This window comes from Musca autumnalis, unplaced genomic scaffold (genome assembly GCF_047663935.1).
Source record: "Musca autumnalis isolate F117 unplaced genomic scaffold, ASM4766393v1 scaffold_3, whole genome shotgun sequence".
NCBI lineage: Eukaryota > Metazoa > Arthropoda > Insecta > Diptera > Muscidae > Musca > Musca autumnalis.
Genome location: NW_027411866.1, coordinates 173,168,350 through 173,240,438, shown reverse-complemented (window position 1 = coordinate 173,240,438; position 72,089 = coordinate 173,168,350). Strand labels below are relative to the sequence as shown.

At 35.4% G+C, this 72,089-nt stretch overlaps 1 protein-coding gene across 2 annotated transcripts; it reads left to right on the top strand.

Annotated features, from left to right (window-relative positions):
- The first annotated feature begins 14,538 nt into the window (after positions 1 to 14,538).
- Positions 14,539 to 60,995, top strand: nej (CREB binding protein nejire). Of its 2 annotated transcripts, XM_073975461.1 has the most exons (16): positions 14,539 to 14,804; positions 28,174 to 29,808; positions 29,914 to 30,106; positions 41,492 to 41,866; positions 42,023 to 46,525; positions 46,604 to 46,893; positions 47,011 to 47,168; positions 48,366 to 48,476; positions 53,495 to 54,449; positions 54,510 to 54,740; positions 54,810 to 55,040; positions 55,131 to 55,528; positions 55,609 to 55,957; positions 56,035 to 56,358; positions 56,438 to 57,106; positions 58,967 to 60,995. In XM_073975461.1, the coding sequence occupies exons 2-16, from the start codon at positions 29,449 to 29,451 to the stop codon at positions 59,633 to 59,635; spliced, it is 9,816 nt and encodes a 3,271-aa protein (XP_073831562.1). In that variant the 5' UTR covers positions 14,539 to 14,804; positions 28,174 to 29,448; the 3' UTR covers positions 59,636 to 60,995. The 2 variants fall into 2 exon arrangements, with proteins under 2 accessions (XP_073831562.1, XP_073831564.1); XM_073975463.1 differs by lacking the exon at positions 14,539 to 14,804 and having other exon boundaries at positions 29,283 to 29,808; positions 48,396 to 48,476.
- The last annotated feature ends 11,094 nt before the right edge of the window (positions 60,996 to 72,089 follow it).

The following is a 72,089-nucleotide window of genomic DNA, read 5'->3' as shown; positions in this document are numbered from 1 at the left end:
CGATTTAAGTCCACATTTTTAGGGGTTTTTTAAGTTTTCACGATTTTGCTTGGAAACCGGAAGACCTAAAGAAAATGTTGTAGCTGTGAAAATTCTCCACAAGACTGGTCTTTATGATATTTTCGTAGGTTTTACCGTTTTTGAGATATAGAAGATCAATTTCAGACAATGCACTGACTGCATCGCCTCCTTATAAAACAATATCATGCTCAGTGCGCCTTAACGAACTTTTGATGAAAACCGCTTACACATGGGAAGATTTCGCGGATTCTGAAACACCAATGTTCATAGATAAAAAAAATAAAAAAATAGAAAAAATCGCCGGAGGGATTTAAATAAATCGCGATCAAAATTCACAATTTCAGGGTTTTTTAGGTTTTCACGATTTTGCTTGGAAACCGCAAGTCGTATCGAAATGAGTCTAAAGAAAACATTGTAGCTGTGAAAATTCTCTACTGACCTTTAGGTTTTTTCGTAGGTTTTACCATTTTTGAGATATAGAGGTTCAGTTCAAATCTTTTATCTTAAGTCTTCAAGATTTTGCTTGGAATCCGCAACTTATATCAAAATGGGACTTAAGGAAATGTTGAAGCTGTGGAAATTCTCTACAAGATTGGATGATTTATTTTTTCCTAGGTTGTACCATTTTCAAGATATATAAGTTTAATTTGGGAAATTGCAGTAATGACATTGTTTTATAAGGAGGCGATACAGTCAGTGCATTGTCTCAATTTGAACTTCTATACCTCAAAAACGGTAAAACCTACGATAATATTATGCAGGTATGTAAATATTAGCTCTGTTCCTTTACGTGCCTGAGGTTACCATTTTTAACCTGCAAAGTGTTCCTTTACTTTAAAAAGCATACAATTTATATGAGACCAGTTCACCACTTTTACCATTTTTTGCCACTGTTACCATTTTTAAAAGTAAAGGAACAGACCAATGCAAAATCGTGAAAACCTAAAGAACCCCTAAAAATGTGAACTTAAATCGCGATTTATTTGAAAATCCCACCGACGATTTTTTTTTGTTTCTTGATATTTCTCATTTATGAGCATTGCAGTTTCAGAATCTGCAAAAAAAAAAACAAGTTGTAAGCACTTTCCATTTACAATTAGTTAAGGCGCACCGTGGAAATTGGGGAAGGGTTCTTTGTTTCAATACAAAGAACTAAGAGAACTGATGGGTCCAAGTTGGACGAAACTAGTCTTCTCTGCCATCCCCAAAAGTAATCAATTTTAACTACATCCCACTTTAAACTTGTTGTTTTTTTAAATTTGAAAACAACAAATATGAGATTAGGCTCGACTTACATACAAATAGTAAGTATTCTGGGATATTTTGCAATGGCTTGGATTTGTATTGCATCTTTAGACTGACTAAAAATACAATCCGAAGAGTGCCTTAAATTCAATCCAAAACACTACATCAAAAGCTGTGATTTGGATCGAAAATGGAGTGTACCTAGCTGTGTGCTGTGGAAGCAAAATAAAGTGCATCCAGCGCGCTCCCTTTTAAAATTCATAAGTGAATTCATACCCAGCAAAACATTTTGGAAGTTGTGCATGTGGAGTTATGATTTCACAACATCCTTCGATGCAGTCCACACGGTGTTATGAAAAATGCACTCCGTTGGATACAATTTATAAGCAGTTGCTTGATCCCTACCCGCCGCTGCACAGTGGTCCCACTTGTATGGAAAAGAGCGCCAAAAATAGTTCTAATCGAGCTACCGCCTCCAAATTTTAAAAGTAGATTTATAACAAGCCAAATAGATAGAAAACCACTGTTAATGTATGTAGGTTCATATTTGGGTATAGCTCCAATAGAAAGGTACCGCCCGATTTTTGGTATTTTGACGATTTTGGATGTTATTTTGCATTTTGAGTTCTGAGTGAATAAACTACCTCCTTGCAAAAAATATTCAATATAGGTCCACGTTTAGGTATAGCCCCCATATAAATGTACCCTCAGATATTCGGTATTTTGACAATTTTAGCGAAATTTTCCAACTGATTTGGCTGTAATTTGGTATTTTGAGTTCTGAGTGAACCAAATACCTACGTTTAGGTATAGCCCCCATATAAACGTACCTCCCGATTTTCGAAATATTGACTATTTTACCCACATTTTCCAACCGATTTGGCTGTAATTTTGCGCTTTGAGTTCTGAGTGAGCAAAACACCTCCTTGCAAAAAATGTTCAGTATAGGTCCATGTTTAGGTATAACTCCCATATAAACGTACCTCCAGATTTTCGGAATTTTGAAGATTTTACAGGCGTGGTATAAGAGGAATAACTAAGCGGGTGGCAGCTGGGGGCAGCTGGCCTTTTTTTAATCGTAAACTAGAGACTATCCCCAGCATTTAAAAAAAATTTTCGAGACTCACAAATGCTCACAACATTAGTAAAACTCAACATAAACATAAACATATATTAAAAATAGCAGAAAAAGTCATTTATCAAGGAATTATTTTTAATGAAGTTAGAAAACGAATTATGAATTTGTTTTTTCGTTAAAACATTGTCAATGTCATCACCTATAAGTTTCACTTTGAAAATTGCACATTTACCTCTCCAATTTTTTATAATTTTGCTCATAACCTACGAATTCTTTGCGGATGTATTTTTCGTTTTTAAGGCCTCGCATACAAATCACAACATCTTCGACTTAACTTGGCATATAACCCCTGTAAATTTACTAAAGGGGAGTACACACCATCAGTCAAAACTGACAGTCAATGAACTTTTGCTACAATTTTCTGGCAAATAAAAACGTTTGTTTAGGTAATAATGTTTGATATACAATATGTAAAGTGTTATTTAGAGATTTGGAAAGTAATTATTCAGCTAGACTTTGACATTAACAAAATGGACCTCGATGACTGTCAGTTTTGTTGGCCGGTGTGTACTATGCTTAAAATAATGCTGGATGTTAAAAATTTTATATGTTTAGAGAATATTTATTTCAATCGCAATCAAATTGGTCGCCATCAATTTTTCGAAATCATTTATTCCAAAAATAAGAGAGAGTGTGTATACATTTCTAAGAGTTTGTTATAAAATAAAGGAATAAAAACTTAAGGTGCGAACATTTTTGCGGTAATTCACTAGACGGAAATTTTTAATGGAGTGGAGTCCATGTTGAAAGCTGAACTAGTGATGGGAAGGCAACATAAAAACCATTAGGACGATGAAGCAAAATCAGATGCGTTTGGATTATTTTGAGAACGGAGAAAGTAACAGCCCGTTTAGACTATACCCTTATACGATGATTAAGGGCATTATCTCGATTTAAGTGCTTAATCCACCCAAATCCACCCTGATTTACCATACAAAATTAAATCAACTCAAAACTTGGATTTGTTTTAAATCAAATGTTAAATCGAAATATTTTGATATACAACACTGCTTTTTGCTCCTAAAAATTCAACTATTGCAGTCGGTACCAATATTGGCAACTATGTTCATGTGTCGTTTATTTACTAGGGTTATGACTTTTTGACCTTTTTTTTTCTCAAAAAATGATTTCCTGTAGCGGGAGTGAATGAACTTTTGCCTATTAATGCCAAAAATAACAACGTTCATTCCATTTAATTATTAAAAAAGGTCACGCACAAACCACTTTGAAAAAAATTCTTTTGTTGTATGATTTTTAGTTGACCTTTGATCTTTAAATTTCTTCTTAAGCTTTTTGTTCGGCTCTAGGTCATTTCAATAAAACAAATGGTGATTTTGTTTTATATCTTTATTTATTTTCCGATATTTCGATCGCCTCCGACGATCATCATCAGGGATTTTTTTGTTTTTAAGTATTACGTGGATTGCAACTTTATGTTCTGTCCTTCATGATTTGGGTTGGAAATCACCTGCCTAATTACGGCATTCGGTATCGAGTTGTTTCGATGAGAGTACTCAAATTTCGTATGATGACATCCGATATCGAGTAAAATTATCGAATAATCGAACAAATATTTGCGAGACTTTGCTCGCAGGAAATTAGCTATCGTAAACAAATAAAAGGATGTTTGCTGTCGTTTTAAGTGGGGTTCAGACGATCAGTTTTGACTGACAGCTTTTGGTCAAATATCGATTGTTTCAGTTTTGTTGTGGTGTTCGTAGCGGCCAAACAGTCATTCAAGTTGGATGACAAACCAACAGTCAAGTTGAAAAATTACTGTGTTCACATATCTATAAAATCATATAAATAACAACTTTTATTAATAAATATGGATGACAAAAAGATTGGATGTGCATTTTTGATCATTTCGCTTTTAGAGGAAGAAAATAAAGTGACAAGAAGAAGGAAATGGGTAAAAAAATGGATAGCCTCCCGAAAACAATATTCACATGTGAATATTTTAAAAGAAATTTGAGATTCTGAGCCAAACGCTGTCCACTCCAGCTCCAGAAGATTCAGATTGCTTTATTTTTTTCAATTCCCTTCTGTACGATGAGCGGATTACGTTTATTTTCTTCTTGACGTCGTCAATAGAACAATCCTTCTTGTATTTCTTCATAACATTTAGTAGTTCTCCATATGCTTTTGTTTTAATGTCGCGCATCATATATTCTGGACTGGTTATGTCCTAGAGGCATCTTTGCATTTCGTAGCAACATAAAAATTCCTTTAAAATTCATTTTCGTTGTCCATGTTTGTCGTTTTGTTTGCAATTTTTTGCTTGGCCGATATTAAAATGAAGGAAAAGATTTTTATCTGCTATTTTTATCTCTTATTTGCAATAATAATCAATCAAATTAATAAAAACACACGACTTTTTTAACTTTTATTTGATATTTACTCTGCTAATTTATTCCTTGACTGACGTTGTTTCGTTCACACGGTCAAACAAACAAACAACCAACAGCTGACTGTCCAACATCCACAAAAAATTTTGTGGTTGCCTGATGACTGACAAAAATGAACGACCACACTGGCAAGCAACCGATTATTTGAGCAAAGCTGTCAGTCAAAACTGATCGTCTGAACCCCACTTTATATAACAAATCTAAAACAATTTTTAACAATTTTTATTTACTGTCGTTTTTTTCATGAATAATAATAAAATTAGAATCAATTATCCAAAACTGATAAAACAAATAAGTTGAAAAAGTTAGCAATTTTTTAAAAACTAAAGTGTAATTCAAATAGTTTTTATTTTGAAGGTAATTTTTTTAAATATATTATCTAAAAAAGTTTAACAACAAACAATGACTACAGTCAACAATAACTAACAAAAATCAAAAATATGTTATTATTTAAAAAATCCAGAGACAGATTGGTGGATTCTCGGTTTTTTATGTTTTGCTCATTCCTTACACAATTGCGCCACCTACATACAATTGCGTTTTAAGTGCGCCACCAACAATAACGTGGCAAACTAACACGCATTTATTAAGGTAGATGTATTAACAATCATTTATAACAGTGTCAAAAATTTTGCAAAAATAATTTCGTACATTTTCGTAGCACGAAAATGTATTATTCAATGTATTATTCAAACAATTCAACAGATATTCAATACTTTTCATTCATATTTTTTTTTTTTTTAATTTTCGTTTTAAGATAAATATTTATTTTTGGTGTCTACCTTTATGAGTGCTATTGATAACTATAGATAGATTACCGGTTATTTCTCGAAATTATCGATAACAACGATTTTTTCCTTCTCGATCGAGTTTCATCACACCAATATTTTTCCGTGTCGACATTTTATTCACGAGTAAATTCTCGATCGAATCGAATCTCATAATTAGGCCCCTGAACAGGGATACGTAAGATCGATTATTCGTAGTCAAACATCAGTCGCATTTGATTATTATTCGTAGTCTACTATTAAACGAAGTCGACTATTAGTCGTAGTTGACTCTTGGGTGTGCTAAAACCGACCGCGTAATAGACGGAACTTTTTTTATACATATAACCACCACGGATCGCATCAAGGAAAATGGTCGATTATATTCGATTATAATCGGTTTTCGGCGGTTAACGATTAATCGAAAGTCGACTTTTTCAACACTCTCGAATAATCTACTAACAGAAAATCGAGTTTTAGTTTTTTCACAAAAACCGAATGATCGAAATGGCATTTCACTGTGTATCCCGATTATGGCATTGAATTTGAATTTTTCGGCATCATGCCCAACAGTGTAAAAACGGCCAAAACGACACAAAACTTTACCCAAACGTTGTATCTGTTTACAGCTTTATACGGTAAGTTAACGACCAATAAATAAAATAAAAGCGTTCCCGTACACAAAAAAGTTGTAAAATGTTCACTTCTCTTTAAACAAAAATTGCGCTCTCTTTAAAAACTTTTTATGCCAAGTTTAAACTTGCGCTCCAAAATCCACTGGATTTCACGAAATCATGAAATACACCCCGGTGTTTACACTTATTTTTTGTTGATTTCAAACATATCACAATGATCAAGGTAGATGCATATGCGTAGCTGATCGAACATGAATTTTCAAAACAAGTTGTTGTAAATTGAATTTATCATCAAAAATATACGACTTTCAACTTTATTTGGAAAATTATCGTAAAATTATCTATAAATGGTATTAATTGTGTATAGTACTAACAAATGAAAAAATTAAAAAAATGATTTTATCGTTAAGATATCATAATAATAAATTTTGATAGATAAAAGTTGTGCTCAGAACCTGCACAATATTAGTACTTGCAGTAGTTTTCCCGTTTAGCGCTAAAAATGCGTTCCCGTACTTCGAAATCTAGCAAGACTTGCACTTCTCTTTAAACAAAAATAGCGCCGAATAACACCCTCTTCTCCTGTTTTCTGCCATACAATTTTGGCCTAGTAGAAACTAGCAGCAAGCATGTTCATTGGCATCTAATATTATAGCTGATACGTTGATTTTGACATTTATGCTGGAGTTTTTGCAATTTTCGCCATTTTGCCGTTCCCGTATTTTTTAAAAAATGTGTATGGGGAAGTAATTTTTCACAATTTGCTCTTTTTTCTAACATTACCATTAAAAAAGTACGGGAACACAATGAAAAATAGCATTGTAACAAAGTAATTTAATATTTTTTTCACATAGTTTACAAATTTTGATACTAAAATTGTTTGTGGCAGCAATTTACCATCTACCTTGTTTATCGTGAAAAGTGTTGCAACTTTTGATAGTCTTGTGCCAGACTATGAAAATTTTCATGAAAATGTTTTGAGCTTATGGGTAAGAAGGGAGAAAGGGAGCTCCTTCACCTTCGCTCTCTCCTAAAAGCTAAAATATTTTCATGTGTTATTTTCAGTGTCTGGCACAAGAGATACTTTTTTAGGCAAAAACAGGGTTGTATATCATGTGTACTGTGCTTTCGATGTTGATTTCGCTGAAATCACGAATTGAGATGATTTCATTTTTGTATGCGATATCATGATAAATTTTGCTTGATTCCGCGCGAAATCACGAAAAGACACCGAATGTAAACCAAGCATTACACGACATATTTGGGCGAGTAAAAAAATAGTAAGATGGTTGCCGGCGTCTGATTGGCTGATACGCCGACTTTGACATTTGTTCCAGTTTTTTTGACGTATTTTCTATTTTTCCGTTCCCGAACTATTTCAAAAAACTTGTGTGTGAGAACAATTTTTTTGCAGTTCTCTCTTTTACGAGTTTTACTATTAAAAAGTGCGGGAACGAAGCTTTTTATTTGAACGTTTCATTCATAATTTTGCTTTTTAATTTTACCAATTTTTGTCGGTAACTCAAAATATGAGTTACAGAATTCCACTACAGATAATCTGTAATTAGTTAAAAAAGAAATTCCCCATGGTTTAATAAGAAATGTTAGCTAAAGCTTTCTGTCAGTTTAATTTTTTTCTTTCGAGTGTACATAAAACGTCAAAACAATATACACAATCTGTGTATGTGTGTGTTCTGTTTGAATAATATGCCAAACAATTTTAAAAACAATCGATTTCAATGATTTTTAAAATTGTTTTTAGAACATTTGTAGGGAAGAAATTCGTCAGCTTTGCATTGAAACAATCATTTTATCATAACCACAATTCGATTATGTGGAGAAACTTTGACACTTCATTCATTTTTCGCGGTTTTTATAAAATGCTCAAAAAAGGTATTGTAAACAAAGCCACTTGTTGCTTTTGTGTTTACTAATTTTGAAGTTTTTGGAATTCAGGAAAAACAAGGGTTCTAGAGATTGTTTTCATTTAAATCTACCTCTTTACCATGGTAGAATAAGAAAAGGTAGCAGCAATACACAGCTGACTGAACTGGGTTGTAACGTTAGTGTCAAATTTCATATGACATTTTATACATTTATTTCTATTTCGATTTTATTAGGGACATATATTTTTTGAGAAAAAAAAATATATCATTCGGAAAAAACCATTTCCCAGAAAGACTTCTTCATATCAATGATATGTAACCTCCTCCAAGTTCGAACGATAAGCCGCGCAGTAAATCACCGCTTGTAGAGGCGATACAACGTTTGTTAATATGTGAGGTATTTTGTTAAAATTTAAAAAAATAAAGCCCTAATAAACATGTGCTTCTTTGATTTCTAAAACAAAACATTGAAACAGCTTCTCCTTTTTCTATAAATTTCCACCGACCCCAAACTTTTCTGCAAGAATTCTACTTTCTACGATAATTTATGCATTTATTGGAATGATGTGGAAACATAAAAATTGAAAATGTAACGAATTTTCATTCATGTTTTCCAAAATATTCAACCAAATTCGAAAAATTATTAGTTTTTATACCCTCCACCATAGTATGGAGGGTATATTAAGTTTGTTTTTCCGTTTGTAACGCATTGAAATACTCATTTGCGACCCTATAAAGTATATATATTCTTGATCAGGGTAAAATTCTAAGTCGATCTGTGCACGTCCGTCCGTCCGTCCGTCCGTCTGTGGTAATCACTCTAGCATCCACAAAAATGGAGCTAGGACGCTGAAATTTTGGGAAAATGCGTCTTTTGTTTGCAGGCAGGTCAAGTTCGATGATGGGCTATATCGGTCCACGTTTTGGTATAGCCCCCATATAACGGTACCCCCCGATTTACGGTATTTTGACGTTTTTAGCTACATTTTCAGACCAATTTAGCTATAATTTGACATTTAGGGTTCTTAAGTGTCAGTAAACTTATATAACAAAACTTGTGGACATAGGTCCACGTTTTGGTATAGCCCCCATATAACGGTACCCCCCGATTTACGGTATTTTGACGTTTTTAGCTACATTTTCAGACCGATTTAGCTCTAATTTGACATTTAGGGCTCTTAAGCGTCACTAAACTTATATAACAAAACTTGTGGACATAGGTCCACGTTTTGGTATAGCCCCCATATAACGGTACCCTCCGATTTACGGTATTTTGACGTTTTTAGCTACATTTTCAGACCGATGTAGCTATAATTTAACACTTATTGTTCTTAAGTGTCAATAAACGTATATAACAAAAGTTGTGGACATAGGTCCACGTTTTGGTATAGCCCCCATATAACGGTACCCCCCGATTTACGGAATTTTGCCGTTTTTAGCAACATTTTCAAAACGATTTAGCTATTATTTGACATTTAGGGTTCTGAAGTGTCAATAAACTTACATAACAAAAGTTGTGGACATAGGTCCACGTTTTGGTATAGCCCCCATATAACGGTACCCCCCGATTTACGATATTTTGACGGTTTTAGCTACATTTTCAGACCGATTTAGCTCTAATTTGACATTTAGTACTCTTAAGCGTCACTTAACTTATATAGCAAAACTTGTGGACATAGGTCCACGTTTTGGTATAGCCCCCATATAACGGTACTCCCGATTTACGGTATTTTGAAGCTTTAAGCTACATTTTCAGACCGATGTAGCTATAATTTAACATTTAGGGTTCTTAAGTGTCAATAAACTTATATAACAAAAGTTGTGGACATAGGTCCACGTTTTGGTATAGCCCCCATATAACGGTACCCCCCGATTTACGGTAGTTTGACGTTTTTAGCTACATTTTCAGACCGATTTATCTATAATGTGACATTTAGAGTTCTAAAATGTCAATAAACTTATATAACTAGTGGACATAAGTCCATGTTTTGGAATAGACCCATATAACGGTACCTTGGTATAACGGATTCCGGTATCCCCATGTAACGGATTTTCGGTATTTTGAGAATTTTACCTACAAGTTTTAACCGAATTATCTGTAATTTGAACATTTGACATTTGAAATTCTTAGTGGTCACCACACCTCTCCACCAAAAATTGTCAAGAAAGGTCGATGTATTGATAATGCTCCCATATAAAAGTACCTCCCGATTTTCAGTAATTTGATGATTTTAACTACAATATTAAACCGTAAGCAGTAATTTGACATTTGAAGTACTTAGTGGTCACAACACCTCTCCATTAAAAATTTTCAACATAGGTCCATGTTCGGATATAGCTCCCATAAAACGGTACCTCCCAATTTTCAGTAATTGGCAATTTTAGCTAAAATTTTTAACCGAACTAACTGTAATTTGACATTTGAAGGTTGTAGTGGTCACCACACATCTGCATCAACAATTTTCAACATAGCCCCAATATAACGATACTTCCCCATTTTCGGTACTTTGAGGAATTTACTTAAAATGTTTAACCGAACGTAGGTCCATGTTTTGGTATAGCCCTAAAACAAACATCCCGATTTTTCGTACCTTAGCTTTATTTTTTGGACGAACTTTCTGTAATTTGAAATTTAAAAGCCAACAAAAATTGTTCACAAAAAGTTCATATTTTCGTATAGCCCACATACCTCCGAACTAGCTGATAATGAAATTTGAAGTTCCCACGTTATGTACCAATTTTCGGTATTTTGAAGATTCTAGCTACAATTTTTAACCGAATTTGGAGTTATTTGACATTAAAGGCTCCCATCAAAAACTGTCAACATAGGTTCATGTTTTATTATAACCCCTATATAACGGTACCTCCCAATTTCTAGTCCACCAAAAATTGTCAACATACATAGTTAGATATAGGCACCATAAAAAAGGGCCTACCGAATGAAACATTTTATGTACATTATCTGACATTTTAACGTACCCACTTAAAGATGGGGAGAGGAATGAAAACTAATTATTCCATTTTAGTTCAGAATATTTTATGGTGGAGGGTATGAAAAGTTCGGCCCGGCCGAACTTAACGCTTTTTTACTTGTTTAAATTCCAATAATTTATAGACATTTTCTTGTTTTGTTTACAAATACAACTGGCAGTAACGTTACAAACAAAAACAAATTCCTTTGTGGTTGTTGTTCGAGTTGTATTTGTTGTAGTATTAGCTCTGTTCCAGAACTAAAAAGTTTTTACCATGGTTCAATTATTAGAAGGTTGGGCAGGTTCATGAAATTATAAAAAAACAACTCGGATGCCGGTTTGCTTATAACTTCAAAATGACTAATAACAAATGCAACAAGTTTTGTTTTTATTTTTGCCTTATTAAGGCGAAGGCCATTTATAGTGATATTTAATTAATTCTCTTTCGAGTTGAGCTGTTAGGCCTTTAGAGATACATTGAAAAATTAGGAGTCTACCGAAGTCCCACGCATCCAACCATTACACTACGTTTCACGGGTGGTAAATCCGATCTTCAGGTGTATTAGGATGTTGTTTTTGTGGCAGACGAAGGCAAAGCTTGGTAACTGGTATATATATCGAACTTCATTAGATAAATGTATATGCGAAATTATGTCAGTTAATTGAAACTCCAAACTTTTCCTATAGTCCTGCTTTGGTAATCCCATTTTTCAATGTTCACAAATACTATGGTAAGTTTTATTCCTACATCATTAGTAATTGCTCTTCTATATCAGAAGATTTTATTTTTTGATCATCAATTATTGTCTACTAAAGTTTTGACAAGTTGATGGTGGCTTAGAACGCTAAGACGCCGGCAACCTTGACACTCAGTTGTCGGAGACCCAGGTTCGAATCCCAGCCTGGCTCATGCTGAAATTATTTTTATTTTTGCCTTATTAAGGAGAAGGCCATTTATAGTGATATTTAATTAATTCTCTTTCGAGTTGAGCTGTTAGGCCTTTAGAGATACATTGAAAAAGTTTTGTTTATTTGTCAATGTTTCTTTTGTTTTCATTTAATTTCAAATATTACTTTTTCATTTATTAAACAACCAAAATGCGTCTCATCGAAATAATGTTTTTAGACCTTCAGTATATGTGGACGAAATCCGTATCAGACAATTTGGAGCCGAGTTAGCCATGTCTGGAGCGCACGATAACTCTCGAACGAATAGACTGATTCGGTCCAAAATTTGCCCAAACATAGATCAATCCTCAAATTGCGTCAAATCGATTTCTGGGTCACGTTGTATTCCCTATTATGACGGTACAGGAGCAAGTCCCTACGTCCTAAGAAAATTGCACGAAAGCTGCAAAAAAACTCCTACGGCCATCATGTGTAGTGGCTGGTGGGGACGACAACTCTCGAACCGAAAACTGCGTTGGTCCAAACTTTGCATATCATAACATTTCTAGTTTGAAGATGGTGCTCTAACGATCCACTACTTCCGGCCCCTCCCCCACAAAAGTTCACCATTTTAGTTTAAGAACAATTTACAATTTGGGTTCAGGATGGAGATAGACATCCCGTTTCTATATTTTTTTGTTATTATATATTTTCATGTACTGCCCTGTTGATAAGCGCAAATTCTTAGTCTCTTCCAATTTGTCCATTTGTTCCAGTTCACGGAAAAATCTTCACCCACATATTAAGAGCCCAATTCGATCACAATGTTTCACTTCAAATCCTACATCATGATTAAAAAGCACCACACCAAAATTGCCGCGATAGTCTTCATCAACTACACCGCCACCAACGTCATAATGTCCTTAAGGGCCTAACCTGTACCTGGAGAAATCCATCCGTAAGATCCATCCATCTATCCATCAGTTCAAACGATCTGCAAAATATATAAATCGGTTAAAAATAAAACAGAAAACAATGATTTGGCCTTACCAATCAACTAGGAATCATTGGAGTGTCGTAAGGCTTCTGGTATACTTCCAAGAAGTGTCCATTTCAGGCACAATAACATTTCTTGTGTGTTTTACTTTTTCTTTTTTATTTGATTTTGAATTACTTGTCAACCTTGTTAAAATTCAATGTATACAAACAAACAAATTCAAAACTGTTTTGACACAATAGGCGGACCACAAGAAAAAATTGTAATCAGCTGTTTGCTATGGCCTACCTTGTAATGATTGTACCATGGTTTTTACAATTTTTACCACTTTTACACATTTTCCGTTCCCGTACACAAAATTTATATGAAAATCGTTTACGACTTTTACAACTTTTACGACTTTTACCACTTTATAAAGTACGGGAACAGGCCAATTAACTTTACCTTGTATTTGTTCTACCATGCCTCTTTACTTATACCATGAATTCTCCAAAAATACCCAGATTTCCTCAAAATTTTTCCAATTCCCCAAGTCGAAATTTTTTCCCCATTTCAAATAAAAATTCCCCAATTTTCGAGTTCCCCTTCGAGAGCTCACGAGTGCACCATTTGATTAAAAAATTTTGAAAAATTTGTCGATTCTTTCGAGAGTTATCGCGCGCACCATTTTATGACAACCAAATTTTGAACCAAATTGGTCGATCCGTTCGAGAGTCTGAAACGGATTTCGTCCAAATATACTTGGCGTGGTACAATTATTCTACCATGTATACTTGGGTTCTAAAACCGTTATTTCGATTAGACACATTTTCACCGCACCAAAGTATATATACCATATCTTGTATATAACCTCGGAGCACCAGTGCTTACTCGACTTGCAGGTATTGATATCAAAGGGGCATTCCTGTGAGCGCGAAAAAATTTCATAGTTAGAAAGTAGATTTCAAATGGGAATAAATTTGATATATATCCCTCCATTCGTTAATATCGACTATTCATTCGACTCGCAAGTATTCGAAATCTGTGAGCGCTTATAATTATTATCGTTAGAAAATAGAGGAAAAAATTTCCTTTACAGACCGTTCGCAGAAAAAACTACAAAAATTTCCTTTAAATCGCAAGTTTTCATAAGTAGCCGGCCTTCTGCCGGGGATTTAAGACTTTCTCCTATGGACAGGAGCGAATTTCGGCTACGCGAACAAACTTTTTTTAAATAGTAAATTTTTTCCCAAGTAAACAAGGGAATTTTCGGAACTTCGGAGGCCTATATCTCGGTAAGTATACATTTCCCCAACAAAAGAAATACATATAAATATTTCTTTCATAATGCATGAAAAGCACTATCTGTGGTAATTTTTTCATAATTTTCTGTGGTGGGTCGGTAAAGGAAAGATATGCAATTAAAACGATTAACGAAGTATTTTTAATTATAAAAAGAACACAAAAAAAATAATTTAAATATTTGAATTTCGTACCAAAACGTACGACACCATTACGAAACAATGACACATTGTACCATAAAAATCAACCCTGTTTATGTATGGGCTGTACATTTTTCAGCGAGTTGACACGAATCAGAAGCAACGAGTCGCCTGCGTGTGTGTGTCGAGTTCATCTTTGGTGTGTTATTTTATTCAGCGTCATTTTCATATTCGGTGTTGAAAGTTGATGAAATTTTGTAATTTTTTATTAGAGAAAATTTTGCGGCAAAACAATTAACACTCAGCGCAAAACAACTAAACGCGGAATGAAAGCGTCGCCGAAATAAGAATGAAAGAAAAAAAATTATCTCGTTAAAAAGCGTTTAAGGTTCCGTCGGGTATTCTTCGACAAGAAAATGAAAAAAAGTAATACCACCAAAAGATACTCTACTAATGATGATGGTACGGAAAAAAGCATAATCTTCCTTCTTCACAACCTTTTTTCATTTAGTGTTGGTTCTATACGGCACAGCAGCGACCAAAAGTGTCAAAGTGGTTAATTAATTCTTGTAAAGTGAAAGAAAAGTGTTTGAATTAAAAGCGTGCTATTAAGCAAATGAAATAAACGAAAAACATCTATGTAGAAAAAAAATTGAGTGCAAATAAAGAATATTTCATAAAATCTTGTCTCTTTTTGGATTGGCCAGTTTGGCTGAATTTCGATTTTCTGTGTTGGTTCGTCGTTTTTTTCTGCTTCGTCCGTTGTCGTCGTAATTTTCTCTTGCTAATGGCTGGCTGAAAAATTTCTGTTTCTCGTTGGTCTGTTTGGTTGTTCGTTCATTTATTCGTTCGTTTGCCGTAACTTTTTATTGATGCTCAGCACACACAATGCTCACGGAAGACAAAACGAGCGAATAGTGTACCTAAAATTTCGAGCGAGTGTGAATGCAAGTGTATGTTTTCTCCTTTATACAGAAGCGCGGTGGTTTGTTTGTGTGTTGTTCGTTCTTTTGTCGTCTACGGCTATAGTTATGCACGAGTGTAAAAGAGACAGTTACAAAAATAATAACATGTCGGACTTTTTTTCATAAGTAGAGATGACAAAACAACACAAACGTTTTATAAAAAATGAGATTTTTTTCTTTGTGCAAATTTTCTCAGCACATTTCAATAAAATAAAAGTGTAAAAGAAAGATAAATTTTATTAAAATTTAATATTTGAAATGGGACTTTTTGTGCAGCATCGATAACAAACCCCCCAAATTTCTTATTTGGCACAAAAAAAGCGCTGTACTCGTTCGTTTCTTGTGCTCCCACTCGCTCGATTTCATTGTTGTGTGAGAAAGCCGAATACACCCGAAGTATGTTTTTCTACACTTGCTTTTATGCGACCGGTGTTGCCAATGTGTTAATTTTTCACGCCCTTTTCTCGTTTGTTCCATCAACAAGGGGTACCAAATTTCGTACCATTTCAGCAGTTCTTTTTGTGGTAAATATCAAATCAGCTGTAAGGGTTGCGCATTTATTTATGTGCAACAAGATGTTTAGAAATAGTTGTATGCAATTTTTGCAATGAATGATTTGATGACTTTTTGGAAAGCCATGAAATAAAGTAGAATAGGAATTCAAGAATGTCATACATTGCTTAAAATCACATTTACATGAAAACTGTTTATGTCGTCAATTCAGTTTATGTTTCTGGCCCATGTAGAAACTGGTGTAAATTATGTTTAATGGGAATGTTATACTATGTTTACATTTACGAAATCCACTCGATTTCATCTGTCAATTCCTTTGTGTTTACGTCAAATGAAAACTCATCTGAAATCGATTGGATTTCATTTGACGTTTGAGCAATGGAATTGACAGTTGAAATTATACATTTTACTATAATTAGTAAAACCAGTGCATTTAATTTCCATATATGTATGTCAATAGCACATTTACATATGTATACAGGCGGGTAGCCGGTGATTAGGAGTAGTGAATGAGTAACCGGTCAATTCCATTGCGATGCGATTCCATTCCATTACGATTACGCCAAATACATTAATGAGATTAACACGGCAACAAGCTCCAAAGCAATCTTCCCATTAGCGAAATGTATAGAGTTGTGGAAAGGTAAGAAGAATATAAGGGAACATTATTAAAATATATGCGCTTTGTTTTTATTTATTTGTAATATAACATATATACAAAAGTTATTTTCCTTCCGATTCAATCAGTAAGTAGTACGTTTAGATTTACGAAATGCACTCGATTTCAAACTGGATATAATAAATCCACTGGATTTCAAATGCCATGGGATTGGCATCATAAAGAAGATTAATGTGTATGTGTATAGGTACTTTTATAATCGTTGTATTATAACGGTTTTTAAAAAAATAAAGCTATTGAATTGAAAAAGATTTATCCGGCAAACAGCTGTAATGTAAATGGGGCTTAATTAAGTCTAATAAAGTCGAGTGGATTTATATATAAAGGATTTATTTTTGTTTGATATATATTATTAAAAAATTGCGTTAAAATTATATATAAAATAGCACTAGTAACTAAGGCTCTAGGCTAAAAACGGCCTAGGGTAAGTGCTCCTAAGTCCGGCATGTACCAGTAGTCGCCATCTTTTGTATTTGAACTGAAATAACTCAAAATTATTGATGGAGAATATTTTTGTCTTTGAAGTCTTCTATCTAGATTGAAGTTTTGTGGGACAAAACTTAATAAACTCAGATAAAGTACAACATTAACCCTAAAACGTGATTTTAATTTTGGCAGATTCCTGGCGTTTAGGTACGATTTAGAGTTTTGTTGTATTAGAGTTTGGTGTATAGTAAAATTTTATGAAAAATAATTTTGTAGAATATTTTGATCTGATACGATCCCATTTTAAAGGAGTTTTTAAACGTTTTGAAAAAATGGACAAAAAAGACCCCTTTAGTGAATCGCATGAGGGTTAATTTTTTTCATAAAAAGATACCCCGCATTGTTCCCAGTAATATTGCCAAAGATACTTTATACCTAAAATGCAAGGATTCCAAGGAATCGGATGTCGAATATTTCAAAACCTGTTGAAATGGGCGGAACTTGCCACGCCTATTTAGGTTACTTCTCGACGTAAACTTTCAAAACGCCGATACACGTGTCTTCTTTTTTTCGGTCCTCTTTCATAATCTGTGCGGGGTTTCTTGTAATTTTAAATAATAAAGTACAACATTAACCCTAAAACGTGATTTTAATTTTGGCAGATTCCTGGCGTTTAGGTACGATTTAGAGTTTTGGTGTATTCGGGGACCTATAGTAAAATTTTATGACAAATAATTTTGTAGAATATTTTGATCTGATACGATCTCATTTTAAAGGAGTTTTTAAACGTTTTGAAAAAATGGACAAAAAAGACCCCTTTAGTGAATCGCATGAGGGTTAATTTTTTTCATAAAAAGATACCCCGCATTGTTCCCAGTAATATTGCCAAAGACACTTTATACCTAAAATGCAAGGATTCCAAGGAATCGGATGTCGAATATTTCAAAACCTGTTGAAATGGGCGGAACTTGCCACGCCTATTTAGGTTACTTCTCGACGTAAACTTTCAAAACGCCGATACACGTGTCTTCTTTTTTTCGGTCCTCTTTCATAATCTGTGCGGGGTTTCTTGTAATTTTAAAAAATTTTCAATTTTGTTGTACAGTGTAATTAAGTTGATGTTACAAAAACCTAAAATGAAATTTTAACGGAATTCCAAACGTTAACAAAATCTTAAAAATATTTACTTTTTAAAATCAATATGGATTAAAATAAGAATTATTTGTGTAATAGTACGTTTTTGTTGTTTACAATAAAAGAAACGATCAACTTATAACATTTGTTTACTAAAATACTATATGCCGACTACTGGAACATGTCATGCCGACTATTGGGAAATGGTGCCGACTACTAGCAAAAAATCACTATTTCACTACATTCGCATTTTTCTCAACTTTTATAAGAAACCAGCGGACCCGGCGAACTTCGTCTCGCTATTAAGGAATAAAATTTCATACAAAAACTCAATTTTCGATTTTTCCAATTTTCCTACTTTTCCAGAGAGATTTTCCAAAATTTTCTTCCGTAAAGACCTTCTTCTCGAAAATACGAATAACTGACAAAAAATTTTACAGAAATCGGCCTAGCCGTTCTCATTTTATGAATTACTATACATTTTTTACACCATTTTTATATATAAGAAATAATTCAACATTTTTTTTATTTCATCGAAAAGTAAAGAAAATTTCGAATAAGCTTTAGTTCATAGCAATTGGAAAAATTTACTCGGAACGGTGAATGATTGAAGTTAGGCAAATCCTTAAAGTGCCGACTATTGGTGCACTTACCCTATACTCTATGAAATTGACATTTGAAATCGAGTGAATTTATAAATCTAAACCATGGCAAATTCATAGAGGTAGAGTCATGCAAACGTATGATTACAATTTTTTCATAAATTAGCCCTTGACAAAACTCAACTTTCAAAATTTAAAATGGAATTAAATACTTTTAGATGTATCGAAGAGATGTTCCCAGTCCAGACAACATTACGTTTTCAACGGTGGTAAAAATACTCCTCAAAGTAATGTTGGCGAAATTTTCTGAGTATTTCTCGGCTAAAAATCGTTATGCTAATTTGAATCTGGGGCCTAGTTCTCGGTTCCATTATCAAGCGAGTTTTTGTTCGAAGACAAATTACGAACGATCGAAATTTTTGGATTCCTTATACGATCGAAATTATTTAAAAAATTTATCGATACATACGCTTATCGAACGATGAAAGTCCCAATTTACATTAGGCGAGTTTACTTGCGGCAATTGTCAGTTTGAAGGTGAGAGAGGTGAGGTATATGGTAACCCTTTGCCTCTCAACACCCTCTCTCACCCACAAACTGACAATTGCCGCAAGTAAACTCGCCTAATGTAAATTGGGACAAACATATGGTAAACACAAAATATTACAAACAAAAGGTTGTGCGGCAAGTTTCGCCTAAAATGAAATCAAAACATGAAAATTGTATAAAATAATAGATAATTGTGAAAAATTAAAAGTAATAGTGACCCGAAATAAATTCCACTATGTAAAAATATAAAAATCACATTCTGAAAAATATATTTTTAATTTTTTTTTTAATAATTTTACTAGAATAAGTCACTAGTATCTGATTTTGATTAGTTTTATTGCAAAATGTTTCATTAAAGTTCGTATTGTGCCACAAAAATAATCATTTCGAAAGCAGATATGTGTCGGGCAAAAACTCGCAAGATTCCACTCGAAAGTGTATTCGATAACGGATGCCGTAATCCAAATACTGAAAATAACGATCGATATAACTCGATCACGTATGCGAGAATTAGGCCCCTGAATCACATTTATTGTGAACAACGCTCGCATTTTCCAAGTTAATTAGATTTAAAGCTATTTTTTTATATTTTATTTTAATACTTATTTTTCATATCTTGAATTATTAGTTTTTGATGTAAAAAATTATCAGTATTTTTAATATCAGAAAAAAAGAAAAACTTTGCCTCTTTATGGAATATTTTTTAATTTCAATATCAATATTTATAGAAGTGCAAGCGTTGCCATATCAGATTTTTGTAACGACTCTACCTCTATTATTGTGCCATGAATCTAAAATCTAATACTCTAGACAGACAGACGGCAGCGTTAATTTGCATTAAGATGTGTATTTAATTTTAGCCTGACAGACGACAGTTTCTGCATTTACGAAACCGCTGATTGCTGCTTTGTTGTTGTTTGCACTGTAATTTTTTGTTTTCCTTGTGTCTCAGAGCATGAATATGTCCTCTCCCTCATATGAATATAGGCTCTCTTTTACGGTATTGTCATATTGAAATATCTAAATGCCTTTTAAGGGGTTACCCCTAGTTGTGCAGACCAAAGGTTATGTCTATATGTTGGCTTCTGGTAAGTCTCAGATGATACATCCTTCGAGTCCATTTTTCGATGACTCTTTTGAGCATTTCGACTGATAACTGTCGAACGACACGTTTGATTTTTTGCTCCAAGGACTGTATCGAAGTGGATTTGTTCGCACAATCTTTGGACTTTACACATCTTCACAGGAGACAGTCTAACGGATAGATATGACATTATTTTGGTGGCCAAACCTAAAACGTGAAATTATCGATTCTCTCAATAAATCCATTGATTGATGCGATATGTGGGAGTGGCGCCGCACAATGGTTCAGGAATCGATTTTCCTGGCCAAAAATCAAAATTTTGTTTTGTAACAGATATTTAATTTCTATATGGTATTCGATAGCAAACATATTGAAACTAAGGAAACCAAAAAATTAGGTCAAAATATTGGAAGGTGCGGGCGTGAGGTGCCCCTAAAGACGAACATTTTTCCAATTTTTGAGAAATACGTAATTTTTGAAAACTTCTGGAGAAAGAAATAGCTGATTCTAGGAAACTATAACATAAATTGCGTTCGCTGTTTTTTTGTTAGGTAGGTAGGATTGTGGCCTTTAAAAATAAATTAAACAAATTACCGTGGCATTTACACAACATGAGCTATTTTATTTTTCCTCAGGTACTAAATTTTATAAAATTCCAAATTTAGTGGACTAGAACTTTTGTGGAACAACATGGAACAATGTTCTGTTTCCACAGAAATATGCCCGAAAGTCTCCTCTTTTAGCCCATATATACTTTTGTTCCCGTCCCGTTCCGTCCGTTTAACACTTTTTATAATTTATTGAAATTACATGGGTAAAAATGTGTGTTTTTCCATACCAATTCCCATATGAATTTCAGCTTTTTTACGAAAATTAAAATTTTTTGGAGTATATGAGTTTTCATATGAGTTATATAAGTTTTATGAACACCCAAGGAGCATTTTATTTTAATTTTTGAAAAATTTTAAATTTTTTGCATTTTTTAATGTGAAAAATTTGTGAAAAAAATTTTTTAATTTTTTTTTCGAAAATTTTTTTTTAATTTTTTTTGGCATTTTTATAGAGTATTTATTTGCGTTTGACCATCTTTAATATATAAGAAGATATAAAAACACAAAAGCACTGATATTTTGATGAAAAATAGTAAAAAAATTCAAAAGTTTAACTTTGACATTGAATTCCTCTGCAACTACCAGACCGAATTTGACCACTTATAATTCACCGGAAAGCTGATTGTGTTATCTGTCTAACAAAAAAAGAATTGTGAAAATATCTCTATCCGTTCAAATGTTACAGAATTTTGACCAGGAAAAAACGATTCTGAACCACTGTGCGCCGCGCCGTCTTGTTGAAAAACGAAATCATTTTTGAAAAAATATGAACCGGTAATTCTAACCAACCGGGCAAAATGTTAAAGGCAGATGTTAAATTCAAAACCTTAGATATGCACAGGGAGCTACTAAAATGTGTATCAAATAATACGAGCTTGTGAGCCAATTAAAAAGAGGTGTTCATTTGCTAAATTAATAAATTGGAAATACATTTACATTGTGATATATTTAAAAGTCAATCTGTTTAAAGTCAAATAAATTCTCATAATCAGATAAAATCTGTATATAAACATGCTATTAAATCGAAGCATAATAATTTCTTGAGATTTTCGCCATGTCGTCCACCATGCGTTTCTAACAAATGTATCCGAAGTAATGGTTGTATTATCACCTTTACACATACCAATTGGGAATTATCTAGGAGCTGAGTTGAAATGGTTTGTTGTATGTTCTTCCGTCCATCCATTTGAACTTTTTAATCACCCTACAGGTGATAGAAGTTAGTCCCAAAGTGGGTGAAGCCTATTCATTTTGAGAAGTTCGCAAAAATATTTATTGTTTGGTTTCAGATTTTTTATTTTTATGCGAAAAAATCAAAACAAACGCATATTAATAAAAAATAAGAAAAAAATTGACAAAAACTCACTCTTCACTTCTCTTTAAATTCTCCCAATGTTGCAGGACAATTGTTAAAATACCCAGAAAAAATTGCATATTATTCCTGTTCCACAAACAGCAAGAATCTACACAGTTTTGCTACGATAAAAATGTTTCCTTTAGTTATCAAAAATAAAAAATACGAATTAGTTGGTTCTTGCAGTTCTGGACCAAATTTTTTATGAAAAAAACGTTGGTAGAAAAATCGAAACGCTATTTGAGGTTCACTTTGGTTTTAAGGCTTTTCGGCTGGAAAATCCAATCGGATAGTTTTTTTAAAAAGTTGTTTTGTTTGAGTGATTTACTAAGGGCCTCGACACATAAGAAGCATGAAGTACTTGCTTAGTCTTGTGCCAGACTATGAAAATTTTCATGAAAATGTTTTGAGCTTATGGGTAAGAAGGGAGAAAGGGAGCTCCTTCTTCACCTCCGCTCTCTCCTAAAAGCTAAAAAATTGTCATGTGTTATTTTCGGTGTCTGGCACAAGAGTTAAGTCATATCAGGTAAATGACTAAAGACCAAGTTCGACCTAATTCAAATGTGATTCTGAAATCTTTTTATTAGGTCGAACTTGGTCTTTAGTCTTTTATCAGATATGACTTCAGCAAGAATGCCATGCTTCTTATGTGTCGAGACCTTAACATCTGTTTTAAAAATGATTTTATTCGATATGATGATTAAGAATTGTGGAGGTTTTAAAGATTTGGTTTAACTCTAGTTTTGTTGTTGTTGTTACAGTGTTTGTTACTTTGTTTGTATGTTCATTCTTCTGTTCAATCTGACTCTGGGTCTATCTCCAGTTCCAGGAAAGTGACTGCTTCGATGGGATGTAACCACAGATCCACTGTGTGCACGGCACAATCGATTTCCGCCCAATAAGAATTTAGGCGCTGCAATATCCCGAGCGTAGTTGAGCCAAAACTACTCTGGTTTGTCGTGGCAACTGACGCTGCTCAGCTGCGATAGATGGGGGATGTACTCCGATTACTTTATTCACACTATAATTGCTTAAGGCCTTGGTGGCAACTGCGTTCGTGTGAATGCTATTCAAACCTGCTTGATATGCTTGTTGATCTAGGGGTTCTCTCCTGTATCGTTGGACCTCTCCCTCTCCCTGAATGTGTCGGGCCTACCCACAAGATGGTGATTGGTATGGCTCACATGGTAACATCCAAGCAGGTACTGCAACGAAAGCATCTCATTGTGTTGCTTTATCTGGAAGAATCTTTGCCTCCTCATGTATATGTTTTGTAAACATTCTCTGATTTTTTTGATAACGGAATGTTATTTTCTTTCCCAAATATCGGATACAAAAATTGGATTATACCGGACTTCTACAATATGGTAATAAATCAAAATCTTCTGGATCTGCGTTTCCTGCAAGTGGCCACATGATTATTTGAACCCCTTTGTGATCTCAAACAAATGCAGACAACTCGTTGGTTAGGTATTTCCATAAGATTTTAGAAACATATTCCTATTAGTCGAGAGGAAAAATGCAATGGATTGTTTAACACTGTGCAACATTTTTAAGGTGATCTTGTGCAAAACAATTCGAACTGAGGATTTTTTGAAAGTACAGACCCAAACGGCAAGTAACCCTAGTTGGGTTTTGTTGTGTCAGATCCAGTTTGAATTTTATGGCCCCCTCTGAAACCAATGCTAATCTTCTTCTGACCTCTGTAGTGGGATTCTGTAACTCATTTTTGCTGTTACCGACAAAAATCGGTAAAATTAAATCGCAAAATTATGATGAAAAGTTGGCATCACTGTTTGTGTCGGTAGAGTAGAGCTGGCAAATTTTTTTTTTTTTTTTTTATTTTTTAAAAATTAAATATCGATAGATAGTTTTGCCTATCGATATTATAGGAACAAAAATCCCCAACCTAAAATTCATTGAAATAAATATAAATTTCGCTGCTTTTCGGTTTTGTGTGAGTGAGAAAGTAAGTCCGTAGTTACACGTACACATTTTTCGGAAAAGTGAAATGCATTTTTCTAATATTTTTATAAAATAAAAGCAATTGTTTATTCTCCTTTACATTTCTGTGAACTACTTGTGCAAAATGTCAAGAAAACATTGACATTTCCGCCATTTTCATCTCCAAATTAATGGTGTTGACAACTTAACGATAATATAACTTAACGATATTTTAAAATATTATATCGAAAATATCTAATGTTGGGAATATCGATGGTTTGCCAGCTCTACCGGGTAGAGGCTAGCGACTAATTTTTATTCATCGTTAAATTACCGAAAAATTTCGTTAATTATCGAAATTATAAGCATTTTAATTTTACCGACAATTATCGATAACAGCAAAAATGAGTTACAGAATCCCACTACTGAAACAAATTTGTAGATGAGGACAAGAGTAAAATATTTGGAGAAATAATGAACTCGAAAAACTACATTTATTTCCGCAAATTTCAAAATATTTGCAAAAACCCCACAATTTTTATACATTTCGCAACGTATCTCTAAAACCGTTAATTTTTTCTGAATATTTTCTTTTGGAAAAATATTCCCTGGAATGTAATAATACACAACTCTTCAGAACAGGTCATTGCCTCTATGCCGTTGTTTTCAGTACATTTTTCAACGACGATTTAATAAAAATGTCAATAATGTAGTGAAATCCGAAATGCGAGAATAAACTGTTGGTGTGAACTGTGTTTGAAATACGTGTTGTAAAAGATATGATGCCAAATACCGCTGAAACAACATGAAGTAAGCGTTTTAGAGTTTCAGAATGTTCTAAAGAATTGTTGAGAACTTTATTTGGAAGATTTTTGCAAAAGGTTACTTGGTTCAACTCCCAATAGTTTAGCCGATACTGACCAGAATTTCACAATTATGTAAATTTTTCTATATTTTATAGATTTTGATGCCCTAGATGGAGTTTTTCTCATGTGTTTTTTTATTCAAAAGATAAGTTCTACTAGTTTAGGGCTACAATATTGCTAAAGACAGCAAGGCCAAAATCCTATTCGTTTCTGAGATAAAGGCCTGATAAATGCAACAAAGTGTAGATTTAGCCCGGTTTAGATGAGGCCATAAAATCCAAACTGGATCTGACAGGACAAAACCCCACTAAGGTGTGATGTAATTTATACAATATTTGGAGGTTTTTTATTAAAAGTTTAAGGTTTATCTTATTCCAAAGTCGAAATCGTCTATACTAGAGTAATTTCATGAAAGATATGTCTAAGGTAAATGAATAAGGTAGTAGGTATCAACTGTCAAAACATTTCTTTATGTTGTTGGGAGATTAATTTTACTACAAGTACCTTATCCTGCGATTACACACGACTGCATACGAGAACTAAGTTGAGTTCATGAAAAAAAAATGAAAAAATAATCTTGTGACGATAGGCGTCCTGACAATGAAAAAACAAATGTTGATATTATCAATGAAAATATTAATTGTAACAACTTTGTTTCATATTACCTTTCTAAAAATGCAATGTTTAATCTATTTCTGTCGTCTATTTTTTGTTTGTTTAAAAATGTCCGTGTTAACTGTCAATGAAAATTTGAAACCAGACAGACATTTACAAAAAGTATAAATGGAATTACTGTTATTTTATGTTCAAAATTACCTGGTATAAAAGCATAGTTAAATATATGCTTTGGAAATGTCATTGAAAATGCTTTCTAAGATCGAGTTTCCCACTACAGCAGTATCATAAAATTACTCTAGTACGGAGCTCGATGTAAGAACACAAATTTCAGTTTGTGTAAGTAAGATTTCGAGGTACCTATCTATATTCATTTACGACTCTTAGTTCCTCTCCATTATAATACCATTTATCGCTTGTCGTAACCCTGCCACCTTTTCGGAAAATCAACCTCTGATTTTGTTTTATTTACTTGCATACCCCATTTTTCGCAATATATTCGAAGTTTATTTATCATTTGTTGTAATATTTGAGGATCATCTGATATAATTACAATGTCATCCGCATACATCAATAGTCTAACATTTATTTCATCTATGTGTAGACCACCCTCAAGAGCATCATGTAGATCATTCAAATATAAGGCAAATAGAATTGGCGATAATAAACAACCTTGTTTTACCCCAGATTTAGTTTCAAAGTAGGTTGAAAGATTTTCTCCTGTCCATACTGCAGATTTGGTATTCATATATACTTTTTCAATGAAATATAACAAATTTCAGTTACATTTCTTTCATGAAATTACTCTAGTGTCGACTTCAAAAATGGAAATGCATGCAATGGAATAGAACATTTATATAAATGTCTCGTATAAATTTACATCTTTTGATGTAAATACGGTTTATTATTGCACAAGAAAAGGGTTTATTTCAGCTGTTTTTTTCTTTCGAAATGGGTTTATTATTGTTATTGATGATTTAAAAATTTGCACATGTGTTTTGACGTTATTTTCTTTCTCCACCTCTTTTGTCTACTGCCAAGCATTTGTTTACAATCTTCAAATGTTTTTGGGTACGAACAAATTTCAATTTTTAGTACCAGCTTGCTGAAAAACGTACACAAAAACGTACCCTTTTCGATGGTAGTAGAATTTAACGCTGTGGCAACACTGGCCGCCTCTGAATGCGACTATACATCGGCTTCAGTCTTCTTCCTAGTTCTGTTGCTGTTCGTTTGCAAAATCAGTTGACTTTTTCGCTACTGCAACATAAACGGACAAAATTTTTGTGTTTTTGATTGTTGCAAAAAGTTTCAAAAACTTGTTAAAAATCAACAAAAAATCCTAAAAATATTTGGTAAAAAACCGAAATTTAAGAAAAATTCAAAGAAAAAATAGAAATTAACAGATTCTAAAAATGTGAGCATCAACAAAAATATTTTGTGCAGTCGATTTTCAAATGGATAATTTTGTATTTTTGTGCTATTTTTTGTGTAATTTCGGTTTTTGTTAGAAAAATTTTATGATTTTTTTTAAGCCTGAAATTGGAATAAAACAAAAATTTTTTCTCTGATATGTGCATTAGAAATTTTAAGATTCAACGACGACGACGACGTGAAAGAAAAACGAACAACCAAAAAATTTTTTACAGTCGCCAGTCTGTGTTTTTCTTTCTTTTTTCATTACTGCTCGCACTCGTTGAGTTTAAATGGTGGTATTAAAAAATAAAATATAAGGCATGAGGGATGTGTGTGTGTGGTGTATGGTAGAGTCGGTCGTCGATGTGAAAATGTGTGCAAGAGTGTGTGTGTGCAGTGAAACAAAACGACGAGTACGAGTGAGTAGTAAAAACGAAGAGAGCGTAAAATATGGCTGGCCAAAAAGAAAAACATTCGTTTGGTACACGGGAGAGAAATATCAACGAGTAGTGCATACTAGTGACGACGAGTAACGAATAGTGGTGTAGTGTAGAAAAAGAGATTTGTTTTCATCAACATAGCGAGCGGGTATGGTGTTTTCTATCTGTAACAGCTTTTGCTTGCTGCTAGCCACCATTCATCCGTCCAGTCAGGCATATAACCAGCCATCTAGCTAGCTACAAGCTCTCACTATGTTGTTTGCATTTAACAAAAATATTTTGTATTTTCTCCAAACGACGTACACATACAGACCCGACCCGCTCGTCTATGCACAAAATATTGACCATCGCTCGTTTGTTCAAGTAGTTACTCTACTCTGCTGTTTCTTCTTGGACAAAATAATTTGTGTCTATATTTTTGTTCGTTGGCATTTGTGTGTGCGTGAATATTTGTGTGAAACGAGACGACGAAGTAACAAAAACAAGATAGAAAAAAAAGCGCGCAACACTTTTCTTCTTTTCACTTTACACAAAAAATAATGCAATGATTTGTCTCGACTATTGGAATTAATGAAATCAACAATGTTTTGTTTTCAGATTTGTGCAATTCTCTCTTGAAACAAGTATGAAGAAGTTAAGCAACGATGTATTCTTAAACAAAGACAACTACAACACTAACAATAAGTATTAAACAACAAGAATTCATGTGGAAAAAACGTAAAAAATCATTTAACATTTATAAAAATTGTTGTCCTGGCTCGTAGTAGCTGTTTAAGTGAGTTAAAAAGGAAGAAAACAAAGTATTGATGAAAGTGAAAACAATGTGGTATGAAAGTCAATATTCAACAGTCGAAAGAATTAGACAAAGTTATGTTGTGCTAAGTGTTAAAGTGGTGACGGAGTTGGCGGAGGCAAATACCAGCTAAAGCACTATTCCAAATCACCCACAATAAAACGGAAGACGGCCGAACAACAGCAACGATCGTCAGCTTTAAAAAGTCAACAAACAAATAGTGAAATATTAAAAACAAAAGAAAGTTGTATGCTAATTCTAAACAAAGTGATTCAAAAGTCACGTCGTAAAGGCCAAAAAGGGCTTAAAGGACGAGAACCAAAAAAATACATTTATTAAATCCAAAAAAATAATCACAGCGAGTTTTGACACAAAATGCACTCGAGCGTGTTTTGTAGTAAGATCGCTTATGAAAAATTGTTGGATAAAAAAGAAATAAAGTTTGTCATTACCAAAACAACAATACATAACAGAAAACAACAGCAGCAACAGCAACAAAGAGACATATTGTTTTTTAAACAACGACGTCGACGTTTGCAACCTTGGCAATTTCAATTCCTGCTACCATTGACAGCAACAGCAACATTATCATCGACAACAACAGCAGCAGCATAAACGGCAGCACAACTATAAACCAAACAACTCCTAGTTTGCAAAAATTAGAAAGAAAAACAGAAAAGAAATTCATAAAAAACATTAAACATTGCCACCAACAAAACAAATAATAGTTCCTCGTTAATCTCTCTTCATATAACTCTCTCGCTATATACTGCTATATACTGGTTAATTCTCTTGCAATTTGTTTTTGTAAACATCAAAGTGCTCCAAACGTCTCATTGGAATTTATAAATACATCATCATAGATAGCTGTTGGTCAAAACTGTTTTTAATTCTTTTCGTTTTTACCAAAAAGGATTAACCCAACATCAGTAATTGACAAGAAATATTGAAAAAATAAAAACTTTGCAACAAAACGCCGCGAGTGTCCAAAAACAAAACAACCAAACAAAAACAAACTCAACAAGCAACAAATTGTTCTCATTACCAAACAAAAAAGAAACAAAACAAACATTTTATGAATGATGGCCGATCATATGGAAGAACCTCCGCAAAAGCGGATGAAAGTTGATGATCTGTATATGCTGGAAGAAAATTTACCCGATGAATTAGTATCGACATGGGGTGATCAGTTGGGCGGTGGTGGTCCTGGTTCTGGACCAGTTTCAGGTGGCCCACCAAATCATGGCATGGCTGTAAATGTTGGAGGTGTTGGTGGTCCCAATAAACCACCAGCTCAGGGACCAGGACCAGGTGGTGCCGGTGGTCCCCAATTAAATGGTTCAGTTGATGATGTTAATTCAGCAGGCGGTGGTCCAGGCGGTAATCCATTACGACAAATGCAACATCATCAACATTTGCAACATCTGCTTCAGCAACAGGTATGTATTTTTGTTGCATCTTCTTTTCACCAATTAGAAACTGAGATCCATTCCTCGGTCATCTTCTACCATTTTAATAATCTTTTTTATTTGCCTTCTTTACAGGGCAACAAAAATCCTGGTATGGTTGGCAATCCGATGGGAGCCGCTGTCATGAATCAGCTTGGCAGTAAATCGCCAAATTTACAATCTCCAAATGCCGGTGGTATGCAAGTAAATGTTAACCAGATGTGTGCCATTGTTAACTCTATGCCAATGTCCATTTCAAACAATGGCACTCAAATGAATTCCATGTCAGGTAAGAAGAGACTTTTAATTCTATGCCGACAAAAATATTGATATACCTATATCTTTTAATATGCTATTTCACTACAATGTCCTTTACCGACTAATCTGTTCCTACTATTTCCGTCAGTTGATGGTGAGAATAGAACAGGGGTTAGGTGAACACACTATATAAACTGGTGTGCGAAATAGTAGAGCCACAGAAGTTACAACGTATTAAACGTTTCTAAATCTCTTCTGAAAAGTGGAATTTTTATAGTGGAACATTATCCCATAAATAAAATTAAGTCAACATTTGTCCAATTTGCGGTTTGACCCTGTATTAGGCAGGGCAGAGCCTGTAAAGAGGTGTGCGAAATAACAGAGCCACTTTAAGTAAATAAGAAAATTTATATTTGACTGTCAAAACAATAGAGAAAACGTTAGTTATCCTTCCTAACATTATTTTCCTGAATGAACTTGCACCAAAAATTAAAATTTTAACTCCCCTTCCAGAGTTAATGGGGCTAAAACACCTGCACCAAAAATTAAAATATTATCATCTCCCCTTCCAGAGTTAATGGGGCTGAATCCCCATATGGACCCAGAATCAAAGATAAAGCCCCATCAGACCTCCAATATATCGCAAACATCAATAATATTTGTGATTGTCAAGAAAATGGGCTAAACTACTATCAAAAATAAGAAAAAAAATCAAAAGCCGGTCGAAAAATGTTAATATTTTTTTTTTTAAGAGCAAAAATGGGGGTCCTGTAAGGAATATTACCATATGGGAATCCTACGAGAACGGTTATAAACATACTCTGTCTTTATGTTTAAGATTCGTGATTTTTCGTGCAGGTTTATTCAGGAAATTTGGTGCAGGTTTATTCAGGAAAATAATGTTAGGAAGGATAACTAACGTTTTCTCTATTATTTTGACGGTCAAATCTAAATTGTCTTATTTACTTAAAGTGGCTCTATTATTTCGCACATCTCTTTACAGGCTCTGCCCTGCATAATACAAGGTCAACCCCCAAATCGGACAAATGTTGACTGATGTTCCAGAATAAAAGTGCAAACTACGCCATAACACACTGTTCAGAAGCCATTTAGAAACGCATTTCCACTTCAAAAAATCGACTTTTTTTGTAATTTTCGACTTTTGATGAAAAATTTAAATATGCGATCAAAATTTAATCATAAATGTTACTTACATTCATATATAAAGTCAGGAATTTGTTAGGAATGTTGCAAGAGTATTTTCTCAATAAAAACCAAGGAATTGGCATGTAAGAATACACATATATTACTCTTCAAAGTTTTTGGGACTTTAAAAAGGAGGCCCGATTGCAGGAAAACTATACGTTTTTTTTTAGTATGCTTAAAAAGTCTCAAAAATATCATTTTTATACAAAATTTTAAGTTTTATCGCAAAAAAAATCTCGGCGTTAAGTGGGTTAAAGCATTGTAACTTCTGTGGCTCTATTATTTCGCACACCAGTGTATAACATATATAGCCGTATTATTATGTAATTTGCCATAGTTTAGATTGTCATGGTTTATAGTTTATTAATCTTGGTATAAATTTAAGAGTGGTAAATTAATATCGGATCATTTTGAAATATTTACCACAAGAAACCCTTGGGGCCAGATGTTGATGTTTGTTACATTCTCCGCATTGAGGTTAAGCATCATGACATGTTCCGAAATGAGCCTCATGATAATAATTGTTTTAGACCAGTGACCTATGACAAGGTGATCCGCGAGGAGGCCTTATACTTGATTTGAGACACGTTTTTCACCAAGCAGAATATACAAGTTTGTAAAAATTCGGTCCATAACCATGAATCAGTACGCTTGCATGTCCGACAATTATCAATTATGGAGGTAAAAACTTTAGTACATAATTTATTGGCCTCTTTTGAGTATCTTCTGGTCGTAGGCACAATAGTGGTGGACGATAAGACACCAACTTGCGGTGTTTCCTCTTCCTCATTCTCCTACATCCAATATATCCAATCTCTTAGAGTAGAAGGGGAAATCAGCAGTTCTAAGTGGATGAACTGAAGCTACATTAAAGTTGGCTAATGGGTAGTTAGAGTCCTCCATGTTCTGTTCTATAAAACCCACCACCTCATGCAGATTGATTTTAGATAAAGTAAGAAGTAAAATTTGTCCAGCAGAGCGTAAACAACACATAGCTTTAAGTCAAGCAAAAATAATAGTAATTGTAGTGATTTTGTTTCCACTGTTATGTTAGGTTACGTTTAAGAATACCCAGCCATCTAATAGTATAGGTGACTGCTTTACTCGGAGACCGTTGGTCCATTGTGTTCATCCTAGGTAGGTTAGAGGTGATGAAGATGATGTAAAGATGTGATGAAGGTAATGGTGTGGTAAGATGTTGATGAGTTACAACTGCAGGTGAAGTGAAGATGTAGGGTTGATGGTGTGGAAAGATGAAGATGGAATTGATGAAAGATGAAGATGTGCGTCGTTGGCCAATTACTTTACTGGACGTAGATAGAAGAGAATTATGTTAGGGAACTTGGCCAAACACCTATCGTGGAGTTGAGTAGGACAATGGGATCTATGCTAGATAGATCAAAGTATATATGTATATCATATCTACCCTGCAGTCGGTGTCTTCTTGTTTGCAACAAGGGACACCTGCAAAGTAGATGATTAACAGTCTCTCCACTGTCAATCATCATGATCTTGGCCTCTTGATTTCACATATTCGACCCCATGGGCGTCTGTATAGTTATTAACATTGTGGTAGGCGAACCGTATACGGAACGCCAAGTTGTTGAACATCACAAAACAAATGACCGCACAACGGAATTGGCGTTGGATTGGTCCTAGCTATTACGTGGAGAAAATCAATCAATACAGAACTTCAAGCAACAAACTAATTATGGAATGACGTCGGTCAAGCTATCACACAACTGATTTTTTATTAAAGGATCAATGAAGCTCCATGCTCCACAAGGATAACAGAGAAAACATATTGAATCAATATGAGTTTTGTACCGCATGTAGTCGGTTATTTGTGCACAATTACACATATTTATGTTTTATTGAAATTTTAATAATTGTCACGGAAAAATATTTTTTCTCATATATACATATATAAGTCAAAGTGTTTTATTGTAATAGGCTGAGATAATGTATAGGTATTTAAGAAAAATCGGCGGATAATTTCTTATCTGTTTTTTAATAAAGTCAACTCAGGGAAAATCCATATACAGAATAAATCTATACCATTTTTATTAATTCACCAAAGGTTGTCTCGAGAAAAACAGCTGCAGTCAGTTTTGTCCACAGACATACATACCTCAGCCTATAAAAAGAAAAATAATCAAATACCTATTATTTAAAATAGTTTTTTTAATTGTTTGTCGAAATAAAATTGTTTTCTGCTCATACAAGCATACAGGTGCCATTAAGATTATACCTTAATATTCCATAAATTTTCTATTTTATTGAAATTTAAATAATTGTTACAGAAAAATATTTTTTCGCATTCAGAGGTCTACCTCTTATACATAAGTCACAGTGTTTTATTGTAATAGGCTGAGATTATGCATAGGTCTTTAAGAAAAATCGACGGATAATTTCTTATCTGGTTTTTAATAATGTCGGCTCAGGGAAAATCCATATACAGAATAAATCTATACAATTGTTATTAACGCACCAAATGTCTCGAGGAAAACAGTTGAAGTCAGTTTTGTCCACAGACACACATATATATACCTCAGCCTACAAAAAGAAACAAATACCGACTATTTAATATAGTTTTTTTTTTAATTTTTTGTCGAAATAAAATTCTTTTCTACACATACAAAAATGCAAGTACCATTAAGAATACACCTTAAAATTCCACGGGACGGATAGATTGCCCGTTACACGCACAAAAAGTTTTGTAAATTTAAAAAATATATTACACAGTCGTAGTCATGAGTTATCAGGTTTGGACAACCGAATTTAGTTGGTGGGCAGGGTTTTTGAAGCGCTCGGGTCATAGTCTGTATTATTCGCAGCTGTCATTATTGTAGACAGCTTCTTTACTCGGTGACCAGCGGTTCAAAGAAAAAAATACTGAAGAGAAAGAAAAGCATAAAAATTTGGGTTTCAAGTTTTTTTCAATCTTTTTTGCTACTTTGAGAAACACAGTGGAAAATCGATAAACCGCATCCCGACAATTAGTTACAAACTGTCCGTTTACAGAAAATTCGCGAGAATTCGAAAAATACTTGCATTTGGCCTTCAGAACTTCAGAACCCAGCTCATGAGAAAAGGGCACAGTTGGGAACTTAAACGAGTGAAATAGACAATCAGTTTTTTACACAGAATATCTAAGTCTTGTGCCAGACTATGAAAATTTTCATGAAAATGTTTTGAGCTTATGGATAAGAAGGGAGAAAGGGAGCTCCTTCACCTCCGCTCTCTCCTAAAAGCTAAAATATTTTTGTTCGTTCTCTATATTTGTAATAACTTAGGCATCCATAGCTCAGCACCCTTATGACATACATACCTAATTTTTCGTATACCCGTTCCATATATCGTTAAGAATTCCTTATTTAAAAATCAGCGCTCTACATTTGCGCTAAAGCGAGTAAATCGATCTACAAAATTTGACAATTCGTTTGAGAAGAATAAAAAATTCTTGTAATAATTATTTAGTTTTTATTTCCCTCTGACCTCGAGCCAAAAAAGTTAGAAAAAGATAAGAATAAAAAATTTTACAAAAACAGGGTGTTAGAACTAACATCCTCAAGGAATAAAACTACGCCACGAGCGTAAGTCCATATGGACATCAAATCTCAAACGGCCTTCTTCAATATATAAAAATGAAGCAGAGGGTTATTAGAAATGGTCTCATAGTACATGCCGTTCGGACCCGGCGATAAACAGTAGGTCCCAAGATGAACCGTGGTGCGCTCATTGATATGAGAGAATGTCCCTTCTGTGATGTTTGTGGAACAATTGTTATTATACCCACTTACTCATATTAATTGGTATTTACCAAATTCGCATCTCTATGCATGGGACGGACTTTAGCATAATTAGCACCCCTTTCTAAATGGTTTATATGTTAGCATTTTTATATCCTCAGATTTTAGGATAACGAGGGTGTATACAATCAAAATGTACCTCATCGAAATCATGGTTTTGGGACGAAATCCGTTTCAGACAATTTGGTGTCGATTTAAGATATGATCCCGCTAAGAATTTGGATTTCGCAATATTTTGTTCAAACTTAGTTTATATGATCGAAGATGGGAAAAATCGGTCCACTCCTTCGGTTCCTACGAAGGAAGGCAGTAAGCGATTTGGTCCATACAATGTACATCGTAATATTTCTATTAGACATAGATCTTCGAATATTGACTCTATGGGGGTTATCATGAACGGCAATTCCCCGTGAATTTTTTCACTTTATCCCTTAAGTTGCAACGGCGGAAAAACAAAACTCACGGGGAAAGTTCATTCATGATAACCCCCCCTATGTCCACTCCTTCGGGTAACTCCCACACAAAATTTGGGAAAATTCAATTCAAGACCTTTATTCGAATAGCTTTGATTCTTTTGGCAAAAAAAAAACTTGTGTTCGCTGCCCCCATTACGAAGGTACAAGTTTTTTCAGGGGCTTGTCCTTATTTTCTAATAAAATGGCCCGAAAGCTATACAGCCATACGGCACAAATTGTATGCGGCGTAAGATAACTCACGAACGGAACAGCCAAATTTAGTTTAACTCATATCAGTCCATATCAGTTTTCTCCTTAGGGTACCTCCCTCTCCTACAAAAGTTCAACATTTTTGATTGAGTGCAGTTTAGAGTCTGTCCGAAGATTCTTTGGAATTTTTTTCGAAAGTAATACTTGTGGTCCTGTTTATGGCAATATTATGTTTTTCGTGTGCAAGCCCATGCTTCCTAACGTAGTGGCCCAAAAGTGAAATGACTGGAGGGCGCGATATCTATCGAAAATGAATGACTTCCAAAATTTGATCCACTTCCAAATTGGACTATGCCCATATGCAACTCTTTTGAGCTTTGATTCAATTATATGGGGGTTATCATGAATGAAATTTCCCCGTGAGCAAGATGAATAATAAATCAATCGCAAAAACGTACTCGGGCAGTGAAGAAGTGTTTTATTTCACCGTCAAGAGCAATAAATAGAACAATTTCAAATGGGTAATAATATAATTGTTCCACAAACATCCCAGATGGGACAAGGGAGACTTCTCTCATATCAATGAGTGCACGCCGATTCATATTGGCTCAATGATATGGGACCTACTTTTTATTGCCGAGTCCGAACGGCGTGTCTTACGACACCACTTGTAGAGAAGTTTTTCAAGGCTTAAACACTCAGGAAATGTCGCCAGCATTACTGAGGGGGAATTTTGCCACCGTTGGAAATTTGATGTTGCTTGGCCTGGGATTCGAACCGCAGACCTTCTGAGTGCAAGGCGGACGTGCTAACCATTGCACCACGGTGGCCCCTCAAATGGGTATGGCCCAAAAAAGTTTCTGCTTGCAATTTTAAGTATTAAAAATAATATAAAAAAATCCAATATGGGTTTTAAATCTTGACATTGATGGATTGAGGCTACGTTGGTGGATGTCTTGGTTTAGTTCATAAGTTGCATAAACATTTTGTATCCTATTTCCCCTGATTTGCAAGTTGATAATATAGGTATATGGAATTCTGACTGACAGATTTTGTTTCGAAGGAGTTTCTCGTATATTCCATTAAATTGTGTAATACGAAAGTTTTGTGGCCTTTGGCGTTAAAATAAAATCTCTTGGTCTTATTGAGCTTGATTTACGTTATTCAACCGATTTTAGAGTTAAAACAGTAGCCATGATTGTGAAGAAATGAAACATTCAAAGCAACCTCTATTAGCCTGTTTAAGGCAATACGGGAACAAAGTTCTGGATCATAGCATGAGTCACTTTTGGGCTATATCCAATAGCGTCATGGAATGACAAAACTAACAATGGGAGACGTGCAGATGTTTCAGACTTTCAGCCGACGTTTTTTTTTTTTTTTTTTTTTTTTTCGTTCTTTCTTTATTGCGAGTAATATAATATAAATGTAAGTAACAAATATGATATATACAAGAGGTTAGGAATTTGTAATCCCTTTTCTACTTCATTGTTTTATAAATTATATAACATATGAGTTTAGACAGTTAATATTAGGTTAAATAGGGAAAATACGCAAAAACAAAAAAACCCTTTTTAAACAATTTAGGTTTGGAATACGTTAGTGGATAAAAATTACGATGGTATTAGCTCATTAATATGTTGATACTGGGATATTTGGCATTTCCTTATAAAATTTTCTGTCAGCCTGATTATCTTGTGATGAACGAACTCAGATCCCGTCAAATGGTGTAGTCGTTTTGTAGAATATAACCAAGGGAGGTTATATATCATTTTAAGTATCTTATTCTGGCAGATTTGTAATTTCTTGATGTGGCATTTAGCCGACGTTGACCATACTGGAGCTCCATAAAACATCAATGGTTGGAATATGCCTTTAAAGATAAGTATTTTATTTTCAATATTTAACTCCGATCTACGGTTTATTAATGGATACAGTATTCTAGTTATTTTATTGATTTTGTCCACAACATGTGGTATGTGGCACTTAAAATTAACTCGAGTATCAAGTATAATTCCTAGGTACTTAACGTTGTTCTTCCATGTGATATCTTGATTATTAAAACGTAATGGTCGCTGAGGAGTGAAACGCGAACATCGCTTTCTTGTGAAATATATCGCTTCAGTTTTTTCAGTGTTTAAAAGAATTTTCCACTTAAAGAAATAATTTCTTAGCTCCTGTAACGCAGCTTCAAGACAAGCAATTATATCATTTGATAAAGTACCTGAACTAAGAATCGAGGTATCATCGGCAAAAATTGAAGTTGTACAGCCATGAAGACTTGGAATATCTGACGTATAGATGTTGTACAAAATGGGTGATAGGCAAGATCCTTGAGGGCAACCAGCAATGACATTTTTACTTTCAGAGTAAGAAGATCCTATTGCCACAAAAAATGATCTTTTGTGTAAAAAGCTTTGCACAATTTTTATTATTTCTATAGGAAAGTTTATTTTGAACATCTTGTAGATTATCCCATTATGCCAAACAGAATCAAACGCCGATTTAATATCAAGTAATACCATACCTGTGGAATTACCAGAGGAAAAGTTATCGTGTACAATATCTCTTATTTTGAGCAAAGGTTGTATGGTGTTATGCTCCTTTCGAAATCCAAATTGTTGAGGAGGAATAATGTTGTGCTGCTCAATAAAATTTAGGATTCTTTCTTTTACAACTTTTTCCAAAACTTTACTTAAAGAAGAAAGTAGACTAATTGGTCTGTATTCCGAAACAGAATCGCCAGGTTTGTTTGCTTTTTTGATTGGAATAGTTTTTGAACACTTCCATATTTGGGGAAAATAGCATAGCTTTAAACAGGAATTTATGATTAATGTCAAGGCTTTAACTCCGTTAAGTGGCAGATTTTTTAAACATAAATTGTTTATATTGTCCATTCCAGGAGATTTTTTGTTTTTTAGTTGTTTAACTATGTTGTGAATTTCATTTGTACTTGTTAAAAATGTATCGGGAACCATACAGTTTGTTTGTTCAATTTGTGAAATTGCATTATTCACTTCATCGATAGTACTGGGATCACTCATGTGTGTTGTCAGAGAAAAGTTTCTGTGAAAATGTTCAGCCAAAACATTACATTTGTCTTTAGATGAAAAATAAGACGTATTATTATATATGATGGTAGGAATTTGTTTGTTTTTTCTCTTCAAGACTTTAGAAATATTCCAAAACGGTTTCGACCCCTTGTCTAATGTCGATAACATTTCATTCCAGGACTTATTTCTATGCTTTTCTAATTCTTCCTTTATACGTTTATTAAGCCTATTCATTTGACGGCGATCATCAGGATCACGAAAACGTTTAAAGTTTCGGGAATATACATTCCTGTGTTGTATTAATATTTTAATATCATGAGGTATTGTATTTATGGAATAATTAGATCTTTTCTTTGGAACACTGTATTCAACAGCAGATTTTATGATACGCGAAAAACTATTTATTTTGGCATTAATCTGGTTTTCCTCGAGGACAAGGTTGTTTACGTAGATTGTAGGTAGATTCTTGTTAATATACCGCCGGTATTTGTTCCAATCTGCTTTGTTGTAGTTATATAAATTGTTTTCTCTAATTTCTCCATTAAAATCTATTTTACAGAATAATGGCAGGTGATCTGATCCAAGATTATTTATTGTTTTAACACGACTAACAAGTTGTGTCGAGTTGGTTATGTAAAGATCAAGATTTGACGGCTTTCTTCTGTGATCTGCGGGAATATATGAACAGTCTGATGAAAATAAAAGTTGTAAATTACTCATTTGGAGTTTCTCATAAAGAATATTTCCCCAGACGTTGCTCCTTCTACAGCCCCAGAACGCATGCCTTGAGTTAAAATCGCCTCCAATTATAAATTTGTTGCTAGAGGTGGTGAGTTTTCTCAGGTCAGAGGAAAAACTTTGTTTTCTTGTATTGAGATTTCTATTACCTCCTGGGAAATAACAAGAGTATATATCAATAGAATCGTTCTCTGACAGTACTCGAATGCCAATATTTTCAATTAATGATGTATTTAGACTTGGTAATAATCGGTGTTGAATATGCTTTTTAACTAAAATTGCCACTCCTCCACCCCTTTGATCTTGGCGGTCTTTCCTGTAGCAAGTAAAATTTTTGTTTTTTATCGAACAGCTGCTATTTAACCAGGTCTCGTTGAGCAGACATATACTTATATTTTCAGTTTCTAAAAAATTAAATAGTTCATTTACTTTGTTACGAACGCCTCTTGCGTTCCATGAAACTACATTCAATTGGGGAATCAATTTAAAAATTTAAATGCCAGCGAAGTAACGACTTCAAACTGATCAGCCTTAGATTTACACTTCTTTAAACTTGAAATCAACTCGAGGGTTAATTTTTCATTTCTTCTAATGCAAAAAGAGTGTCCTGATTCGTTTGAGGAACGTTCCATTCAGCAGAGCGTGGGACTTCTCCCTGTTTCAGGGTATTGGGAAAAACATTACCATAATTTGCGCTGTTTTTGTATTGTACAGTCGGTCTTATTCGGTTTCTTGGCTGATATTTCTGCCTTATTTCTAAGAAAGTCTTTCTAGCCGGACAATCGAGAGAAGATGATTTGTGGGCACCGTTGCAGTTTGCACATTTCTCGGTTGAACCATTACATTCAGATGTTTTGTGATTACCAGCACAATTAGCACAGAAAGTTTTTACGCCACAACGGTTTGAGCCATGGCCGAACATCTGGCAGTTGTAACATTGGGTAATTTTGTTCCTATTTGGTTTTTGGTATTCCCATGTTACTTTTATATGGTTTAGTGAAGAGTATCCGTGTCGCAACTCTTTAAGGCTAATCGACTTTCTTTGAAAATATACTACATAAATGATATTTTCTTGATTGTAAGTTTCAACTTTTTTAGTCACCAATTTTACGTCTATGCATTTTAATCCCATATTAATGAGCTCTTTTTTTAATATCATTGGGTCCATTTTATCCAAACCTAAAAGAATGGCCTTGTAAGGTTTTTCATGCTTTGCGGTATATGTGAAAAACTCTACGCTAAGATTGTCCTTAAGCGCCTTTAAGACTGGATCAACATCTGTACCATTGGTCAAAAAAAGTTTCAATCCAATTGAAATCTTTTTGATTGAGTAATCATTTATTTTGAGTATTCTGCACAACTCATGTATTTGTTCTGTTTTGCATTTTAGTATGGTAATGGGGGGTATCTTTACTTTAATCGAATTATCGATTTGTACATCATCATTAGCGTTGACATCTTCAATATCATCATCATCTACAGTTTGGAGAGGCAGATAAAAGTTTTGACTCACTGCTCCCTGGGGAGAGCCATTAGGTTTTGCCTTTTTACTCATTTTATTATGCCTCTGAGAGGCAACAGCATCGTCGTCGCACTGTCTCTTAATGTTGTTGTTTTAACTATTTTATTCTTGTAAGTGTTAATTCAAGACACAAGGCAAGAATAGCTGTACTTTTCTAATTTGTTATTGGGTTTAGTAAAGAATTTATAATTTGAGAAGAAACACGTCTGTAATGTTTAAGGGGTACAATACGACTGATGCCGACGTTTTTGAATCTGTTATTCGGCGTCCCTGTATTGGGAATTACTTTCTTGCCTGTAGAAAAAATTAATAATTTTTATAATTCTAACAGTGGGAAATTACCTCTTCCCCCTATGCATAGAAAATAAAATTATATATTAGAAACCACCATATGACTGTGTAATCTTCTTTTTTCTCAAGGTATGAACACCATTGCTCAGGGAAATATGGGTAATATGGTGCTAACTAATAGTGGAATGGGCGGCATGGGAGTCGGTGGTGCCGGAATGATAAAACAACAAATTGGCGCCGGTCCCGGTGGTATGATGAATGCCGGTCCCGGTGGTGTTGGTCCAGTTGGTCCTGGTAATATGGGTCCTGCGGTTGGTGGTCCCCAACAGGGCATGCACATGGGTGGTCCCGGTGGACATCCCCAGGTAATGCAAAATGGACCAATGATGCGTATGGTGGGCCAGCAACACATGTTACGTGGTCCTAGTCCTCATTTGATGGGTGGCAATGGACCCGGTGGTATAGGAGGTGGTCCTCGCATGCAGAATCCTAATATGCAAATGGGTAAGTTCTACTTAACAATAATTATTTACTTATTTAAGATACAATTGTCTAACATAAGATACATTTCCCTTTTATGTGACTAATCTCTCATCTTTCCCTAAAACTCCTAATGGTCCATAATTATTTGTTCGATTCCTTCATTCGTTGGTGTTATAGGTCAAATGAACAACATGGTTGGTGGCGGTGTTGGACCGAACGGACCCTATGGCGGTGGGGTTGGTGTCGGCAACGTTGGCAACTATGGAGGCCCTGGCGGTCCTCAAGGTGGCATCAATGTCAATGCCAATAATCCCCAGCAACAAATGTTAGCTCAACAGATCGCAGCGCAGCATGGTGGTGTACCACCAAATATGACTGCGGCTATGCAACAGGGACAACGTGGACCAGGCGGTGTACCACTAGGAATGGGTGGCGCCGGTGTAGGTGGTACTGATGGCACTGGTGCTGGTTTGGTCGGTGGACCACAGCAACAACAGATGAATAATGCTCAAATGAATCCCAATCAACAACAAAACCCACAGGGCGGTCTAATGGGTGCTGGTGTTATGGGTGGTATTCGACCACCACAAGCGGGCGCCGGACCCGGCGGTCCACAACAAAATTCCATGATGTTGTCGCAACAACAACAGCAGCAACAACAACAGCCAGGAACATCTCAACAAGGTGGTAACGCCGGCGGTGGTGGCAATGCAGGTGCTGGCAGTGGTGCAGGTGGTGGTGGCACTGGAGGTCAACATATCTCGGATGAGCGTAAAAAACAAATTCAACAGCAACTTATGCTGCTATTGCACGCACACAAGTGTAACCGGCGAGAAAGTCTCAATCCAAATCGCGAGAAATGTAACGTCCAATATTGTAAACCAATGCAGGATGTTCTTACACACATGGCTACGTGTAAGCAGAGTCGAGATTGTACCATGCAGCACTGCATATCATCGAGACAAATTCTTCTGCATTACAAGACTTGCCAGCGATCCGATTGTATTATTTGCTTCCCATTCCGTCAAAATCATGGAGGCAATGCTGGTGGCGGCGGCGGACCTAACAACGCCAATCAACAACAAGGACAACCTAATGCCAACGATAAACAAGTTCCCGGAGGTGTTGGCGGTCCACAACAGGTTGGTGGTCCACAGCAGCCAAGTGGTGTTGGAGGAGTACAACAAGGTGGCGGTGTGGCTCCAAATGTAACGGCTGGCGCAGGCGGCATGCCAGTAGGTCCGGGACTAGTCGGACCTAATCAAGGCCAAATGAATATGAAACCTAATGCTGGTGACATGCAACAGCAAATGCAAAATGCCTCTCAGAATCCTAATCAAGAGATTAGAAGATTCGATAGCATGGGGATGCAGGGAGCTGTGGGCAATGCAGGTGGACCAAATAATATGTTACAGGGTAATGCCGTGAATGCGCAACAACAACAAATGCAAGGCATTCGAATGGCCGGAGTTCCGCCAACTGCGCGCGTAATGTCTACAGCGGTTGGAGGACCTGGAGGTGGCGGTGTGCCTGTAGGTCCATCCTCTGCCGGAAATAATGATCAAGGCGGCATGCGTCAAGTTGTTAATAATCTTTTGATAAGTGGTGGTGGAAATGGTCCAGGTCCCGATGGAGGAATGCAAAACCAGCAACAACAAATGCTGCTGCAAGGCGGAGCAGGTGGACCTAATAAATTTCAAATGTCAGTACCCACGCCTCGTCTATCTGATTTGCTGAAACCCGGTGTCAAAGTACCGACAGATCCCAACCAAGTTCAAGCGAATGCCCTTAATCAGCAACAACAACAGCAGCAACAATCGAACATTCCCCTCTCGGTCAATGTACACAACAATTTCAATAATTCCAATATAAACAACCTTCTGGGTGGTGGAAATGCCGGTGATATGGTTGGAGCCGGTGGGCCTGTTGGTGGAGCACCACCAAATAAACAACTTACACCACAAGAATTAGCCAAGATGAAAATGCAAGCCCAAGCAGGAGGTGGAGCCGGTGGCTTAGTGGGTGGCCCTAATAATGCCGCTCCCAATAACAATGTAGCAGGCAATCAAAATGCGTCTGGTGGCATGCAAGGTGTACCAAATGTTCCTGGCGGACCTAATAATTCCGGAGCCGGAGGTGTGCCGACTACTTCACAAAATTCTGGTGGTGTACCTGGGGGTGGATCAGGTGGAACAAATGCTTCTGGTGGGGGAACGGACGAAAACAAAGATTGGCGAGAACTTGTCACAGATGACCTTCGTAAGCATTTAGTGCACAAATTAGTACAAGCAATTTTCCCCACATCCGACCCAGCCACCATGTTAGACAAACGCATGCACAATCTTGTCTCCTATGCAGAAAAGGTCGAGCGTGATATGTACGAAATGGCCAAATCTCGATCAGAATACTACCACCTGCTAGCCGAGAAGATCTACAAAATTCAGAAGGAACTGGAGGAAAAAAGGATCAAGAGGAAGGAACAACAACTTATTCAAATGCAGCAGCAACAGCAACAACAAGGGGTTGGTGCTGGAGGAGTTGGAGCTGGACCCAGTAATGTAGCAGGCGGTGGTGGTGTTGGCGGCGTTGGTACTGGACCTACTTCAGCAGGTGGATTACCGGGTCAACAAATGCCTCCTGGAGGTCATCCAGGACAACAGCAAATGCAGCAACAAATAAGGCCCATGGTCAGTCCCATGGGAGGAGGTGTTGGTCCCGGTGGACCAGTGGGTCCGAACCAGGGCGGTGGCATGCCAATGGGAGGCGCTGGTATGATGCAACTTCGTGGGCAAACGCCTGGTAATGTTGGCGGTGGTGGTCTCATGCCCGGCCAAAATATGGCCGGAATGCGTAGTCATTCACCTGGTGGTAATATGTTGGCTTTGCAACAACAACAGCAGCAACAACAACGTATGCAATTCCCGCAACAAGGTAACATGTTGGTTGGACCTCCGGGACCAAGTCCTGGAGGCAATAGCATGGGTGGTGGAGGAATTTCTGCATCGCAGCAAAATATGGTGGTTCCAAACCCTGTACTCTCACCATTCACTGGACAAGCCATGCAAGGACAGCCTGGCACTGGAGGAGTAGCTGGTGTTTTGACAAGTCCAATACCGGGTCAGCAGCAGCAATTTATCAACGCTAATGGTGGAACCGGTGCTCATACCTCACAACAATTGAATGAGATGATGAAACAACAGCGCATGATGCAACAACAACAACAGCAGCAGCAACAACAGCAAAGTGGAATGCTAATGCCACAGTCACCATTCAACAACAGCAACAGTGCTGGTAATACGCAAATGTCACAGCAACCGTTTACATCTCCAATGGCTCAGCAGCAACAACAAAAACAAAACATGATGACCAGTGCCGGAGGTGCAGGAAGCATGGGAAATATGCCTCCAACGCCTACAAGCATGGAATCCATTTCAGCGGTAGTAGGTGGTGGTGGTACAAGTGCATCAGGACCAACCAGCGTAACAAGTACCGCTTCCGCAGGAACAGTGGGTGCCGCTGGCGGCATGGTCGCAGCGCCTAGTCCATCTCCTAGTTTTACAACAAATGGTCCCATAGGTACCCCGATTAACAACAATCCACCATCGGTACCACCGCTGATGCAAACGATAGGTGGTGATCGTGGAAATACCCCACCTCCAGCAGCAGCATCATTGAATCCTTCATCTCCCGCCTCAGCAAATGCAACATCTGCAGCTACAACAGCAACAAGTGCAGGAACCGTAGGCTTGCAGTCTACCTCTACGTCGTCTGCGACAACACCAACGGCATCAGCGTCAACGGTGTCGGCAACAGCGCCTGTATCGGCGTCATCGACAACAATCACCACAACAACCGCCACTGCTACAATGTTGTCCTCATCTAGCACTACCTCGGCATCAACAACCACGTCAATGGCGTCGACTACGGCGGCGGGTACAGGATCCACACCAATAGCAAGTTCCATGGCAAGTTGTACATCAAGCACGACAACAACATCAGCAACTGAAACCAGTGTCGCCAGCAACGGCCCAGCCCAAAATCTGCAACAAATGACATCAATGGGCAAAGGAAGCTCCGGCACTGCTACGACGACAACAACTACCTCAGCCATTAGTTCAGCATTACCGTCAACAAGACCAGTGAGTAGCAGCAATAGTTTGTCCTCCCAAATGGCAGCTCTAGAAGCAGCAGCCCGTGACAACGATGACGATCCACCTAACTCTCCCAATGGCGATTCACAAAATGCCGGCGGTGGTAAGTCTTGCAAGGGTAAATTGGATTCCATAAAGCAAGAAGATGACATTAAGAAGGAATATATGGACGATGGCAGTGCCGGAGAAAATTCTCAGCAAGAATCTTCCGCCGGTGTTGGCAAAAAGGTTAACAACGATGGCACAGCCAAATTGGAAATTAAAACTGAAGATGGTGATGTGAAAATCAAATCAGAGCCTATGGAAGTTGATGAGGCTGCAGGTGGTGGCAGTGGTGCTAATGCAACAGCAACAAGTGGTGAAGCTGCCAAGGCTGTAGGAACCGGTGACAGTAAAGACGATATTAAACCTATGGTAGATGGTTCTTCAGCCGGTGGAGCAGGAGGTGATGTAAAAGTCAAGACCGAAACTAAACCGGCAGCGCCAGAGCCATTGATGCCAAATGCTGGCGACAAGAAAAAGAAATGTGGTAAGTATTGCAAAAATTTAAAAAATAATATTGGAACAATTAACAAAAAATATATATATTTTTTTTCTAATTTTGCAGTATTTGATCCCGAGGAACTTAAACAAGCCTTGTTGCCAACTCTGGAGAAACTTATACGCCATGAACCAGAATCTGTACCATTCCGTTCTCCAGTTGATCCACAGGTCTTGGGCATACCCGATTATTTTGAAATCATCAAGAAACCCATGGATTTGGGTAGTATTAAAAACAACTTAATGAATGGCAAATACAATGATCCCTGGGAATATGTGGACGATGTTTGGTTGATGTTTGACAATGCTTGGCTATATAATCGTAAATCATCAAAAGTTTACAAATATTGTACAAAGGTACGTTTGAATAATCGATATAATAATGCCATTAATTAAATAAATAATTATTTGAAAAAAAAAATGAGCATTGCTATAGCCCCTTTTTTAAATGTTGTCTTCTTTTTTTCATTTCAGCTATCAGAAGTTTTTGAACAAGAAATAGATCCTGTAATGCGTGACTTGGGTTATTGTTGTGGTCGTAAATACACATTCAATCCACAAGTTTTATGCTGTTATGGTAAACAATTGTGTACCATACCTAGAGATGCCAAATACTACAGTTATCAAAATAGGTATGTAATGTGGCAGACAATATTAAAATAGCATTCATTTATTTAAAATATCATTCATATATAGTATATACGTCTGTGTGTCTTAGGCCTTTTGAAACATAATACATTTTTAGAAAGAAACAAAAACAGAAACTAGAATTAGTTACAATCTAAATAGATTTGTATGTAGATGAAAATTAAAAACACTAAAAATCATTTGTAACTTGATATATTTTATGTAGAAGAAATAACCACCATATTTTTTAACACCTCTCTCTGAAATTTGTTACCAGTCTCTCATTGATAAAATTAAACAATTAGCTTGTATATACAGACAAAACTCTTACAAACTAATAGAAACTTATTTCAACCATAATAATTAATATGTTTGTATCGATTCTAATGCCAACCTTATTTTTATTTTTCTTTTCTATACTTGCAAATGTTGAACAAAAAAACAAACCTTAAATAAACATCCTGGTTATGGTTTTTGTGTGCGTCTATTTTGAAATCCAATAATCTACAACATCTGACCACCTCTGTTCCCCGTCCACATACCATTATTTTTTTATATATGTTCCTAACAACTTGTGTTACATCCTTGATCAAATTGATGTTGTCTTCCCCCACCCAAAAAAAAACTAATGGCTCTTTTAATGAATCAAAAAAAAAAAAAAAAAAAAAAAAAAAAAAAATCATTGTCATATGGCAACTCAATACAAATGTTTTTAAAATATTATTTATCAATATTATTCAATTATTTATTTTCTATACGCCGCTTTTCCTGTTAATCTATAAAAAAAAAACATTTGAATATTTTCTTGCTTATTCATAACACCTTCCCTACTTTCTAACTCCTTGATATCGTATTGTATTTTTTTTTATTATTTTGTTCCATATCCTTATCATTATTTCCCTGTGTCCGCCCGCCCGCCTATCAAATTCTATGTTGTTGTAAATGAATATCAAAATTGTTCGCACGCACAAAAACATACAAAAAACTGCCATTATTCACCATCAAAAACCAAAAAAACTGCCGCTAAAAATATACGATCGCTCTGCTTGTTTGTATTAATTAATTTTGGATTGTTGCGCGCGTACCACCATCCTTCACCACCAAACCAACCAATCAACCAAAAAACAACCACAAACACACAATAAATCTATATAATCAATTACAAAACCTTATATCAAATTCTTATAATGAACGAATAATAGTCTAAAGGATTATGGTGTTGCCTCAAACAGATATACATTCTGCCAGAAGTGCTTTAATGACATCCAGGGAGACACCGTTACACTGGGAGATGATCCACTGCAGTCACAAACGTAAGTAACAACATTTGAAATTTTATTATGTAAATAGCTGTAATCACTCATGGTGGTAAAATGGCATTGTAGATCTTGAACATGTTGTTAATATTGTAGATCTACAAAAGTTTACAATACCATAACAAAATACTTGAAAGATTAATTTACTACGGGATTGTTAATTTACTCGATCAAAAAGTATTAGCGGTATTCACTCATGTTGGTAAAGTGGCATTGTAGATCTTGTACATGTTGTTAATATTGTAGATCTACAAAAGTTTACAATACCATAACAACAAAATACTTGGAAGTTTAATTTACTACAGAGTTGTTAATTTACTCGACCTAAAAGTATTGTAAACATTGCACTGTACTTTTACTAGGGTGTAGAACAGCTGATTGTTTTGTCGCCACTTTGTTGTGAGTTTTATTTTGTCGGAGTATTGTTTTGTGGTAGACAAAATGGGAAAAATAAAAGGAATAAAAGAATGGAGCCCAAGAAAAAACAATTTTTTATGAAACAAGTAAAAAAGTATCAGTCGGCTTTGCCGACAGAGATATACCCTCAGCCTGTGTATATTGAAACAATTTTTTGCCAAAATGCGTATGTATTTAGTAGGTTTTAAAAATTTTGGGCGTTTGAACCGACGAAAATGTTGATTAGGATTAAAGATCAAAAGTTTTGTGGGGAGATACTAAAAGGAATGGATCGACATTGACCGTTATGGAAGTGGATCTCCAGCCACAACATATGGTGCCATAGGGGGTTTTTACAATCTTCGGGCTGTTTGCTCAAGAAGTATGGACTTGCCACTAAAAAAACTTTTGCCATCGTAATTGAGGCAGCGAATGCATATTGCTTGAACAAAAGTCAAAGTGATTCGATATCAGGTCTTAAAGTGAACTTATCCGAAATTTTGTGTGGGAGGTAACGGATTGAGTGGACAAAAATAGCCCATATTTCAACCTGTTCTATATCTGGTAGATATATTAGGACGTGTAAAGTATAGACCAATTCGGCCACTCCCTTCAAGAGTTACCGTACGAACAATTTTTCCGAACATGTTTGAAATTTTGTGGGGGAGGTACCTGAAGAAGTGGACCGATATGAGTTATGTTCAAACTTAAACTATGTTTGGACAAAATATTACTAAGGACATATTTTGGACCGAATCGGCAGATCCGTTCGAGAGTTATCTTTCGCTCCAACCACCTCACACGGTGTCATAGGGATTTTTTGCAAGTTTCATGCTATTTTCTCAGGAAGTATGGACTTGCCCCTGATGAAACTTGTACCGTCGTATTGAGGGCAGCGAATACAAGTTGCTAAAACAAAAATCAAAGCGATTCGAGAGATGGCCCTAAACTGAACTTTTCCGAAAATTTTGTGTGGGAGGTACCCGAAGGAGTGAACCTATTGAGACCATATTGGAACCTCATATTACTCTGGTAGAAAGTTTACGCTATACAAAGTATGGACCAAATTGGTCACTCCCTTCAAGAGTTATCGTGCGCACAAACTTTCCGAACATTCTCGAACTTTTGTGGGGGAGGTACCGGAAGGAGTGGACCGATGTAGCTCATCTTCGAACTTAAACTAAGTTTGGGCAAAATATTACGAAAGCCAAAATTTTAACCGAATCGGTTCATCCGTTCGAGAGTTATCGTGCGCTCCAGCCAGGAGAACAGACAGACGGGCGGACATGGCTAGATCCACTCCAAATTGTCTGAAACACATTTCGTCCAAACATACTTGGGGTCTAAAACCATTATTTCGATGAGGCACATTTTCATCGTATCGTTGTAAAGAAACCCTAGTACATATACAAGAGTTGTAAATCTACCACCATAAGTGAATACTGCTAATATTTTATTTATAAGAATGATGGAGTCACGATAATTTTAAGAAATTTTAGCTGAAAAGAATATACTAGTAAAATTCAGTTATCAAATATATGCAGTATGTTTCGTCCAAAATTAATTCCACATAAAAATTTGTTCAAAAAATAAGCGAACAGAAAATGTAGAAACGTCAAAAATCTATAAGAAATGTCAAAATCTTCGTACCAGCCAATCAGAAGCCATGAATCATGTTGCTACTTTTTACTCCCCCAAATTTGTTGTAAAATGTTTCTAAAGAGAACGCTATTCCGTGCCATTTTGTAAAAAGAGAAGTGAACAGTTTGCAACTTTTTTTTTTTTTTTTTTTTTTTGAGTAATATGCAATTGTAGTTAAAGTTGTAAAAACTTGTTAGTTCTGGAACATCACTATTATTCAACATTAAATGTAATATATGGACGCTCTATTGGTCTTCTATTAGAGGGCATTTTAATCTTCTAAAGAAAGAAATTTTAGTCTTCAATATAAAGAATTTTTGGTCTTCTATTGAAAGACCTGTTGGTCCACTATGTGAAGACCATCTGATCTTCTATAGGAAGATATTTTGGAACAACTCTAGTTTAGTAAAAACTCTTCGATTTTTTTGAAATTTTTTCCAGAGGTAGATATTGTTGCGCTGATCATGGGAATGTATAATTTTCTTTGGTGACGGATCCGGTTACCCGGTTATTGGACCCGAAAGTCCAGGTACAAAACCCGGGTTAGATCCGGCTCTACTGAACTGATTGCTACAAATTGCTCATTGGAAAGCTTATGGAAATACCTATCTAACAAGTGGTCATATGAGGTTAGTTTCAAGTGGTCAGGTGATATAACCCAAAAACTGATTTTTGGACCCGGATTTTTCCATAAAACCCTCAAAAGGTCGAAAATGGGCCCATTATGGGTGCCCGCTTAATGTATATCAGATTATAGCCCGCACTTTAACCTTTCCAAAATGGTTCTACATGTTGTAATACCTTCTCTGGATCCAGAGATATGGCCCTTAGAATCTTGAGAACTCGGTTCTGTAGAGATCATTGTAAAGTTCTAAATTTAACAAACTTTTCTTTTAAATTATATTTTTTCTCTAAATAGCCGGCCTTCGGCGGGGGATTTAAAACTTTAAAACTTAAAAAAAAAAAACGGGAACAAAATTTTCTATTAAATTATAAATGTTTCTCTACATAGCCGGCCTTCAGCCGCCGATTTATGACTTTCTCCTATGGACAGGTGCAAATCTAGGGAACGGGAACAAAATGTTCTTTTAAATTGTAATTTTTTCTATAAATAGCCACTTAGAGAAACCGGGTTGTCGAGATTCTAAGAGCCATATATATGTCTGAATCCAGGGAAGGTATTACAACATCCGCGTCCAAAAATCAGTTTTTGGGTTATATCACCTGACCGCTTAAAACTAACCCCATCATATGACCACTTGTTGGATAGGTATTTCAAATGATACCCATTTTGTAGCAATCGGTTTAGTAGAGCCGTGTCTAACCCGGGTTTTGTACCCGGACTTTCGGGTTCAATAACCGGGTAACCGGGTCCGCCCGCAAGCAAATTATACATTTCCGTGATCAGCGCAACAATATCTAACTCTGGAAAAGTTTCAGAAAAATCGGAGAGTTTTTACTAAATTAGAGTTAAGCCGATTTTTTAATTTTCCATAGAGAGTCATTTTCGTTTTCTATGTGAAGAATTTTTGGTCTTCTATACGGAGACATTTTGTTCTTTCTGTTGGTCTTCTTTTTGAAGACATTTTCGTCTTATAAAGGAAGACCTTCTGGTCTTCAATTTATATATTCTATTTATATATAAATTGATATTTATAAGACCTTTTGCTTCTATATAGGAAATCCTTATGCTCTTCTATATGAGTTTCTTTTGGCCTTATATTTGAAGACCGTTTGATTTTCTATAGGAAGACCTTTTGATATTCTTTAGGAAGAACTTTTGGTCTTCAATAGGAACACATATTGGTCTTCTATAGGAAAACCTGTTGGTCTTCTATGGGAAAAACGTTTTGTCTTGTATACGAAGAACTTTTGAACATCTATAGAAATACATTTTGGTCATCTATAGAAACACCTTTACGCCTTCAAGACCTTTTGGTCTTTTATAGGAAGACTTTATGTCTTCTATTTGGTCCTCTATAGGAAGAACTTTTGGTCTGCTATAGAAAGATTTTGGTCTGCTATAGAAAGATTTTGGTCTTTTATTTGAAGACCATTTGTTTTCTATAGGAATATCATTTGGTCTTTTATAGGAAGACCTTTGGTCCTTTATAGGAAGACATTTTGTTTTTCAATAGGCATATATTTTGGTTATTTAAAGGAAGATCTGTTAGTCTCTAATAGGAAGAAATTTTAGTTTTCTACAAGATGACCTTTTTGGAAGCATTGCTCTTCACAACAGTGCCTTCATTACAAAACCCCTTACTTACCTACTATTTTATGAGGGACATGTCGTGCGAAGTGTTTGGTTATTTTTAGGCCTCTAAAATAAGTATTTACGACTTCTGGAAACCACTTATTTAAGTACTTATTTTAGTGGCCCAAAAAACACGTATTTCGCGGGACATGTCCTTGTTAAAATAATGAATTAGTAAGTAGATTTGTATTATTTTTGCTGGGAAGCTGGGTTCAGTCGCTTTTTATAAGTGGATACCTCGGATTTCATATTGATCTTAGTTGCTCATATTACCTCCCCAATATATTTAGTTAAGTCTGTCACTTGTTAGAGCTCTTCCCAATAAAGAAATATACAAAAATTCTGACTGATGCACGAACATTGTTGTCGGTATTTAGTTAACAACAAAGGAGGAAAAAAATTAACGAAGAAGTTGGCATAGATGTTCGGAAAATAATAGCCACCCCTGTATTAGAACGACACGCTTTGAGGAACATTCTATGCCAACTTCTTCTTCTTCCTTTTCGTTTGCTTACCAATCGTTGATCTTATTGAAGCATATCCATTGTACAAATTACAGGACACTTGGTATAAAAAAGCTATGAAAAAACAATCTCAAGATTTTTGAGGGATTGGTTATATCAATCTACTACTATCAGTGACTCAAATTTTGTTTACACAATTTATCATTTAAACTCTTATCTTATTGCCTACCTTTCTTCTTCCCCCCTCCCTTTTCTAGCCAAATTAAAAAGGATCAATTCAAAGAAATGAAAAATGATCATTTGGAACTTGAACCATTTGTTGATTGCCAAGAATGCGGTCGTAAACAGCATCAAATTTGTGTTTTATGGTTGGATTCCATATGGCCAGGTGGTTTTGTTTGTGCCCGTTGTCTGGAGAAGAAGAATTCCAAACGAAAAGAGAATAAATTCAATGCTAAACGTTTACCCACCACTAAATTGGGTATTTACATTGAGACACGCGTCAATAATTTCCTCAAGAAAAAAGAAGCTGGTGCTGGTGAAGTACACATTCGTGTTGTCTCATCATCGGATAAGTGCGTAGAAGTGAAACCTGGAATGCGTAGGCGTTTCGTGGAAAATGGTGAAATGAATGCAGAATTCCCATACAGAGCAAAAGCATTGTTCGCTTTCGAGGAAGTTGATGGCATTGATGTTTGTTTCTTTGGCATGCATGTACAAGAATACGGGTCAGAATGTCCACCTCCGAATACCAGACGTGTATATATTGCCTATTTGGATTCGGTGCATTTCTTTAGACCCCGTCAATATCGTACTGCAGTATATCATGAAATTTTACTTGGTTACATGGACTATGTCAAACAATTGGGCTATACAATGGCTCATATTTGGGCTTGTCCGCCATCGGAAGGTGATGATTATATATTCCACTGCCATCCTACAGATCAGAGAATACCCAAACCAAAACGTTTACAAGAATGGTATAAGAAAATGTTAGATAAAGGTATGATTGAACGTACCATCCAAGACTACAAGGATATCCTCAAGCAGGCTGTAGAAGATAAACTAACGTCGGCAGCTGAACTGCCGTATTTCGAGGGTGATTTCTGGCCAAATGTTTTGGAGGAAAGTATAAAGGAGCTCGATCAGGAGGAAGAAGAAAAGCGTAAACAAGCTGAAGCTGCCGAAGCAGCAGCTGCTGCTGCCGCAAATGTATGTTTTTCTTAGAGAATGCAATTTTTGTTTCTGTAATTTACAATTTCTTTCCAATAGATTTTCTCAATTGAGGACAGTGATGTTAGCGGAGATGGTAAAAAGAAGGGCCAGAAGAAGGCCAAAAAATCAAACAAATCAAAGGCTGCTCAACGCAAAAACAACAAAAAGTCCAATGAACAACAGGCGGGTAATGATCTTTCGGCGAAAATCTATGCCACCATGGAAAAGCACAAAGAAGTGTTCTTCGTTATAAGGCTGCATTCAGCGCAATCAGCGGCCAGTTTAGCGGTATGTTATACATAATACGCCACATATAACAAAGATAAATTAAATATATATCTTTCCATACTCCAACAGCCCATTCAAGATCCTGATCCATTGTTACAATGTGATCTCATGGATGGTCGTGATGCATTCCTTACCTTGGCTCGTGATAAACACTACGAATTCTCATCATTGCGCAGAGCACAATTTTCCACATTATGTATGTTGTACGAGTTACATAATCAAGGACAAGATAAATTTGTCTACACCTGCAACAATTGCAAAACTCCGGTTGAAACTCGCTTCCATTGTACGGTGTGTGATGTAAGTAGAATTTTATTCAAATCTCACAAAATGTTTTATATTTTTACCACTTGTAATTGTTTTCATTTGTCTCCATCCTCTCCTTTTTAGGACTTTGACTTGTGTACAATATGTAATGAAAAGATTGGTCATCCTCACAAAATGGAGAAACTGGGCTTCGATCTGGATGATGGCTCTTCTCCAGCCGATTTGAAACAAGCCAATCCTCAGGAGGCACGCAAGCAATCCATACAGCGTTGTATACAATCTTTGGTTCATGCTTGTCAGTGTCGCGATGCCAATTGTCGACTACCTTCGTGCCAGAAGATGAAACGTGTGGTGCAGCACACAAAGAACTGCAAACGGAAAACCAATGGTGGTTGTCCCATTTGCAAGCAACTTATTGCTCTGTGCTGTTATCATGCCAAACATTGCCAAGAGCAAAAGTGTCCAGTGCCTTTCTGTCCAAATATCAAACACAAGCTCAAGCAACAACAATTGCAACAAAAGTATGTATTAAATGTTGGTGTGTTTTTGGGTGGATGTGACATGTCAAGAACTAACAATTTGTTTCTTTGTATTCTTTTAGGTTGCAACAACAACAGTTGTTACGCAGACGTGTCGCCCTTATGTCGCGTACTGTTACGGCTCCAGCTGCCTTGCCTGGACCTGCCGCTGTCACCAATCCAGTGGTTGTTTCAGGTGGTGTACCGGTTCCCAATGTGGCTATGGTGACGCCCACTGTTGTGGGAGGCCAACCGGCCATTATGCCAGCTGGTGCTGCAGGAGCTATGAGTCCCTCCACAGTTCCAGTGCCCTCACCGGTGGCTGCACCAATAGGCGGTGGCATGACATCGCCACATCCTCATCAGCCAGGCATGGGAATGAAGGGTGGCGGTCATTCGCCCTCACCCAATGTGTTGCAGGTTGTTAAACAGGTATGTACCACATAAAATACTAGTGTGTATGTGTGTTTGCATGTGCAAGGCAACCATTCATTGATGCCCAATTTTAGGTACAGGAAGAAGCTGCCCGACAGCAAGTACCCCATGGAGGTGGCTTTGGCAAAGGTGGAGCAATGGCACCGCCAGTTATGCAACGCCATCATATGGGCGGTCTACCCAATCAACCGAATCCCGGTATGGTAGGCAATGTTGGGAATGTTCCTGGTGGTGTTGGTAATGTGGGACCCATGGGCCCTGGCGCCAGCAATGTTATGGGTAATAATCTATTACCAATGGATCAGTGGGGCAATCGCTATCCCAACAACAATGCTAATCAAGGCATGCGTCAACCCAATCAAAATCAGGTTATGCAACCCAATGCCATGCAACAACAAGTAAGGAATCGAAAAACACAAACAAGTCACAACGAAAGCATTTCTATTACCTGTGTATTTTTTATTTTTCTAATTTTAGGGAATGATGGGCGGCATGGTTGTTGCTGCAGGTTCTCAACAAATGCCCGGCAGTTCAGGCAATATGCCAGGTAATGTCCAAGGAGTTGGTGGCATGGGTGGTAATAATCCGGGCATGGTTGGCATGGGAGGTGCTGGCCCAATGGGTGGTGGCCCTGGTGCCGGAATACGACCCCAAGGTCAGCATCCCAATGCTGGTGGAGTTGGTGGCTCAGGACAAATGCCAAATGGTCCACTCAACAATCAGTTGAACACACAACAACTGCACCAAATCATGCAAAAGATCAAGAACAATCCCACTAATGAAGGTCACCAACAAATCTTGCAAGTGTTGAAACAAAATCCACAAATAATGGCTGCAATTATTAAGCAAAGACAACAGAGTCAAAACAATGCCAATGCTGGTGGTCAACAAGGTGGAGGTGCTGGCGGAGCTGGTGTTGGTGCTGCGGGTAATGGTCCTCAACAGCAACAGCAGCAGCAGCAACTCCAACAACAACAGGTAATGCAACAACAACAAATGCAACATATGATGAGCCAACAACAACAAATGCCACAATCACAGCAACAAGTTATGATGCAGCAGCAACAACAAAATGCTGGACAACATCAGCGTATGCCAGGAATGCAGAATCCAATGATGATGCAACAACAACAGCAACAGGGACAAGTAAGTACATACAATTGCATTTCATAGTTTTATGTAATATCCTACCCCAGGCTCTTGGGAATCAATGCGAACAATTTTTCTACAGCTTGGTTTCTGAGTTGAAGAAATCACTGCAAAGGACAATCTGCTGAAAATTGGTGATAGAAGGATTGTTTAGAGATTCAGTCAAGGAGCTTTGCAGCAGATCGGTATAAAAGTAGCGGTATATAAGAGCCTACATAGCAGAAGGCAATTTATATAGAAGCAAAAACAAAAGAGAGGCAAGACTAATAGAAATGTGGTTTCACAGGCGTACAGATTGGTGTTGATAAGCGAGAAGATGGAAGTCTTTCTAGATGAGTAGAAGTCTTATTGGACGACCACTGGCGAGACTGTAGATTATTATAGACTACTAGAAGAATGCTGTAATTTTATGTAGTTTTTTACACTAGTAAAGACTATGGTTTGGAGGCGATTATGGACGACCCGAAGGAGGTTTTGTAGGCGACCAGAATAGAGTCTTTATAGACGACTCGAATGGAGTATTTATGGACGGCTTGAATGGAGTCTTAATGGACGACTCAAAGGGAGTCTTTATAGACGACTCGAAGGGAGTTTTAATATACGACCCGTAGGGAGTCTTTTTAAACGACCAGAAGGGTGTCTTTTTAGACGACCCGAGTGAAGTCTTTATAGACGACCAGACGGAAGTTCTTATAGACGACTCGAAGGGAGTCTTTATAGACGACTCGAAGGGAGTCTTTATAGACGACTCGAAGGGAGTCTTTATAGACGACTCGAAGGGAGGGAGTCTTTATAGACGACTCGAAGGGAGTTTTAATAGAAGACCCGAAGGGAGTCTTTTTTAGGCGACCCGAGTCTTTATAGACGACCCAAGGGGACGAGGAATTTTCGTTCAGCATAACCCCCGTAGATAACCAGAAGATATCAATCCCACGACAGCGGGTTCTCTCCTCCGAGAAACAAAAATACCGAGGAATTTTCGTTCAGCATAACCCCCAATCCAATCAATCCCACGACAGCGGGTTCTTTCCTACCGGATTGACCCGAAACAATAGTGTTTCGTCCAGCGGTTGCCAACCCAGCATCAGACCTGTGCTTCACGTTGGTTTCTATGCTGCTACAACAACAACAACCAGAAGATAGGACAAACTTGGAAAGAATAGAATGTAGTTTTTACGAAAGAGTAGAAGGAAGTCTTTATAGATTCGGAGATGTGAATTCCAATAAACGGTTTTTATAGGGAACCAGAAAAGCATAATTATATAATGAAAATCATACAGGAATTCTTCATATTCGAACAGTCTTTTTTTAGTCTTTGAACTTCTATATCTCAATAACGGTAAATCCTACGAAATTATCAGAAAGGTCAATCTTGTAGAGAATTTTCACTGCTACAACATATTCTTTAGTACCATTTGGAAGGACTTGCGGTTTCCTACGTGAAATCGTGAAAACCTAAAAAAAAAAAACCTTAAAAATGCCGACTTGAATCGCGATTTATTTAAAAAGCGCTCCGGCGATTTTTTTATTATTATTTTTCTCATCTATGAAGATTGTAGTTTCAGAATCGGCAAAAACTTCCCAGGTGTAAACATCTTCCATTTAAAGTTGCTTTAAGAACACCGTGAGGCATCATAAACGCGTATATATAGAAGAGTAAAAGACAATCCGCATAGACAAACAGAAGATAAGGTTTATAGGGAGGTTCAGTTTAGGGAGGGAGTAGTAGTAGTATAGTCGATTGATAGGAGGAAGCGTTATCCTTTAATGAAAGAATAGAAACGAAGAGAGGGTTTCTATAGGCCAGCCAGCAATCATTTGTTTTACACAAAATGCATTTATTTCTTAATCTTCTAGGCTTCCAACCCGCAATGGTTTAAAATGCGTCAAATGCCCAATTATCCACCACCATATCGTCAGCGAGCACCTCAACAAATGGGTGGTGTAGGAGGACCTGGTCAACAATTCGGTGGCGTCGGTTCATTTGGAGGACCAGGAGCTGGTGGACCCACTGGTGGTCCCGTCGATCAATATGCTGCCATGCAACAGGGCCTCAAACCATCACCTCAACAGCAAATGGGCGGTATGCCCGGAGTACAACAGCAACAAATGATGCAAGGTGCCGGTGGTATGGTTGGTGGACCGAATGTTATGGGTCCACCAACACCGCACACACTACAACAGCAATTAATGCAACAATCAGCAAGAGCATCACCGCCAATACGTTCACCACAACCCACACCCTCACCACGTTCAGCACCATCGCCACGAGCCGGACCATCGGCCTCACCACGTGCTCAACCCAGTCCTCATCATGTTATGTCACATTCACCCGCGCCTCAAACATCCCATGATGGTCTACACAATCATGGTGGTATGCATCCGCATCAGTCACCACTGCCAGGTGTGCCACAAGATGTGGTAGGTGGTGTTGGAGGAGTTGGTGTGGGCGGTGTGGTTGGCGGTCCCGGTGGCCCAGTTTCCGATGCCTCCGATCAACTTACCAAATTTGTAGAACAACTTTAGTGTAATTAGCTAATGGCAGCGGCTCAATCCCCCTATCCGAATCCATCTCCCTCACCCCATGGCAGCCGCTTTAATATGAATCCTTCCCCCCAGCAACAGCAACAACACCATCAGCAGCAACAGCATCGTTATTTCTAAAACTACTACCAACCAAACAGCAGGCAGTTCAGGTTTGCATTATTCATTTATTTTGTTTTTTTAACATCTATGATGGACACATGACATGAAATCATGTAACTAATCCTTATACAAAGGGCAAATAACTATTTGCCGTTTATCACACAGATCGATCTTGTACTCATGTTATTTAGTTTATTTTATTTTTTACTTATACAATAGGTTTCATTTACAATAATAACATTTTAAATGTTTTTCTTACGATTATGATTTCAATTTTTATATATATAAATAACACATGCATAAAACGTTCTTTGTTTAATTTTTGTACATCAACTATTTAAGACAAAAACAAAATCGTCATTATAATTTTTATATATTTATATAGATTCCTAATAGAGCCCCCCCCCCCCCAAACTAATATAATAATAAAAATAGTAATTGTTAAGATTTGTTGCTTACATCAATAAAGCACGACAACGCGCATCACACTCTTATTTAATTCCATTATGAATGAAGTGAACCAATCAAAAAGAAAAACCAACCAACAATGATAAATGAGTTGTAAGAATAATGAGGGGCCTAGCGTTATTATCGATGAGAATAGAAGTATTGCAGAATAGGTTTTCAATTCTTTCCTCTAAAATTCAAATTTTATTTTTCTTAGTTTTGATTACAAATTGAGGTTAAAATGCTTAATTAGATGTATAAAATTATATCCGATTTCCAAAAATAGGTTTTTTAAATTAGCCAAATATTGGAAAATCAAGTGAAACATCTATTCTTATTTGGTTATACGTAATTCATACCCCCACTCTTACAGCTAACAATTATTTTTTGTCGATCTTAATTACAAGCCACTCCATTGAACAAAACTAGAAAACGATTCCCAATGTGTCCACAACAACCACCCCTAGCCTACTACTCCTTCTAACACAACAACCCATACAAAAATTGAATACTATCAATAAAAATGCATACAAATATAAAACTATTTATACTAATCAGAAAGAATAGCTTATAAAAAAACATACAAAATACATAAAACAAGTCTTAGCTATATAGTCAACCAAGAACCATAAACAACACACACAAAAACTCACACCAACCAATCAACTCTCTCCCCCAACCTTTACATTTAAACATAAAAAAATAAAAATGGAAAAAATCAACAGAAAATCGTAATAATTTAAGTCTTAGCATTCTAAGGAATTTTATACTTTTCTCTATAAAAAAAAACAAACAATTAATTTATATTAAACAAAAAACCAAGACGAAAAAGTTTATTTTAGCACTTTGAGCTATACATATATATTATATATAAAATAGAGATTTAATATTAATTATATAAATACTTATAGAAAAAGAAGCAGATAAGTTAGGATGTATATGTGTTAACAAGAAAATGTCTGAAAGAAACAAAAAAAAACAACAACAAGAAAAAATCCATTACAGCTATTAAATAAGTGATTTAATTTTAAAAACATACCCCTAATAGGCAAGATACCACTCTACAACCAACAAGAAGAAAACAAAATAAATACTTTGTAAAATGTTACTAAATATTTTGTAAATATTAATATTATGGCTATCCTTCCTCCTTCCTTCCCTCGTATCATACTTACCTCCTTCTCGTTTTTTAGCTAATGTAAGACAATTTATATAACATAATGTTAAATATATATTTAAAATTAAAAAAAGAATACACCGACAATTTTTTTTTTCATACATTTTCCAAAAAAAAAGAAGAGAATAACTCCCCCACAACAAACTTAATGTTGAAGTTTTAATTTCCCAATTATTTCTCCACAAAAAATAAATAAAATTTATTTGCAAAATACATCCCAATATCGTCATTGACAATGTAAATAAAATAGTAACATCCCCCCATTATATGTGTAAAAATGTTTGGAATTTTTTAATAATCTTTCTTTAAATTCAAATTTCTCATAAACCACCACCCACAATAAACTCTACAACATTAATACTATGTAACACAACGTTTTAAGCATAACTCTAGGACTCTAGGAGTTTTTTTCCATAATTATATGACACTGAAATATATTTTTCTAATTTTAAAATTTGTTATTTTTTAATATTGCATTTAATGTTGTTTTGTTAATTATATTCATTTGAAAAATAAAATAAAAACTTTGTGGATACTTCAAATTTACGTGGTCTCCAATATTCAAAATTAGTGGATTTACATTTATTTATTTATTTTTGTATTAAAAATTCGTTAATTAAAAATGATATCATTATATTTATGTATAATTTTAAAGACTAAAAATAAATAGATTCAGTAAAATCATAAAAAATAATCCATTTTATTTATAATTTTTCTGAACTAGCATTTAGTGAACATCACAAATAGATTATTAGGGATCAGTGGTATAAATGGTAAAATTTTCTTGCCAAAAAAAACCGGACCGGAGTAATATTTGGTACTATTTGTTGTTGGCTGACCTCCAAAACGTATTTTTTTATTTTTGTAAGAACTAAGTTACAAAAAATTTTTTATTTGGGAATTCTTAACGCTAAAGACAAGTAAACTTTACTGAGGTTTTTGAGCATGAAGAGTTTACATTTTATATACTGAGTTTTTTGAAAATGCGTCATTTTGGGATTGAACATTTACAATCATGAGAAGGGAAAATCTACTACGAGTTTTCAGATGTCCTTCGAAACATTTCAGCAGTGCGATTATATAACTAGTTAACGACAGGATTTTCGATAATTGTCGGTAAGTGGAAAATTTTTTATTACTGATATTTTCAGTAATTTAGCGAGCAAAATAAACCTGTTAGTAGAAGTTACCAATAGCAACAGTGCTGACAATATTTATTCAATATTTTAATTCATACTTTTGCCTTTTAATTTCTACCGATTTTTTAGTCAGTAACGGTTACAGAATTCCACTACAATTACAATTTGGAACATTCCATTTGTAGTTGGAGAATTCCATTTGTAAGTTGCAATATATCAATTGTAATTTCATCTTTCATCATTCAACTCCATTTTTATTTTAAATCATTTTAATTAAAATTCGACTTTTTTTCCATTTGAAATTCGAATTATATCATTTGTAACTCAAAACATTTGAATACAAAAATTGTATTTTTTTTTTTTTTTTTTTTTTTGAATTTCATATGGTATAATTCTTGAATGGAATGGAATAATCAATGAAATCGAATTTCAATTTGAATGTAATAAATTACAAATAGAATTTCTCGAATTAAAATTGAAATGTATTAAAATTATGAAAATGGAATTTAACACTTACCCCCAGTTTTTGTAACTAATTTTTGTTCGTTCGTCTATATTCGTAATAATTTAGGCATTCATAGCTCAGCCCCCAGATGACATACACATCTAATTTTTCGTATACCCGTTCCATATATCATTAAGGATTCCTCATTTAAAAACCAGCGCTCTACATTTGCGCTAAAGCGAGTAAATCGATCTACAAAATTTGACAATTCGTGTGAGAAGAATAAACATTTTTACAAAAACTGGGGGTTAAAATAAAATGTTTGGAATTACATTTGGAAATTGGTGTAAAATTCTCTAATAATGTCCTATTATTGTTAAAAACTATTAAAATTTGGAAATGTGAAAACTTAGCGCACAGACTTTGTATTTGTACTCATCCTGTGTACATACATATTAATTGTTTTGATACGGTTGGAAGTCAGTCAATCACTTTATGATAATATAAAATCGTTTGTCGTTAGGATGGCAATCACGAATAACGAAATAATCCCACTGAAATTTGGAAAATATAAATTTTAATAGCAAAATCTCCTCACTTTATAATTTTTATATAAACAAAATCCCAACAAATAGCAGTCGATGGGCTATTTCGACCAATGTTTTTTCTTTTATTTAGTAACAACTATTGTCCAGAATATTATATATTTATTAAATCCACTATATTTTGAAATATTAAGATAAAATTGAAGTAAATCCTAAGTTTTTAATTTTTAGAATTCAACATTCGATTTCAGAATTGCAAAATTATACTTTCTAATTTAAAACAAAATATATTTTATTTTCAAAACTAAACAAATCCCCACCCATCTTATAAATACTATTTCACGAATTTGCATTTCGGGTGTTTACACTTTTTTTTAGATGGTTTCAGACATGACGCAATAATCAAGATAGATCATCATCAACTGTCAAAAAAATATTTGTAAATTGAATGCGACATTAAAATTACACTGTGAACACAAATTTTGGGGCAGAGATAATTCCTTTTGGAGATAAAAGCCCTTGGCGAGTACATTAAGAATCCCAAAGGACAGATCCGCCGTAAGTCGAACTTCCGCGTTATGGCGTGATGAAGTTTTTGCTAGAGACCCTGCAAGGCATCAGGAACTAGCGTAATATATTTTCTCATTGTTGTTTTAGCTTATTTTTGAGATGACACGTCTGCAGTCAAGTCGAATGACGATTATTTTCGTAGAGCACTTCGACGTTCTAATTCGCTTCCTTTAATGTCCCTTTCGTCCTTTAATTTAAGAGCCGCTATAAAAGCACCACAAGATGACGCTTTTCAACTTCGAAATGTTCTGCAAAAATGTCGCTCAGAACATTTGTCGCTTTTTTATAGTATTTTTTTGACATTTACCCCTGTTTGCTGAGAAAAAATTGTGTTTTGTGTTTTTGTATGTTCTGTAACGAATATACAAATAACAAAAGATAGTCTTTTTCTGAACAAAAAACAGTGTAAATGCACGAAACGACAACGAAAACGCGACAAAATCGATTTGTTAATATTAAGAGTCTTTCATCACACAATTAGGCCCCAGGGTTGAACATGGACTAAATCAGTATATTGGAAAAAGTGCAGTTTAACTTGTCTTTGATAGTTTTGAATTTTTTGCAACAAGTTCGTCTTGCGGTGACCCTGTTACGACGGCGCAATTTTTTTGATGCAAGTCAATAATTCCTGAGAAATTTGTCCAAAGATCCAAAAAAGTCCAGTCCCGATTTGATCCAAGCGTACATCGTATTATTTCTTACAGACTCGAATTATGTCCAAATATTGACTACATCAGAACTCTCTTTCGGGTACGTCACTCACAAAGTTTGGAAAGGGTAGAGTAGGCTGGATTTATGTCAAAGCGAAAAATCGATGTCGGATTTTTTTGGTGGCGTTTTTTTTTTTTTAAACTTCGTCAAAATATTTTAGTTGCATCTACACTCATGCATTATTTGTGGAAAATGCAACTGAATGCATCAGAAATAAAAATGATACATGTTTGCTTTTTACCTGCGTCAAAAATTCATATTTATGACGTTTTGAAACCGTGGCCGAAATCAAAAAACGAATGGGGATATCTTTCTGAAATTTTGCACAAACTCAGTGTGTGTCCGTGGGTAATAATGGACTAAATATTAACAACATCGGCTAATATTTTGGTATAGCCCCCATATAACGGTACCTCCTGATATTCGGTATTTTGAGGATTTAAGCCATAATTTCAAATTAGTTGTAGTATGGCACTTACGGTCTCTAGGGGTCTGTAATAGTTTCCACCAAAAATTGTAGACATAGGTCCCCGCTTGGGTATAGTCCCCTTTTTATGGGTCGATCTTGCATTGCCACTAAACTTGAGTTGCGTTGTCAGTTGTCTGCGCGACGATGAAATGTTGTACCATTAATGTCAACTCAACTGGGTGGTCGATAAACATGTTATCGATCAGTGGTTTTCAAACTTGTGACCTCTATTCGCCAAAAAAAAACTATTTTAAAAATAATTCGCGCTTTGGATAACTCTTTTGTGTATTCTGGACAATATTTTAATATTTTGGCTGAGTTTTCGAGCAAATTTGGAAAACAACCCAAGATTAGAATATATAACTGGCCATTGAATCTTCGGATCGTCAAGTTTTATTTGCTGTCCCAAAAAATGATAAGTTCGGTGGAATTTTTTTTTGATGATGAAGAAAATGTACAGGACATTGCATCTATTAGAAGAAATTTGAGGGACAAGTCGAATCCATTGGAATTGCCATCTGCACTGTAAGTTGATGTTCATGCGGAAAGATCTGTATAATCAGTAAATTATTTCAGGTTTAAGGCGTATTTTCGAATGCCAAAGGATGCCGTAGTTTACATTGTGGAGATTTGTTCTGTTGTCCTCTTTTCTGCAACTTCTCCGCGGAGTGGGACGAACACTGTCCATTTCTGGTTGGGGAGAAGAAACAACGGCTTGCTCCGCTTCAACTGTTGACATTATTTCTATTTCATCTTCATCCCATGATTCCACAATACCATAAACTGAACCTACTGGATTTGTCACCAAATTCATTTGCAAAAGATTTGCTGCTGTCCGCTCCAAAGGCGATAAATTCACTTATTGTGATGGACCACCACCAGTGGCTTTGAAGTTTCTTTTATTTTGAGCCATTTTCTTTTTCAAATTTTCTTTAAAGTGAATCCAGACTCTCTGTCACTCTTCAGGTGGTCGTGTTGGAGGTCCATGGCTGTTTAAACTGTCCGAAATGGACCTCCACGCTTCATCCGCTGTGGCTTGGATTTCACCAAAAACCCGAACTCCTCGGGCTAAGTTTGGATTTTCACTCAGTTTATCAATTAATATTTCGAACTGTTGCTTTGTCGTTATTTTCACCATATTGATACACAAAATTAATTAATGATACAAAGAATCAATAATTGTTAACAAAATGTTTATTTTTCCTTCTATTTTACTTCTTCTTTTTTTTTGAAAATGTTCACTGCAACTGAAAATTGGTGGTTGCTGAAAAACAGCCGCTTCGTCAACTGAGATTCGCAACTTCAGTTGAGTGTTGCCATACGTGGAACAATTTTAACAACTGGCAACGCCACTCAACGATAATTGTTATCGATGATCGACCCCTAAAAACTGTGAAATAATAAAAGAAGAAATTTGAATTTTTATGTTTCTTTTTGACATTGCTACCAGATCTACCATTTTTCCGTTCCTTTACTTTTCTGGTATAAATGTTCATGAGAGAGCAATTTTGTCAGTTTTGTCTTTTACCACTTTTACCATTAAAAAAGTAAAGGAAAAAAAGCTAAAGTGAGCGCTGCGTTGAGATTTTTTGCGGAAGGAATCTTCCAAAAGTCCTATGACAATGATTACAGCAATTGCATTGCTCAATATATGTATATTGTCGAACGTATTGAAGGAAGTTGTCCACTTGATAGAGGACAAATTGTGCCAAAATTTGATCGTTTCGAAATTGTGGGAGGAGGAAAAAAGACAAAATAAATATTATTTTTATTCAAAAACGAAATTCTCTGATGTAGTCGGCTGTATAGATGGAACCCATGTGCATATTGGATTTGCACTCAATTTATCAATTAATATTTCAAACTTTTGTTTTATTGTCATTTTCACCATATTTTTGATACACAAAATTAATTAATCATGCAAATAATCAACAATTGTTAAGAAAATAATTTTTTCCTTTCAATTTTACTTCTTGTTTCTTCGAAAATATTCACTGCAACTGAAAATAACTGGTGACTGAAAAATAGCCGGTTGGTCATAAAGTAATTTTGCCATACATAAAGTAATTTTGACAACTGACAACTCCACTCAACGATAATTGCTATCGATAATCGACGCCTAAGTATATATCCTCTTCATCAAAAAATGGTTCCACTGAGCTATAATTTTGGAAAAATATTCCTTTTATTTAGATTTCGTTCATTTTTTCCTTTATGTTATCGGAAAAATAGTAAAAATTAGTAGGTTCTTGCAGTTCTGGAACATTGGTCTGTTCCAGACTATAGCATGGTAGTATGTATTTAAATTTGCTGGGAAAACTACCTAGGACAACCAGAAATATTCAATAAAAACATTGTAATTACATAGTATAAATGGGATTTTTTTTCTAAAATTATTTTATACAAAAATTAATGTTTAACATTTTACACATCGACATGTATCACACAATCTTCTAACAAACCCCCTAACAATTTCAACAAAAACATACACAACCAACTGCCGTTTATAATTTTTTATGTATTGTATATAAGAAATGTGATTTTTCAATAGGAAAATGTAAAAAACGAAAACCATAACAAAATAATAGAATAACACAATGCACTAATTAAATATAAAAACTAACCTTAAAATAAAAACAAGAACAAAAAAAAAACAAAGAAAGCCGCCCAATCTTTGTTATAAAAAGAAAAACAAAAACACATTTTAATTTTTATTAGAAGAAGATTTCAAAGAGTAAACAAAAAAAAATCAACATTTATAGGAAAAAAACATAAAAATGCCTTAACTTTTAAAGAATATAAAAGGAGAAGAACAGAACAAGAATGAAGTGTACATATTCAAAATAGAAATTGAAAAAAGTTTTAAATTTTAAGAGAGGAAAAAATTTAGCATACTATACATCAAGAAAATACCGCCACCAACCAACCATAACTAGACCGACCACCGTGAAAAGTTATGTATTTTTTAATTTGTTAAAATTTAAGACTTTTTGCAATTTTGATATTCTTCAACAACATAAAAAGTCATTATACCTTAAAAACTGAATGCATTGCATTGTACATACATAGAAATTAGGTTCATATAAGTTAAGGGAAAAAGAAAAAAATAATAAAAAAAAAAAAACAATATTCCAAAACTGTTTTGTGATTAAAACTATGAATTAAAGAAAGAAGCAAACAAAATATAATTAATATTTAATTGTAATTTTAAGTTTTAGAATTTCTTTTTTATTCAAAGATTAACTCATCCCAACTTCAACCAATCTCTTATTGATTTTTTATATAAAACAAATGTTTTATTATTATTTTTTTTTCTTTGTGATTAATGTTTAAGAGAAGAGTTTGATAACTTTTTTTTTGAATAATTTTATGTCGTTGCAAGATTTTTTGTTTTATAAATATTATTATTACAACTTTTTAAGGAAATATTTTTTTTTGTTTGTTTTTAATGCACTGAGAAAATTTAGTTTAAGATAAAGTAAAATAATAAATATATGTATGTATTAATATAAACAAATATGGAACTAGGCTATCAACGTATGTATGTATAAATCTATAATTTTTAAGTACATTCAATAAATCTATTTTTTTTTTTTAATTTTTTTGGGCAAGAACCGCCGCATTGCCCAAGAAATTAAAAAAAAACACAAAGTGTTTAATGGTTTTGTGAACAAGAACAACACAAAATTTTATAATATTGTAGATAAAACAGCTTGATTTGAAATAATTATTTGACAAGAAAAAAAATCAATGTCAAAATCAAGTCATAACAAAAAATAACCTAAAAATTACCCAAAAAAAAAAAAAATCAAGCCCTCAAAAAAACATGAAGCAAACAAACGTATGTGTATAGTAAGCGTAAATATTGCATTAAAATGAGATGATGTATACATAAATTCGTTATAATTTAATATCAAACTAAATCTAAACAAACAACTCTTATACTTAACGACAAACAAAAACGATAAATTTACTTTTAATTCTAACACTGTGTGTAGTCGATGATGATGATTATTATTATAAATAACCTTCTCGGAGCTAAAGATATATAGATTATGCAACTAAAATAATTTAATATAAATAACAAACTGATATAAGCGCTATATATACACACATATATATATATATCCCCAGACCGAAGAAGTTCGTAAGCAAAGCGATAGTACAGTTAATGCATTGCATTATCTTTTAGTAAAAAAAAAAAACAGAAAAACAAAAAATATAAATCAGCATTATTTGTATATTATTTAACTATAAATATAAAAAAATAAGAAGCAAAATCGTTTATAACATATTTAATAATATAAAGTAATGAAAAACAGAAAAAAATGAAAAAAGATAATAATAATTATATACTTGTAAAAGAAAAAAACTTAATTTAAATACAAAAACAAATGCGTATAAAAATAATTTAAAAATAAAAAAATTAATAAAAAATTACTGGTGTTTCGTTTTTAGGGAAAGTTGGTAAAATTAGGCACACCTGTTTTTAACCCAGCAAAAATTTTTGAAGTGGTTCGATGCGATGTCAGTATTTCACTGGATTTTTTGCATTGTTTTTAATGAAGTAGTAAAAGGACCAATTTCTCTTAAGCATTTGAACGAAATCCGTGAATAGTATGTACAATTCCTATACAATCCCATGGCAGCGAGTTCTTTCGCGCCGATTGTAATCGCACCATACACCGGCCACCTCAGTGTACTAATTTGTATCGTTTTTCTGTGTTGACATCCCGGAATGACTACTCCCAACATTAGTTCCCTTTTGGAAGGTCATAACCTTCTGGTATGGGGGGAGTTCAATGCTCATAATGAGCTGTGGCATTCGGACTTCGGAAGCGAACAGAGGGAGGTGACTGAGCAGATGATACACGGTCAATGAGGACGCCCCTACCACAATTAGCGGAGAGTGTTACAGTTCGCCTTGTCTGACAAATGACGCCACCTAGCAACCCGTCGTTTCTCTTGGGTCAGACTATCAGGGCAATCATGAATATTTCCCTCGGAATTTTCCGCGCGGAAAATAATTTTAAAAAGTGATATTCTTTAAAACAAGTAAAAAAGTATCAGTCGGCTTTGCCGACAGAGATATACCCTCAGCCTGTGTATATTGAAACAATTTTTTTCACAAAAAAACGCATGTATTTAGGGAGTTTTAAAAATTTTGGGCGTTTGAACTGACAAAAATGTTGATTATGATTAAAGATCAAAAGTTTTGCGGAGGAGATACTAAAAAGAATGGATCTCCAGCCACTACATATGGTACCATAGGGTTTTTTTACAACTTCAGGGATGTTTGCTCAAGAAGTATTGACTTGCCCCTGAAACAACTTTTACCATCGCAATTGAGGCAGCGAATGCAAGATGCTTCAACAAAAATCAAAGTGATTCGAAAGCAGGTCTTAAAATGAACATGTATCCGAAATTTTGTGTGGGAGGTACCGGATGGAGTGGACAAATATAGTCCATATTTGAACCTGATCTATATCTGGTAGATATATTAGGATGTGTAAAGTATGGTCCAATTCGGCCACTCTCTTCAAGAGTTATCGTACGCACAATTTCTTCGAACATTTTTGAACTTTTGTGGGGGAGGTACCTGAAGGAGTGGACCGATATGGCTTATCTTCGAACTTAAACTTTGTTTGGACAAAATATTACTAAGGCCAAACTTTGGACCGAATCGGCAGACCTGTTCGAGAGTTATTTTGCCCTCCAACCTCCTCACACGGTGTCATAGGGGTTTTTGCAACTTTCAGGCTATTTTCTCAAGAAGTATGGACTTGCCTGATGAAACTTATATCGTCGTATGGAGGGGAGTGAATACAAGTTGCTAAAGCAAAAATCAAAGCGATTCGAGAGATGGTCCTAAACTGAACTTTTCCAAATTTTTTTGTGGGAGGTACCCGACGGAGTGGACCGATTGAGTCCATATTAAAACCTGATCTAAGTCTGGTACACGCTCCACGATGGGCAAAGTATGGACCAAATCGGTTACTCCCTTCAAGAGTTATCGTGCGCACAAATTTTCCGAACATTTTCGAACTTTTGTGGGGGAGGTACCGGAAGGAGTGGACCGATATAGCTCATCTTCGAACTTAAACTAAGTTTGGGCAAAATATTACGAAAGCCAAAATTTGAACCGAATCGGTTTATCCGTTCGAGAGTTATCGTGCGCTCCAGCCAGACAGACGGACGGACATTGCTCAATCGACTCCAAATTGTCTGAAACACATTTCGTCCAAACATACTTGGGGTCTACAACCATTATTTCGATGAGGCACATTTTGCCCGTATGAAAGTGTATATACCCTCGTTAGCATGAATGCTGAGGGTATAAAAATAGTATTTTCAAACGTTTCAGTCTAATGGAATCACTTAATTATGGAATATTCTTTTGGAATATGCCTTTTTCGACGTAAATAGGGAAATAAAAAATTGTGAAAGTGGGTAAAGAGAATAAATTCCACACGGAATTTTTATTCATGATTGCCCTGTATCTTCCCATAATTGTCTCTATCAGCAGACAGCCCGATTTCATCACCTCTGAACACCGCACTTTCATCAATCATGAGAAAGCTAGATAGTCCGGTCAAAATAGACATGCGTATAAGGGGGAAATAGCAAAAATTCCCACAAAGCTGAATTTTGGTGGAGAGCTAGGGTTGACCATTAGAAGCAACGTCCTAAAAGTCCCCATCGATCCCATGTGCGCAAAACAAGTTATTCGGGGTCAAAGGTCATTTTTGGAGGCATTATTCAGTTTTTTTAATTTTTCTCAAAAACGGTAATACTTAGCAAAAGCCCGCTAAAGTAAAAGTTGTAGATTCA

Bases quoted from the DNA above. Each gene is read 5' to 3' on its own strand.
- nej (XM_073975461.1), top strand. From the start codon at position 29,449: ATGATGGCCGATCATATGGAAGAACCTCCGCAAAAGCGGATGAAAGTT. The intron at 55,529-55,608 runs GTATGTATTAAA...GTATTCTTTTAG, and splicing joins CAACAACAATTGCAACAAAA to GTTGCAACAACAACAGTTGT. The intron at 56,359-56,437 runs GTAAGGAATCGA...TTCTAATTTTAG, and splicing joins CCAATGCCATGCAACAACAA to GGAATGATGGGCGGCATGGT.